Source organism: Pangasianodon hypophthalmus, chromosome 29 (assembly GCF_027358585.1).
Source record: "Pangasianodon hypophthalmus isolate fPanHyp1 chromosome 29, fPanHyp1.pri, whole genome shotgun sequence".
NCBI lineage: Eukaryota > Metazoa > Chordata > Actinopteri > Siluriformes > Pangasiidae > Pangasianodon > Pangasianodon hypophthalmus.
Genome location: NC_069738.1, coordinates 1,246,723 through 1,318,638, shown reverse-complemented (window position 1 = coordinate 1,318,638; position 71,916 = coordinate 1,246,723). Strand labels below are relative to the sequence as shown.

Below are 71,916 nucleotides of genomic sequence, written 5' to 3'. Positions count from 1 at the left end.
CACACTTTCCACACTGATCAGCATCAACACATTTTGAATTCTTCATTAACGCATAATTTGCGTGTTGAGTTTTTGTCCTGGAATCTTTAGTCTAATAGTAAAGACCAAGTAATGAGGTTTACACACTCAAAAAAGGTCAAATCTAGAACCTTTGGCTCTTTGTACTTTAACCCAGAAAGTATGTCTCAACAACCTCATTTAATAATTGTGAAGACGTCGGTGTGAAGCCATTTTTATTTCAGCCATTCTTAAATAAAGTTTGATTTAAACTTTTGTGTTGTAAGACAGTGCCCTCTAGTGGTGATCATTTATTTAATCTCCACAGCCACTCCATGAGTAAATCTGATTAATGTTTTTTGACAGAAAATATCAGCACTGAGTTTCTTCCTGTAATCTCAAATCATAGTGTGTAATGTTTATTTTATGCAATTATTTTAACAAAGGATGCCAACACTGTAGGCACACAATAGGGCCTTTCACACCGCTTCAGTTCCAGAACTAAATTTACAGTACTAAAGTACTGGCCGATTTTGCGTGAACTATTTCCCAGTACCGTTTAAAGGGCTGCATTCGCACCGACAGCGGGCACTAGGAAGTGACGTAAGCCGATCGACAGCGACGTCATTTGTGCGCGGTGTTCAACAACGGAAACAAAGAAGAACAACGTAAACAACCGGAGGATGGAGGACGCTGTGATCGGAGCTGTGTGTTTGTTGTGTCTCACGTCCATCTATCGCTATTCTCCATACTTGCGGAATAAGTCGACACTACAGTATGTTTACACGGCGGTTTAAATCATGGCAGGTGAGGGCGTTTTTGTACGCGTTTGGCCAATCAACGTCTACTTACGTCACGGATAGTACCAGTTGTGCTGGTTAGACCCTGCTCCGGAGTAGGAGCTAATTTGGTTCTCGAAAAAGGCAGCCAGTACTAAAATCACACCCAGTTCCGGAGGTGCGAAAACACCAAAAAGTGGGTAGTTCCACAACTAGTTCAGGTACTATGAAAAGGTTCCTGCGGTGCGAAAGGCCCTAATGAGTCCTACTAGGATGTTGGTGTAACATGCCTGGCTTGCTTGGGTACTCCTGTTATGAGATTTATTAAAGTGGTGGAAATAGGTTTAAAACACAGAACAAATGAGAGATGTTATTTTTGATCTGCATTAGGGCTGCAGCTATCGATTATTTTAGTAATCGAGTATTCTATCGATTATTCCATTGATTAATCGAGTAATCGGATAAGAAGTAATTTTTCTTATTAAAGAGCAATACTAAATATACAAGAGAAAATAAGATAGGTCTCTTAAAATAAACAACTGAGAGAGAGAGAGAGAGAGAGAGAGAGAGAGAGAGAGAATGAGACAATCAACGTGAATGTTGAAGCATCGAACTTTTACTGTTGTGTTACACCAGTTCAGTCTTACAGTAAACACACTGTACGGAGTTTTCTTTCGGTTTTAGTTTGAAATGATCCCAAACTTTGGAAACTTTCTGCCGTTTTCTTTGACCTGAATCTTCTCCTCACCCCTCGCTGTTTTCTCGCCGTTCCTCCATTTTTCATTCTGCCGCGTCTTCTGTGTTTCCGGCGTTTATCGGGTTGTGCGTCAGTAATAATGGTCCGTGGGGAAACACAGTGTTCCGTGTGTAGTTACAGTAAATAGACTAAACGAAGCCTCGAGGCAAATAATTTGCCTCGATGATTTTTTGTATTCGAGTTACTCGAGAAATCGTTTCAGCCCTAGTCTGCATGTTGTTTCTTATTCTAATTCTTATTTTCCCCATTCTTTTAAATGTCTGGTTACTTTTATTAAAATTACACAACAATCTTATCTTGTTTTCTAAGTTTAATTTCTCATTTATCATAAATTACACTATAAATAATCTGTTGTAAAGTATTAATAAAAACGCACATGACTATGATATACACAATGTGTGGACCATAAGGAACAGCATGTAGTTAGCTATTGAGTTTAGGTACATAAGCTTCACAAAGAAAAGCAATATATTATAACCTGAGCAGGGCTATTAGAATGAGAACACCTGTACAACATTATGAAACATATATGGTATATAAGTATGGTATGGTATATAAGTATACGGTGTGAGTGAGTGACCAGGGCCAGCGCAACAGGGGGCACAAGGGCCCAGACTATAAGGGGGCCTGTTGCTGAATTAAAATAAATTTTTTATGAAGACAATTTGTGAAATAAATGTAAAAGCTTGTGTGATTAAAACAAAAAAGTATAAGTATGAATGTCAGGGGAGGGGCTTTCCCTGTATCCTCCAGGAGAAATAACTTTTACTTTAAAATGATCTGACCATTTTAATTGGCTGATCACACTCTTGTTTTATCTGCTATTGGATAACAAATATCACATGTCACTCTAGACCTAAACCCATTAGTTAAACCCACAAGGTGTGCTAATGCAAAAGTGATGCAGAAATATAAATCACACAGTGAAAAAAAAAACAGAAACAGATACAAAAAGCAGACAACAGATACCAAAGATGGCAGAAACTGCTGAAAGTGCTGACTGCACAGTACCTGGTTCATCTGTACCTGCACTGTCGAGTGCCATCAGCAGTTATCCAGAAATCAGCACAAACAACGCAACCTTGTGTTCGGTAACGATAGGCCTAATGTTACATCCGCGAATGTGGCTCATCATGGCGACAATGCTGACCCCAGCAGCTCTACTGATCCTGCCCATAGTCTCTACAATGCTGACCACATAGGGACATCTGCTGATGTGCTTCAAGGCAATAAGGATCCAAGACAGATAGATTTCGATTATATAAATCAATGGATTTGCAAGGAATAAATCCAAACAAGTCCACCTTTATGATAGACCCATGTTTTTGTCTTTAAAGAATGATCTTTACTAAAGTATGTAGTAATATGTTAGAATGTTTAATTCTGCTATTAGTTTATGTATGCGCACTGGCAGTGGCATATGAGAGGACTGCGGGCCCCATAATGTGTTCACTTGCACTCGGGCTTATGAATGAATTGTGCCGGCACTGTGGCAGTGGCATAGCCAAGAATTAGATGAAGTACATGAGGAAACATGCTAAATAAAATCACCAGATGATATGTACAATTATACTGATGTGTGACATGCTCATGTATGGATACCAGTCAGCAGTAGGAGCATGATTAACCATCAGATAATTTTACTATATTACCCAGATAGCCATTGACTGTGTGCCAAAGCAGTTTCTAGAGCTACAGGGTTTTTTCTTACTAATTCATAAATTCAAAACGTGTTAAGAAGCTCTAGAAATCCTGTATACAGAATTTATACAGCAAGTTCAAACATTTGTCCAGAATTTTTTAGGGTAACACTTTACAGTACTGTTCAACAACTCATAGGTAACTATGCAGGAACTAAGCGGGAACAAATTAGTAGTTCTTCATTTACACCTTTCATATTCCTATAAAATACTAAGAACTACTAGTTAATTATTTAGTAAGTATGTTATTAGAAGGATACTATTAAATAAAAGTACAAAGCTGTAATGTAGCAATCAGTAACAAATTCTCAATTTGTATACTTTCAAATTTGTTTGTAAAAATTATTTCAAAAAATACAAATACACAGTACAGCAGTCAATAAATATTTGTTTTTTAAATGGGGGGCGTTCCATATTGGGAGGTACGGTGGCTTAGTGGTCAGCACATTTGCCTCGCACCTCTGGGGTTGGGGGTTTGACTCCCGCCTCTGCCCTGTGTGCTCAGATTTTGCAGGTTCTCTCTGTGCTTTGGGGGTTTCCTCCAGGTAGTCCATTTTCCTCCCCCAGTCCAAAGACTAATGCTCTGTAGGCTGAATCTAATAATAAAAATAATAAAAATAAAACTAATAAAAATTACCATAAAGGAGAAGAACATACTGAACATCCACCCTGAGCCTGCTCACAACCCACCAGCTCAGAACCACTGTTTCATGGTGTGTATAATATCAGCTGGTAGAAATGCAGATCAGAAATAAAACCTCCCAACTCAGAAGCGTGTACTCAACATCAGCACTAGGTGTTGCTATTTTTAAAGATAGGACTGCACAGAAGAAACTACTGCTTCTCCTCTCTTTGTCAGCACATCCACAAATCCTAAACCAGAAGACTCTTAGGAAAAATTCCCATGTATCAGAAAACAGTAGCCACCTCAAAAAGTGTTGAGTTAAAGCTGTTCTCCTGTAACATTTATGTTAACACATGCTTCCATCTTCCGTTCTGTTAAAAGCTTTTACGTGTAATAAACATTAATATTAAAATATGGACTTTGTGAAAATGAAAATCAAAAGTGGAACTAAAAACATAGACTTGATCAGGAAGCTTTCAAACTTAATTAATTATAACTTGAGGAATCCCAGAGGAGAAACCTCTGACCACTTGCTACAGGAAGATAACCAGAAAACAATAATTTTTTTCAAGGGAAGGAAGAGAGTGGCTAGGTTCATGAGGCGAGGGCAACCTAGCACAGAAGAAGGACTAGAGTATAGCTGTACTTTTTAAATACCAGAAATTACCATCCAAGTCATTTACCAGGACTCTGAAACAAAGGCTGAGCAGATGAGCCCCTGCATGCTCTGTTTAAGTAGCCAGAAGGCCAGCTGTATGCCAGCAGAAGGCCCGAATTGTGGGCCTTGAATTGCGGCTGTGGGCTTACTGTAACAAGCCCAGCACTGTAGATTCATACAGTCAATCGGTGACAGTTGTGTCACGTGATTACACAAAGGTGCCGGTCCCAAGTGGGTGCCAGTCCCAAGCCCAGATAAAATGGTAGGGTTGTGTCAGGAAGGGCATCTGGCATAAAACCTGTGCCAAATCAAACATGTGGACCAGTGATCCACTGTGGCAACCCCTAAAGGGAGTGGCCGAAAGAACAACATCATTTTCTTAAAAATACATTTTGAGGAGAAACTAAAAGTATATAGACTTAGTGCACATTGCATAATCAACATACAAATTGCAGGAAAGGACAAATGACAAAACCGTATGTTTTTTCACTTCACTTTTTTTGTTTGAATGAAAGTTTAGAACTTTTATAAAACAGGGCTCTGCTCCCCCACATTTCCCTCAGAGATTTCCCCTTGAAGCAGCTGTGACGACGGGCTGGCAGCCCACGCACGTAAAACATCAAACGCTCCCCACGCGACTGACAACATGGTGCTGAAAAGGCAGCACCCTTTCAGCACCATGTTTGTTTTGGACAGCTGGAGTGCGTGTGGCTGTGGGGCGGAGTGACCTAACACAGCACGGCTGGCGGCCAATGAGTGGCGCGGCTGCTCTTCACTCTCCCGGAGAAGATGAGGAGCTATAAAAGGAGCTCGCGGCCACTCTAGCGGAGGAGAGGTAAATGAAAGCTATTACTTCACTAATCCCTGTCTCTGTGTGTCTCCTAGATGCCGACATAAGCGAGGAAGACGAGCTTCTGCTGCTCCGCGATCCCTCCGCTGCCTAAGCCGGCCTGTTGCATCCTCACAGTCTCGCCGCCGCTCTGCCACTGTAAGTTTGCTGTACCAAGTCCAAGACTTAACTGCCTACAGCAAGCCTCACTTCCCACACCCTCCTCCTGCACCATAAGTTTCACTTTCACTTTTAAGGATAATAATGAGCACAGTCCCCCTCACTTACTGCCTCTGTGTGTGTGCAGCCTTTTACGGTCCCGCAGTGTCACACTGGTGGAGAATGCGGGCATGAGCACACCACAAGGCGCCATGGAAGCTATGCTGCAGCAGTTTCTGCAGGTCACCCTGCAGCAGCAGGCCGTAACCCAGGAGCTGTCCAGAGGGCTTCATGTGACAACCCAAGAGCTCCTGGAGCTGAGACAGCGAGACAGCGCCGCAACAGTCCCCCTTCCCAACCCCTGCTGAGAGGCCCAGCGCCTCCTCATGAAACTTTCAGACGATGACCTCAAGGCTTTCCTGCTGACATTCGAACGGGTCGCCCAACGCAAACAGTGGCCTAAGGAGGCCTGGACCCAGGCCCTCTCACCCTTCCTCACAGGGGAGGCCCAGCGAGCTTATCACAGTCTGTCACCAGAAGAGGCGGAACAGTACGACACAGTTAAAAGGGAGATCTTGCTTCGCTGCGGCATCTTTCCCACCAGCGCTGCGGCAGAGCTCCATCACTGGAGCTATGACCCCAAGGCCACCCCACACAGCCAGATGGACACCCTGCTACGAATCGCTAAGCACTGGCTGCAACCCGACCACCTCACAGCCATGGAAGTTTTGGAGAGGGTGGCCATGGATAGATTCCTCCGGGCTCTGCCAGCGGAAGAGAGGAAGGCCATGGGTATCCAGGGAGCCCAAACCCCCAGGGAGATGCTGGAGGCCCTGGAGCGGGCGGTGGCTACCCTTGAGATCGGCAGGGGCGAGCGTCTAGAGTTCCCTCGGGGTCTACCAGTCCATCACCCTGAAATGTTCCCACCAGGGGAGGGGAGACCCAGCCTGAGTCACTCTGCCGTTGGGACGCCCCAGGATGCATCCATGCCGACTGAGCCAGGCCCTTCCACTCCACCGAGATGGGTGAGCAAACCCTGGCTGGCAGGCTGCGCCCTCCACACTGAAACACTGCCCAGTCTCCCCACCACCCCCGTTGAGATAAATGGCCGCCCACGGTGACCCTAGCATGGCCCTCCCACATCCCAACCTCAAAGACTAAGGGCTCCCTCACCGTCGCCTGTGTACACGGGGATGTTCGGGAGGTACCCAAGGCTAAAGTCAACCTACAGCACCAAGGGAAGGAGTGGCCTCTGCTGGTGGGCCTCGTCCCCTAGCTCTCTGTACCCCTGCTCCTGGGTCGTGACTGGTCAGGGTTCACCAGGGCCAGAGAGAGAAAGGTTCCCAAGAAGAAGAAAACCTGACCTAAAAGGCCAAGGGCCCGGCTGGCCTGCCTAGCGCAAAGCGAAGGAGATGCCAGCGCAACCTCTGCAGGTGAGTCCTCCATCCCCGCCAACGCTGTGTCATCTGTGTTTTCACAGGTTGCCCGAGAGGGAAACTTCGGCCAGGAGCAGAAGGAGGATGAGCGACTGAGGAACTGTTGGGGCCAGGTGTGTCATCAAGGGGGTCCATCAGAACCCTGAACAGCGGCTCCCCACGGCCTACTTCCTGGTGCAGGGAGGCCTACTATACTACAACACAGAGAAGAGGACAGCTTTGCGAGCTGCTCGTCGTGCCCTGCACTAGGACAAAAGCCCTACTGCACCTGGCCCATACACACCCGCTGGGCGGGCATCTGGGGGCCCGCAACATGTTAGAAAAATTGAAGGACAGATTCTTATGGCCGGGGATGGAGGCAGAAGTTCGGGCCTTCTGCCAGCAGTGCTCCCAGTGTCAGCGAACCTCACCCTACAAGCCAGCTCCCGCGCCATTCATCCCTCTCCCCATTATTATCCCCTTTGAGCGGATCGGCATGGATCTTGTAGGGCCAAGGAGGAGGTCAGCTGGATGATCCAAGACAGAATTATTGAGGAGTCCACCAACCCCGGGTCCAGCCCCATCATTGTAGTTCCCAAGCCCGACGGGAGCATCCAGCTGTGTAACAACTTCTGGAAACTGAACCACGTCTCCGAGTTTGATGGTTACCTCCTCCCTAGGGTCGACGAGTTAGTGGAGCGACTGGGGAGAGCGTAGTTCATTTCCACCTTGGACCTGAGGAAGAGCTATTGGCAGGTAGCCCTATGTCCCGACGCCAAACAGCGTTCTCTACCGCTGGAGGTCATTGGCAGTACCGGGTTCTCCCCTTTGGGCTGCACGAGGCGACCGCTACTTTCCAATTCCTCATGGACATTGTCCTGTAGCCCCATCACCAATATGCTGCCACTTACATTGATGTGATCCACTCTACTACTGGGGCCGATCACCTGCATCACCTTAGGGAGGTCCTCGTAGAACTCTGGAAGTCAGGGCTCACTGCCAACCCCCAAAAGTGTCACCTGGGGTTCATGGAGGCACAGTACCAGGGGTATCGGATTAGACGTGGACTCCTGATGCCACAAGAAAAGAGGATCGAGGCTGTGAAGGAATACCCCTGCCCCACTACCAAGAAAAACAGGTAAACAGCTTCAAAACCCCGACTTCAGCCTCCTCCTGCACCATAAGTTTCACTTTCACTTTTAAGGATAATAAAGAGCATGTTCCCCCTCACTTACTGCCTCTGTGTGTGTGTGCAGCCTTTTACGGTCCCGCAGTGTCACACAGCCAAAACCCTGAACCATGCAAGGTGAAAGTAATTCATGGTCAGCAAATTTACCAAATCGTGCACTATCCTATACACGTTTTTTATTATTAAAGGCTATATTGAGTGATACAGAACACTCAAACTAAGGGAAATGGTTTGAAATGTGGATCAACATAATTCTATGGCAAGTAAATCTATGGTAGGACAAGATAAGACATTGAACTGCTTCATGGCTCATTTCTATTGGTTGGGTGTTTTCGGCGATGCGCAGGTGATGTGTGTCATGCGTCTTTCTTAGACAGAGACATCTAAATGCTAAAGGGCAGCACAAACTCTTTGTTCCTGATTAATTCGATCACTGTTTCTGATAATGGGGCTTTATGTAAGTAAGAGAGAAACTTACTGTACTTGATCAATAAAATGTAAAAGGCTATTCTGAAGGCAAGAAAAACTGAAATCTGTACATATTTCTTTACAGAGGGAAATGGGAGGAGCTGGGATAAAAATTATTTTGGGAAAAGTAATTTATTTTTATATAATTTAGTCAAATTATTTAGATTTTGGTGTTAGTTCAAAATATTTGCCATGGGCAGCAAATATTGAAAAATAAGCCAAGAAATATAAGAAACACAAAATAACCTGTGATTTGACATGCAAATAGGTAAAACCAAGTGAATGCAGAGTCTCTTTGCTAGTCAAATTTTGTCTTTTCATCTTCCTTTCAGGCTTGTGAAGTGAAAATTTCAACTGCCACAATTGCTGATAGGTAGGTTCTGAGTGCCAAGGTCTTGGGTTTGATTCCTGTTTAGGTTGGAGGAAAGACAGGAAGCCAATAAAAATATGTTTACTTGGTGATTAAATGAAAATCTAACTCAATTGCTTATATTTTACAATTTCCTCTTACATTGTAATCCCTTAAGCCAACTCTGCACTTGGGCCCATTCTCCTATCTCGCCTCCCTCCCCTGTAAGCACCTCTTCTATGATAAATGTATGATAAATGTCACTGAGAACACACAACAGTCAGTGTGAATCATGCTGGTTTACTCAGTCACGTTGGAATATAGCTAATCTCATAATGCATCTCTTTAGTTGCATTACTCTTTTGTCTGTCTTTTCCATTCCATAAAATATTCATAAGTTTTCCAGGGAAATTTATTTCAGATTTTGTTCTTTCGTCTTACTTTCAGGCTTACTTTTTTCAGATATTTATTAGCAATTTGTCCTGTATGACAGAGGATATATGCCTACCCTTCATGTTAAGACAGCTACAGACATGTTTAGACAGCATGCTAGCAACTAGTATTGATATATTATGGCAAGAAGCATACAGACTAGAGGTAGTAACAGAGCCCACACAACAACAAGTGATGACAGCAACAAAAGCTTGACAATGAGGCACACAGAAGTCGGAACTTAAATAGTGACACTAATTAAGTGAAACAGGAAACAGATGTGAGTGATCAATGATTGCGTGACAAGCTCATGTGGCATGCAGGGGCTGATGGGTAATGTATTTCTTCAAACCAAACAGATGGAAACAGTGATTTTCTTGATTTATTTATTAATTTATGTAGGTGAAATTTAGCCAATTTCTATCTTATCTACTGCAGTATTTATTGTATTTCTGTATAATTGTTCCACCAATTTTTAACTACGAGTTCATCAATTACTTTAGTCCCTTTCATAATTAGTAATAGATTATGAACTCATAGAAGTTCACTATAAACACCAGGATATTTGTGGTACTGTGGGACCCTGCCAAAAATTGGGTCTATTTATGGAATAGGCTGGTCTTCTTTATGAAGAAGACTGGTCTTGGTCAGTAGTGGTTAAGATCTTATGACACTGGACTTCTGATTGGAAGGTCATGTGTTCTAATCCCAGCACAGTCAAGCTGCCACTGCTGGGCCCTTGAGCAAAGCCCTTAACCCTCAGTTGTATAAAGGAAATGAATGTAAGTTGCTCTGAAAAGGGCGTCTGCCAAATGCCGTAAATGTCTTCTTGCTGCTATGGCCAATGTCTCCCTCACTAGTGCAGTTCTACCTCTATTGAAAGTCTGGCGGTCTCATCACTTCAAGCCTTTCAAACAGCAGGACTGTGCTATTGGTATTTGGAGCTATCCCTCCAGCTTAGGAGTGCTTACAACCTTATGCATGAAGACAGACTTCTACACAATTATGAATATCTTGTCGTGCTCTATGGTTTAGCTAATGTTATGTTCCAGGTTTCATCAACAGTGTCTTCTATGATATGTTCCATTGATTCATTATGGCCTAAATTAATGATACTTTGTTCTATTCCTGTACCCTACGAGAGCATCTCAGTCACAAAATGGCAGTATTGTAGTGTCAATTTTAGCTCTCTCATTCCACCTATTATTGCAATCCTGAAAGGTGCTCCAAGCAAGCTTTCCTTGTCACCGGCAACCAATGCAGCATTTTCCAGATTTTGTTGTCTCTGGCCCCTATGCTCCCCCTATCTCTCCTCACTTCTTCTCAAGCAACTCTTTTATTGATTGATTTTTAGTCCTGGTGCTTCCACATGAAAGAACAATCAAGGCATGTAGGTTTTAATTGTCACTCCACTAGAGTGTATATATTGGATTAAAATATTTTAAAATGTTTCACAGTGGTGAGATCTGTGTTCTGGAGTTTCTGAACTTGTGATATTAGGACAATGACTATTTGACCAGATGGTAGGGATTGCATTTGCAGAAGAGCGGTAGACAGTCAGGTGGTATCTGGACTAGCGATAGAGCTATCAAGGGCACTGGGTGATATTCAGCAACAGAGAGTATTTATGTTGCACAGTCCAGACAGGTACTGGAGTTGTAGCAGTGAACCTGAGATATGGAGTAGCTACACGGCATTGCAGAGCCACAGTCAAGGGGTGCAGCCAAATTCATCCCTGTGTATAATAATAAAAATTGCACCAGAGAAAACAATCCTAGTGGTGACATGATAGTGTAATGAACTCATAAGGGCGGCTCACCCCTTTGTAACTCCACACACTCACCCTCACAGTACAGTCCACAGAGCTCAGTCACATTAGCCAGGGCCAGCGAGACAACCCCTGCCAGTGAACACAGAAGTGTAGGACACATGGCGTACATTGACCTATCTCAAAGAGGAGAAGAGGCTTACTCACCAGCTCAGACCAACAGGGTGGTAGGAAAAACATTATCTTGCAGGATGCAAAAAAACTGAGCAGTTTAGGTGAATATCAAAGCAGCAACAATTATAAAAAAGTAGTTAAGTAATCCATTAATGAATGCAGAATTAGATATATATCCAGGATATATATCCTGCAGGTTTTATTAAGATTAAGAGCACTGGCAAAACAAGAGGAAACACAAAAAGCAAAGATGGGGGAGGGAGAAAAAGAGAGAAAAAAATCAAAACAAGCAAACAAATGCTGATGAGGTGCAGCAGCACATGTAGGGGTGAGAAGAAACAAGTAAAAAGCAAAAAAGGGAAGTGCAAAAAAAAAACAAATGTCTGTGAGGAGTGGAAGCTCAGGTGTGTACAGCGTCCTCCAACTGAAAGTTTCCGAAGTTGCTGAGAATGGCCTGGTCTGGATGGCCAGTCACTGAGATCATATTTTTCCCCATTCTGATGTTTGATGTGAACATTAATTGAGACTCTTAACCTGCAAGATTTTGTATATTGTGCTTCTGCCGCATGATTGGCTGATTGGATAATTGCATCGATGTGCAGGTGTACAAGTGTTCCTAATGACATTGTATATACATTCACTGTAAAAGTTTACAGTAACTCAAATAACCACTCTTTCCAACCATTGTGAGTGGAAAGGCATCTCAGAATGTACACTATAGCTAAGCTAGAGGCAGATGGGCTATAAAATCAGAAGATCAAATTGGGTTCCACTCCTGTCGGCCAAGAACAGGAATCTGAGGTTACAGTGGGCGCAGACACACCAAAACTTTACATTAATTCTAAACTATTTCTTTCAATTTCAATAATATTTCAATAATTTCTTCTTTCTTTCAATTTCATATTTCAATAATTTCTAAATTATTGTCCTCACCAACTACTATAAACAAACAAGTAATCTCAGGTGACAACAAAAAACACAACACATTTCTATAAGTAGTAATTTTTCACAAAAAGTAAACAAACATTCAATAACCAGGTGGGAAAAAATAAGTACACCGTTCCTACTTCCACAATCATTAATAGAGTAATTAGCAACCAGATGTTATTAATGAAATGCAACAGATTTGTTAGTCATCAAGAAGTTGTGACCACCTCTATAAAAGCAGAACTTTTGGCAGTTTGGTGTTCTGGAGCATTCGGTTGTGTGTCTACATCGTGCCAAGAAGAAAGAACATCAGCCATGACCTCAGAGAAGCAATTGCTGTGGCTCATCAATCTGGGAAGGGTTATAAGGCCATCTCCAAACAATTTAAAATTCACCTTTCTACAGTGAGAAGGACTGTTTACAAATGGAGAGACCTTAAGACAGTTGCCAATCTTCCCAGGACTGGGTGTCCCAGCAAATTCAGTCCAAGGTCAGACTGTTTAATGCGCAGAGATATAAAGAAAACTCCACTTACTACATCATGTGACTTACAGGCTTCTTTAAGCACATTAAATGTCTATGTTCATGGCAACACAATCAGAAAAACCAAACACAGCGTATTGCCACAAAAACACCATACCACCTGGGAAGCATGGTGGTCGAGGGGTGGTGATTTGGGCTTGTTTTGCAGCCACAGGATCTGGGAAACTTGCAGTCATTGAGACAATGATGAACTCCACTTTGTATCAGAATATTCTTGAGGCAAATGTGAGGCCATCTGTCCAGCTAGGCTGAAATTGGGTCATGCAACAGGACAATGATACCAAGTACACCAGCAAATAGACACCTGAATGGCTAAAGAAGAAAAAAAAAATCAAGGTGTTGGAATGGCCAAGTCAAAGTCCAGACCTCAACCTCATTGAGATCTTAAGAGAGCTGTACATAAACAAAAGCCCTCAAACATCAATGAACTGAAGCAATGTTGTAAAGACAAATGATCCCAAGAGATCAGCAGTATCTGAAATACTTAAACCAGCCCTTCTGGTACCAAAATCTATGTCACAGAGATCACACTTTTTCTTTAATTTGATGTTTGATGTTTGATGTGAACATTAACTGAAGCTCTTTTTTGCATTGTGCTGCTGCCACATGATTGGCTGATTAAATACCTGCATGAATATGCCCTGAAACCCATGAGGCCTTTATAGATAATTGGAGTAATTTTGAGGGCAAGGCTAGCCTATTAGGCGGGATAGTATCCATCCCACTTGGGAAGGTGCTCCTCTCACTTCTTACAGCATACCTCATAGTCTCAGAACAGGCCTACTTAATCTGTGACAATCCAGAGCCAAGGCCAGGGAGCAGACAAGCAAGCTGAACTGACTGTCTGCTAGCTTCACTGAGTCATCACACAGGTTCCAACATATTGAGACTGTGTCTGTTCCCTGAGCTAAACAAAAAGAAATACTCAAAACGTTTGTTTTATTAACCTAACTACCATAAAATGAGATCATACTGACTGCACAGCCAGCACCTTTGATCTGAAGCTAGGACTGTTAAATATTAGATCACTTACATCTAAAGTGCTTATTGTAAATGAAACTATTACTGATCAAGAGTTTCATGTACTGTGTTTAACAGAAACATGGATTAAACCAAATGAGTATGTAGCATTAAATGAAGCTAGTCCTGTCCTCCTGGATACAAATGCATACATCTTCCCAGTCTAACTGGCAGAGGAGGAGGTGTTGCAGTTATTTATAATGATAATCTAGGCATCACATAAAAACCTGGACATAAATACAATGTATTTGAAGTTCTTTATACTAACATAACATATGTAGCCACAAAAAAAAAAAAGTCTAATTATTATCTATAGAACCCCATGATTTCCTTTATGAATTTGCGGATTTCATCTCAAGCGTGGTTGTTTCTTTAGACAAAGTATCATAACTTGGAAGAGCCTCTGAGAACAGCAGTTGTGTCCATTTTAGATTCAATAGGGGATAATCAGAAAGTAATAGGACCAAAAATCTCTTAGTGAACATGACTCACCACTCTAATAAAAGATAACAAAAATAAAGTCTACTACACATGCACACCATCCATATGTAGTGGCAATGACTTCATGTATTTTTTTCATTGACAAAGTTGAAAATTCAGACTATAAATTTAAAGTCAGACAGTTTGATAACTAACGCAGTAGATAACAATATAACTATAAGAGATCAGTGATTCGAATCTTTTACTCCCCTTCAAAAGACCACACTAATTTCACTATTTTCCTCATCACAATCATCAACTTGTGTACTACATCCCTTTCTTCAAACAGATACTACCAGAAGCAATCAAACCTCTTCTAAAAATAATCATTTCTTCCATTTGCAATGGTTATGTATCTAAAACTTTTAAACTAGCAGTTATCAAACCCTTGATTAAGAAATCTAACCTTGACCCCTGTCAGCTGTCTAACTATAGACCAATATCAAACCTCCCCTTTATCTCCAAGATCCTAGAAAAGGTTGTAGCACAGCAGCTATGCTCATACTTACATAGGAATAACATTCAGGAAATGTATCAGTCAGGATTTAGGCCTCATCATAGCACAGAGACAGCGCTGGTAAAAGTGGTAAATGACTTACTACTGGCCTCTGATCAGGGTTGTGTCTCCTTGCTTTTGTTGCTTGATCTTAGTGCTTAGATCTTTAATACCACTGATCATACTATTCTCCTCAATAGACTAGAAAATGTTGTTGGCGTTAAGGTAACAGTAAAAGACAAGCAGTAAAAGACCTTGGTGTGATTTTTGACTCCAGATTTTCATTTGAAGCTCATGTAGATAATATCACTAGCACTAACTATAATGTTACCTCTAGGGTGGATTATGCCTTACTGTCTGCCTGTTCCAGTAGGAGCATAAACAAGCTCCAGTTAGTCCAGAATGCAGAAGCGAGAGTCCTTACTAGAACCAGAAGATATGACCACATCACCCCTATCTTATCCACACTGCATTGGCTCCCAATCAAATTTTGTATTGATTATAAAATACTACTATTGACCTATAAAGCACTGAATGGTCTCGTGCTGCAATACCTGAGCGAACATCTGGTCTTTTATGATCGGCCAACACTACTTTGATCAAAAGGTGCAGGCTCTTTGTTGGTACCTCAACTAGTGAAGGCTACAGCAGTGGGCAGAGTTTTCTCTTACAAAGATCCACAGTTATGGAACAGTTATGAGTGTTTACGCCAAGGCTGAAAACGTATTTGTTTAGTCAAGCCTTTTGTTAATAGATTTTTCTTAGGTACAGGAGCAGATTGGGAGGGCTCATGGGCATAGAGTGTTGTGGTGAACTGGGGTGTTTAAATGCTTCATGGGGTGTTTAGATGCTTCATGATAAAACTATAATGAATTCAGAAATGACTCTGATGCTTATATTCATAAGTTGCTCATAAGCTCATAAGTTCCTGGTTGCACAATCACACTCTTTGACCATATAGTACACAGTTATAGAAGGGAATTATTTATAATCACACTATCCGGTGTCACCCAGATGAGGATGGGTTCCCTTTTGAGTTTGGTTCCTCTCAAGGATTCTTCCTCATATTGTCTCAAGGAGTTTTCCTTGACACTCGCCTCACCTCTGGCTTGCTTATAAGAGATAAATTCATGAATTTGAATTTAGAATTTATTTGTATTTATATATTTCTGTAGAGATGCTTTCTGACAATGTCCATTGTTAAAGGTGCTATACAAATAAAATTCAGTTGAACTGAATTAAAGAAACACAGCAATCTCAATTCTCCTCGTTTAGCATTTTATTTAAAAAATGATTTCAAGGTAATTCCAAAAGGTAATTTGTCCCAAAAATGTTTCTTTATCTTTGTTTACCTTTTACATGATCAGCATTAAGAATGTATTATCTGTGCTGCCAATGGTGTATCTATTGTAGTTTAAGGGGCAAAATGCTAAATGTAAATTTTTAATAACTAAAAGCAATAACAATCGTATGTTTGTCCATAAAGTAATGTCTGCTCATATTCATATAGATAGTAATTGCTAGTAATATTAGCATTAGCACTGTTGTTTTCTCAGATTAGCTATTTAATCTATTTTAAACATAGACAACACTGACATCATACTCATACTTGTCTTTCACCCTCCTGACCATTTCTAGCTTAAAGGTTTCTTCCACCTTTAGTCCAGGCTCAGCATGGAGGAAGTTACTTATTGCCTCAGTCTCAGCACAGTTACCAGGGTAATTTAAAACATCTGTATTATTAGGCAAAGAAAAAAGATCACTGCAGCGCTTACAAGGTCGTTTCAACTTGCTGATTTTCACCACTGCATATGCCTTACATTTCACTGAATCTGGGAGTATTATCCCATGTGCTTCTTTCGCGGTGTCATCAGGAAACACAGACATCACAGCAGAGGAAACTTTCGGATGCCAAACGTGCAGACAGGACACAGTGGTCATGATCTCTCTCACCTTGTCACTTCCACAGGACAGAGATGCTCCATAATATCTGGAGTCACCAATCTCACAGATGCATATGACAACTGCAATTAGTGGGTATAGATCACCTGATTTTCCACACTCACGTAGTGTTTCAGACAGTTTTTCCTTCACTCTGTCTTCCGCATGGTCGCAAAATTTCACAACCTAGAAAAAAAATCTAAATTTCAGTAAACATGGAATAACAATAATAAGATAATTATGCCAAAAACATTTTGGGAAACAAGAAACACTAGTTATGCTTGTAACTGTGGTTCTATTAAAACCAGATAACTGCCAAGGTTAGTGTTTAAACACTTACATATCTTCTTATGATTGTACATACACATGCTGAGACCTTTACCACACAGTCACATGGTGAATGCATGTTTTGGTGGTCAAGCCACAGGTCAGTTGAGGGTGCTCAGTTGCCTAACAGTGAGGCACTTATCTGTTTAGAGCTTGTCTGAGGCTGACATAACTTATGAGGGTGTCTAGGTGATGAAAAAGTTTGTGGCATTTGGGTGTTCTAGTTTCTGCTTCTGAAACCTGTGCCCTTCTTTCCAGGGCTTCTTTGGCTGCAGAACTAAAAATTGACGCTGGACTTAAGATTGTGCCAGCCACACCTGGTGACATCCATAAATCAAAATGTTGAAGATCCACTGTATGTCCTGTCCTAGGTGTCTCAGCATCTCTGCTTGATTAGCACAGGGGACGTCTGAAACAAAGACCAAAGTTTCTCTTCTGCAGTTACTGCTGAGACAGTGAATATGTCACTGGTGTTCATCCCCAGGTTCCACAGAGCTTAAATATTTGATAGATGAGCATGACTCCTGTATTATAGCTTGTAATCTCTTCGCGCTGAAGCTGTGTGAATAGTGGAAACCAGCTCATGCCCCTTTTAACCCCTCCAAAAGTATTGGAACAGCAAGGCCAATTCTTATGTTTTTACTATACACTGAATACATTTGAGTTTGTGGTCAAAATATGAATATGAGACAATAGATCAGAATTTCAGCTTTAATTTCCTGACATTTATGTCTAGATGTGTTAAACAACTTAGAATGACACCATTTGATTGACCCACCCCATTTTTCAAGTGATAAAAAATATTGGAACACGTGACTGACAGGTGAGAGGTTTCTTGTTGCCCAGGTGTGTCCTCTTAGGTTGTTTGTTTATAACAATTAATTAAACAATTAAAAGCTCTGAATGTCTACTCTGGGTTCGAAGAAGAGTATTCACAAAGAAATACAGAGATGAGCCACAAAAGTTCTGGAATCAAGATTAATCTCTACTAAAGTGATGGAAAGGCCAAAGTGTAGAGAAAGAAGTGAGATCTGAAAGAAAAAAGATCTGCTCATGATCCAAAACATACAAGCTCATCATCATGGCTTGGCCTTTATTGTTGATGGAACTCATGATGGTAGCAGCAGAATGAATTCAGAAGTCTACAGAAACATTCTGTTTGCCAATTGCAAATTAACTGGGAGGAACTTCATCATGCAGCAAGACAATGACCCAAAAAGCACTGACAACAAAGCAAAGGACTTCATCAGGGGAAAAAAGTGGAAGGTTTTAGACTGGCCAAGTCAATCACCAGATCTTAACGCAACTGAACAGCATTTCACCTCCTGAAGAGGAGACTGAACAAAAAAAAAAAACCCACAACAAACAACAACGGAAAGAAGCTGCGCTACAAGCCCGGAAAAGCATCACAAAAGAAGAAACCAACAGTTTGGTGATGTCAGTGGATGCAGCAATGCAGTTATCGCAAGCAAGGAATATGCAACCAAACATTAAGTGTTATTTACTTTAAGACTCTCTGTTTCTATACTTTTGCTCAGCTAAAAAGTGGGTGGTCTACCACCAAAGGTGCCATGTTCTAAGTTGTTTAACATGTCTAGATATAAATACCAGGAAATGAACCCTGAAATTCTGATCTATTGTCTCATATTCATCTTTTGATCTCAAACCCAAATGTCTTCAAGGTTTAGCAAAAACAACAGAACAGGCCTTGCCATTCCAATACTTTCAGAGTGACCTGTATATGATGTGAGAACAGAAAACCGTTGATGATAGAATTTTACAGTAAAATACTTCTTACAGTCACCATGTGACTTTGTGTTAAGGTCTCAGCATGTGTTCACATACGCATAAGAAGGTATCTAGGAGTTTAAACACTGTCCCTGGTGGTTAGGAGGGGAGAAATAGAACTTAATGATTTCTAACACTAACAGGAAAGCGTGTGTTTCACTAACCAGTTCCAGAAAGTAGGAGAAAGGTGTTTTTTGAGGTACACAGGTTGTGTACTGACTGAATGGCTCTGGGAAGCGCTCTCTGATCTTATCATGGAGTGTGCCAAAGATGTCCTCTGGTCCGTACTTTTCTTCATGTATATTCCCAAAGAACAGGATGCTATGGATCATCTTGAGATAAAAATAAACATCAAGTGTGTGTGTGTGTGTGTGTGTGTGTGAGAGAGAGAGAGAGAGAGAGAGAGAGAGCAAGGATTATTCTTGCATATTGTTATTCCTGCCATTGCCTATGACAAGGGGCTGAAGCCCCACTAAACCTGAGTGTTAAAACATGACAAGTTTACACTTACCTTTTCCAATATCCCAATACCACTACTACCAGGAAGCTGGGTGGTAAGCTCAGAGGCTTTGTTCACTAGGACAGCAGCATTTCTTTTAAAATTGTCTAAGCTGACACACAGCTCTGCGCTTTTAAAAGAACACATTGGTTAATGACAGAAATAAGAGGATAAGTGTGAGTTTATTAACAACATATCATTGCAAAATAAGTTTCATAGAAATCCACTGTTAGAACAGCTTCATTAACATAATGTTCTAGATCATAAAGAAGAATTAAAATATCTTATTTGCTCAAAGAAATGCAGCTTACTTGTCCATTATTGTGGGAGCCATTTCTTTTTCCATCTATTAAGAGAATTTCCACAAAACACACATTACCCATCTGCATCACAATTAAACGAGCTAAAAGAAATTGATAGCAGCATTACCTCAGACACCTCAAAAGAAGATATATGACTGGTCTCTGCTGCTGCTTTATGCTGAATGTAAAACCAAAAAAAAAAAAGAGGAGTGGCCTATTCACTATCATGTATGACCAGTAAAAGCAGTAGCACATTGAGTCAACACAATAAGGGGAAAAAGAATCAATAAAGTTACCTTCAGGAGCACAGGTGAATTTGAATGGCAGAATTGTCTTTTGCATTGTATATCTGGCTGCTATACTAACAAATTATTGTTGGGCAAATTATTGAAAGCCCTGTAAAATATTATTGATTGTCCTACCTACAGAAGGGTGCAGATCTGGACAGTTTGGAGTTTGTTGAACTCATTTGACTTCGTCTTATTTACATCACCCTGTAGTATGCTTAGTTATGGTACATTGTAAAAACCCAACAGTGGCAATGACTAAATGAAATGAGTAATCAGTACTCAAATCTGTTTAAATGTCATATTTACTTATCTGAATTATGAGAACTCAGTTACAACATTGTTTGAAGAACTAAATCTGACTGAGTCACTTCAAGCAAGCACAACTCATGTTACTCAAGTTTTTATTGCTCAAATAGTATTAGTTCAAACCTGGATCTAATTTCCTTGGTTTAATCTTGAGAATCTATGCTGTGGTGATTTTGACATTGTATATATTCACGTAGTATGGGCGCAACTGCCATTTCTTTCAGGTGTGGGTTTTGGTCTCTGTTTTTGGTAAGGGAAGAGTTGGGGAAGAGAATTTTCTTCTGTTTTGCATTTTTTCTTTTTAGGTAGCTAGTTGGTATACACTGACCATACATGCTGAGTTTATTTTACTTTATAAATGGGTTATTTTTATTGTGTTAAATTCTATTAATGCTATTTAGTTATAACACAAAAATCCATGTTAAATATATATAGTATTTGGGCCCAAATCTGGATAATAGGTATATTATATATATTATATGCAATAATAGACAATTTTAATTAAGTAACAGGAAGATAACGCATACAACAATACATAAAACACAGAACTACAAGAGACTAGACATATCTAGATAAAGAGCATGTGCAAACATGTGCAAACAGCAAAAGACAGTACAATGACTACCAAAACAAGACAATAGGCACAGTTAGATACAGTGCAAGCGCAGACTAGTACACAGTTCTAGTAAGAATGTGAATCAGATATAACAGTAGTCCAAAAGAGTAACAATATAATAAGTTGCTGTAAATGTAAACATAACATGCTATGGCATGTCATGGCAAAAACGCTTCAATTCAGAATAATAAAAAAAGACTTCCAAAGATAAGGGGTTCTGGATGCCAAAAAATCAGTAGACTATTGAATCAACCAACAAAGCCAAGATGAACACCTGCTTTACGTAATCATGGCTCAAGCTTTTATACAATTCTAAAAGTAATGATCTCATTAGGCAGAGTTTTCTCTTTTTTTCTTTTAAATCATACCCCTACCTTTCGCCACAATTATTTCATTGGCCCACTGACTTTATTTTAATTGTGGCATGAGCTCAGCCATTCTATTTTTTTTTTTAAAGAGCTAATTAAAAGATAAGACAGTATATGATATAAAGCTCTGTATATTCGGTACTTTCCCCAAACCAGGTTACATCAGTTTATCTGAATTCCACCCCATATATCATGTGCACACTTGGTTGAGATCATATCACATTCCCTTCTGGATTATATATTTCACTAAACACTAATTTGGATCTGGATTGGATTGGTTGGATTACTTCGATTACTTCAAAGTGTTTACATTGTTAAGCCCCTGATTTACACCTTGATTACCTGGAAAATAAGATACAGTAATATAGAATATTAAGATACAGTATAAATGGAGGATTAAAAATCTTCCAGAGGCATAGTATTCAGCAGATAAGCTTATGCCATATGTACATAGCAGTTTACTTTATCTTATTTGAAAAACCATCAACTTTTTCTTGCCATTTTTTAATTATACATTTATGATGTTGGCTGCTGTATTCTGAACTAGCTGAAGTTTCTTAACAAGATACTTGAGTGATGTGGAGCGACATCACCAGCAGGACGGGATGGGGTCATTGACATCCTTCCTTGCCAGAGTCCACGAGACCTCAGGTTATAGCTTTCCCTAGAAAAGTGCTCTGGGGAGCCCGGCCGTAATTTAATCTTGATGGGCCTGGATCTGGTCAAGCTGCCTCTGGTTCTCCTGGATTTGCATTCATAGTGGGTCTTGCATTCTGTCAGGGATTGGATTCGGAGATAAATGCAATGCAGATGTGGTTTAATTGGTGCAATACAAGCCATATACACGGTACATGAACAAGAACAACAACAACTAGGTAAACACAGGAACACAAGAACATGACATGAGCTCGACAAATGCAAGACAGAGTGCTACCAGAGAAAGAACTTAAATACCCCTGCTCAATTGGACATAAACATGACTCATGTGGCCATGATACCGTGAGGTGCAGGGGCTGATGGGTAACTTAGTCCTGACACTATCCTTTTACTGTGTAAGAGCATTTTAGCTTAACTACAAAGGTGTAGCACCTCTAAATGCTGTGGGGAGAAGCATTACAAGTTAAAATTCAGCAGTCAACTCTACTCCTTAGTAGTTCTTTGTTGGTGTTTTTATGGTAGAAATAACCCACACAATGCCATTCGGAGAGATTGGTAAAAGTTCAACATAGGTAACAGATGGGTCTTGAATAATCTAATGACTACTTCAAGATAAGATTGTAGTTTTAGCCTCAAACATAAGATCCAGTCTATGATAATTTTAACTACTTCAGTCTAACTGCACTACAGTACTTTAACAACTATAACTGTACTGTATAGCTTTTTCCTCACCATGAAATATGGATGAAATTGATACCAAACATGCCTTAAGGAATAGTTTAGTTAAACATAATTTAAATTTATTCTACGTGGTCTCTCTGACCCACATTCCTGAAAATTCTAATCTGACCATTATAAATCTACTACATTGGATATTGTTGCCTTGAGAAATACTCTAATTTCTTTTATGCTAGTGATAAATGGTGAAAATCAGCCATTAAGTGTAATAAACAGACATGTGCTGGTTTATTGAGAGGAACTCTCACAACTGACAACACCTCACAAACTTACGTTTATTAGTTGGTTCACAATTTCCCTGGTGTGTAGGGAGTAGTTTGTGCTTGTATAAATTCATCTTTCCCTCCATGTCTTCTTTTTTCAAGGTTACCTTTGCAGTATTCTTCCACTGACTGCACACTTCAGTATTGCTCCACAACTGTTGCATGTGATCAATAAAAAACAACAAAACAGTGTTTAAACTTGTACAGCCATACTAGCTACACAATTCAAACTTTTGCATTTGCATAAATATCTGGAGTAAATACAAGTCTTCTGAAAAATATACTAATGAATAAATGTAATTAAAACTCCACAATCATCTTCCAGCTTTGTAGCTTTGCTGCAGAAATTGGCTACTTTTGAACTTAACTTAAATTTAATGTTTTGGTTTTGGAGAGGTTTTCAATAACCATTGGGTTGCTTGGCAGCCCTGTCTAATAACATACGGTTAACATACGGTCATTTAAAAGGGCATAGTCATATCAGTTCCCTACATTTCCAGTTCAATTGGAGAAACACAGAAACACACTTACCTCAGTTTTCTGTCTCTGCTTAATGATGTCCAGGTTCTTCAAAATGGATTCTGCCATGCCATCCAGCATTTCCTGATGTTTTTTGTTCCTCTCTTTGACTTTTTCAGTTTTCTTCACTCTGTTCCATTCATCATCAGTCTACAGATAACATTACTCATCAACAATTCAAAAATCTAAAGATATCTCTCAAACACTACTTAATGGGAACACTTTATATGAATGATACACTATAGATGTATTGTACCAATATTCAGCTAAAAGTTTATTCACAAATACTAACTTTAACCAGAACCTTAGACCCTAAGCCTAATACTGTTGAACATGCATCAGTTATCAGTAGATGAGAATTTGTTATTTTTTATTATTTTTTTATATTATACTTATAAAACGTAATGTCCAGCTCACCAGGACTTCAAATCTCTGACCACGGTAGTATTGTTTGGTTCCTGGAAACTGGAGGCCACGCTCAAACAGCTCTTTTAGGTCGTCAGAGACGAGATGCAGTCTGTTACCTTCATAACCAAATATGTTCCCGTCCTCACACACCATCAGCACCAGCTCATCGTTGGGGGAGTTACAGGGGAATTCCTCAAGAACACCAATCACCTCCATCTTTCTGTAATCTGGGAGGTAGAACTGCTCCCACTCTTTTAACATGTCAGAACCTGCCAAAGATCCAACTTTGAAACTGTATTTTTCCACCATTTTAAGTGTAATTTCTGACCCAGAGTGTTTTGAAGTGACATTTCGAATCTTCTGGAGGTAATTCCTTGCCCCATCTAAACAAGCCAGAAGAATTAGAGAACCCCACATACAATTCAGTTTCTTATTATTTAAAAAAAAAAAATTCACAGACAGCTTTGTCATTTACATCTCTACCAAAAATACCTTCATTTAAATCAGGGAGAAGGAAGTCCTTCTCAATTTCAGCTTGCGTACTGTAAGGCAAAAAACTAAAGTAAGCATCATACATAAAAGCAATCATTCCTAATAAACAACAGCAACAGCACCTGTAGACATTCATATTAAGAACAAGAAACAAAGCTCACCGCATGCCAAGAAAAGAGGCTTTCTGATAAGCCAAAAACAAAAGAAACAAAAGAAACAAACCCTAAAAGAAAAAGAAAAGATCCCAAAAACATGAATAAAACTATAGTCTTCCTTCTGTAAATCTGTATTTAAGTTCAGCTTGTGTACTGTATGGTAAAAAACTTAAAATGTAATTATATATAAATATATATTATAAAATAAAATATACCTATGAGACTACTGACAGAGAAAACACATACAACAAAGTCTGACTAAATACAGCCCAGTGAACTTCCCAGTGAATGAAAGGATTTTTGTGTAGTCTAACGGTTTGGAATTAATGAGTCATTGTACTGTAACTTCTAATATGGAAGAGCCTTACTGTACATGGACTTGCATCTTGTATATGGTAGAATTTTAATGATAATAAAAACATCATTAATGTTTATTTATTTATTTGCATAATATATTACAATTCAATAATACACATTTAAAAATGTAGTTACTGAAGTAAGCTGTAATAACAAGAGCAATAACAAATACCAGTAAGAAATGCAGTGATGCATTTGGTTTTACATGTGAAGGTCAGAAAAAATATGATTATTTTAATTCATCACTATTACACAAAATGCATCTTTCAGAATTCAATTGTTATTATAGCTTATCCTAACTTGTTGTAGTTAGTAACAACCATAGTCTGTATTTTTACAGCATCTGTGAGACGGATGAGACGGAATCTTCTGTTTTGCATTTTTTCTTTTTAGGTAAGTTAGTTCCCTTAACAGTGGTTTTGTTTATTATTTTGGCCTTGGTCCACCCTGAAGTTGTTCCAGTTTATTTGTGGTGTACATCAATTGTATACAGTCTGTATTACATCACAATATATCACATTTTTGAGTTTACTCCTGGTGTGTCTCATTCCTGGCTACTCTAGGGCCATATACTCACTTCACGCCACCTTATACATTACTCCTTGCCTACTTACACTGTGCGACCTAACCCTAGACTGGGTTATAACACTTATACTTTAAAAAAAAAAAAAAATGCTGGGTTGAAAACAACCAAGTTTTCAACCATACACTGGTAAAGTGGGTAAATATTGGACATATGCTGGTTTAAATTAACCCAGTAAGATGGGTTGATCATTTAACCCAGCTAGTTGGTATACACTGACCATACATGCTGAGTTTATTTTACTTTATAAATGGGTTATTTTTATTGTGTTAAATTCTATTAATGCTATTTAGTTATAACACAAAAATCCATGTTAAATATATATAGTATTTGGGCCCAAATCTGGATAATAGGTATATTATATATATTATATGCAATAATAGACAATTTTAATTAAGTAACAGGAAGATAACGCATACAACAATACATAAAACACAGAACTACAAGAGACTAGACATATCTAGATAAAGAGCATGTGCAAACATGTGCAAACAGCAAAAGACAGTACAGTGACTACCAAAACAAGACAATAGGCACAGTTAGATACAGTGCAAGCGCAGACTAGTACACAGTTCTAGTAAGAAAGTGAATCAGATATAACAGTAGTCCAAAAGAGTAATAATATAATAAGTTGCTGTAAATGTAAACATAACATGCTATGGCATGTCATGGCAAAAACTCTTCAATTCAGAATAATAAAAAAAGACTTCCAAAGATAAGGGGTTCTGGATGCCAAAAAATCAGTAGACTATTGAATCAACCAACAAAGCCAAGATGAACACCTGCTTTACGTAATCATGGCTCAAGCTTTTATACAATTCTAAAAGTAATGATCTCATTAGGCGGAGTTTTCTCTTTTTTTCTTTTAAATCATACCCCTACCTTTCGCCACAATTATTTCATTGGCCCACTGACTTTATTTTAATTGTGGCATGAGCTCAGCCATTCTATTTTTTTTTTTTAAAGAGCTAATTAAAAGATAAGACAGTATATGATATAAAGCTCTGTATATTCGTTACTTTCCCCAAACCAGGTTACATCAGTTTATCTGAATTCCACCCCATATATCATGTGCACACTTGGTTGAGATCATATCACATTCCCTTCTGGATTATATATTTCACTAAACACTAATTTGGATCTGGATTGGATTGGTTGGATTACTTCGATTACTTCAAAGTGTTTACATTGTTAAGCCCCTGATTTACACCTTGATTACCTGGAAAATAAGATACAGTAATATAGAATATTAAGATACAGTATAAATGGAGGATTAAAAATCTTCCAGAGGCATAGTATTCAGCAGATAAGCTTATGCCATATGTACATAGCAGTTTACTTTATCTTATTTGAAAAACCATCAACTTTTTCTTGCCATTTTTTAATTATACATTTATGATGTTGGCTGCTGTATTCTGAACTAGCTGAAGTTTCTTAACAAGATACTTGAGTGATGTGGAGCGACATCACCAGCAGGACGGGATGGGGTCAAAAATATAAGTTCAGCTTGTGTACTGTATGGTAAAAACCTAAAATGTAATTATATATAAAATACATATTATAAAATAAAATATACCTATGAGACTGTATGAATGTCTGGAATTGAACAATAATATCACATTTGTCACTTATACAATTCAAAACTCCAAAACAGCACAGAGTAAGTACATGGAAAATGTTTTTCTAAGATATTGTTTTAAATATTAATATAGTCTGATATTAGTTGTTGAATGATCAAAACTGAAAAAGCAAAAGTGATCAAAAAAATAATCTTTTTTGTAAGATGTATTCTGTGAGTAATTTACAGTACTTTTATCCAAGGTTAGAGATACTGAGGGCCTTGAGCACACAGCTGGTCAAACCTGTGCTGGAACCAGGAAGTGAGCTGTGTTGATCAGTGCTGTGCGTACTTTTCAAGGATAGATCCATCTTTGTATGATCATCTGTTTACCTGTCTCAGCTTGATCAGGTGGGCTGGTATTCCTAAAACAGAGTTGCTTGTGTAAAGTATTTTTTATTTAATGTCCTGCAATAATAATGCTTAAAACTCTATTGTTTTGTTACATTTTTGTCTTGCTATTGTTAGGAATTTTTGGAGTCAGATATTGCTAATGGAATTGTTAAATTTTTTATTTATTATGTTTCTCCCATAAAACACATTGTGAAGACCATACCATAAGTTGTAGGGTCATTGGTCAATAGGTAGTACTCCCTCTTGATCAGGAGTATGCAATGAGCAGGATTCACCATAAGGGGGTGTTATTGCTCAGCATAACACCTCTGGCCCTATAACTCCTAAACCGTAAGGTGTAGAGACAAGTTATGTTTTTCTCCTGATTCCTCGGCTCATTTTTAAATCACGATGGTCTCCACATACCAATCAATCGTTGTGGCCATGGAGTTTAAGACTTAATTTGCTAGAACTCAAAAACAGTTGGAGTGATCAGCTCAAAAATAATATACTTGGATCCAGATTGGCCTTTAGGAGGGTCTATAGCATATAAAGAGATTTATTTAAAAATCCTATTACCATTATGTTATGTATTCTACAGATTCTACAGTAAGGAGTGCCATGTATATTATACTATTACACAAAGGTCAAAAGATGTATGTATGAACTTATACCATTACCATCACCAATGCAGACTCCAGCTGTGGCCCCGTCACCAGTTCGGACAGCATCTGTGGCACCATCACCAGTCCAGACTCCAGCTGTGCCGCCGTCACCAGTCCGGACAGCAGCTGTGGCACCATCACCAGTCCAGACTCCAGCTGTGGCAACGTCACCAGTCCGGACAGCAGCTGTGGCACCATCACCAGTCCGGACAGCATCTGTGACACTGTCATGTGTCCATTCTCCAGCTGTGCCACCGTCACCAGTCCAGACAGCAGCTGTGGCACCATCACCAGTCCAGACTCCAGCTGTGCCACCGTCACCAGTGCGGACAGCAGCTGTGGCACCATCACCAGTCCGGACAGCATCTGTGACACTGTCATGTGTCCACTCTCCAGCTGTGCCACCGTCACCAGTCCAGACAGCATCTGTGGGACCGTCACCAGTCCAGACAGCATCTGTGCCACCGTCACCAGTCCGGACAGCATCTGTGCCACCGTCACCAGTCCAGACAGCATCTGTGGCACCGTCACCAGTCCGGACAGCATCTGTGCCACTGTCACCAGTCCAGACTCCAGCTGTGCCACTGTCACCAGTCCGGACAGCAGCTGTGGCCCCGTCGCCAGTTCGGACAGCAGCTGTGGCACCGTCATGGGTCCAGACACCTTCCATGGCACCCAGTGCTGGACTGGTAAACTGTATGTTATTTTTTTTTTTTAATTTTTTCGCCAAGGACCGGCCCATCACAATGCGCCATAGATGGAGCGATAAGGGTTCTTGCTCCACCTACTTTATGTAAATATCGCTTCACCTCTCCTCCCCTTTCCTCTCGGTTTCTCAAAATGGACAGACCAAAGAGAAAAGGTGGTGCTGAAAAGCTCAGGGAAAAGAAGCTCAAAAGTTTGGAGACGGATGCCGCGAAATGTGCGAAGATTACTGACATGTTCTCTGTAGGGGCTGCTTCACAGCAGCGTTATCAACAACAGACTTGCTCTGCTGTGAGTGATGCGGGCCAAAGGGACAAGCAGGAGGAGGAAAGGTAGGAGAAACGGAGGCATCTAACCTGTCTTAATGTTTGCGCGCGCCGCGCATCGCGCGCCATGAGTGTAGATTACGTAAACACTTTTTAATAAAACACAAATTCGTCCCCCACGCTTTTTTGGCAAAGTCAAGTGTGTTCATGGAGGTTTCCATGGGCCAACGCATTCTCTCTCTGAAAGTTTAAAACCAGTTCATAGTTCCAGGAAACCCCTTGACAATAGCAGCTCTGGCTGTAGCAGAATAAAAAGCAGAAACGTCGTGAGTGGCTGGTGAAACGTGAAAACAAACAAATGATTGGGACAATATATGGTTTTTGTAACCATGTGGTTATTGTCATAACAATAAAGTATTTGAATAATGCAGTAATATTTGATATACATAGCCTTTATTACGTTATATGAACTATAAAATATAATTCTGTCTTATTCTACAATTAAAATATTTACATGAAATCTAAAATGACTTAATGCAAAGGTGTTTTTAGTACATAAAGAAAAAAAGTTAACATGTAACTTGTTTGGCCAGAACCCACTATCCATTGCTCTTAAATGCAGACTGCAGGTCAAATCCCCAAACGTGTACAGCATTGGCCTAATTGCCATATGTCACATACATATAAACACCTAATTTCTCATTTATTATTAAACAAAAGGATGATTTTAACTGTGTAAACATTAAGATAATATTAATCATCAACAGTTAAATATTTGAATTTACCATTTAATAGGCTATCAAAATAAATAAATAAATAAATAAATAAAATTAGAACACTTCCAATCATTAAATACTGAATAAACAGCTCTGATCTTCACTAGTATGGTGTTGTTTAAATTGTACAGATTTTAGGTGTCAAGTAAATACCTCAATAATTCATCTCTCTCTATCTTGTTAAGCAAGGTTGTAGAAGAGGAGAAGAGAGAGGATCAGGGAGTACAAGTTGTAGAAAGAAGGAGAGAGAGGAAGATCAGGGTGTACTTGATTACTTTGTTCGTCCCGACCCAGCCATGATTCAGGCATTTTTAAATCATCACCCCAGACAAGATGTGAACAACCCTGTAGTGAAGAAGGTGTTCACAAGTAGAGATGGCATACTCAGAAAGTGGCTGACATATTGTAGCAAACGTCATGCTTTGTTTTGTTTTGTATGCCTGGCATTCAGCAAGGTAACTGACTCCAGCACTTTTGTGACTGGAATGTCAAACTGGAGACATGTTCACCAGAGAGTCGAAGAGCATGGAAAAAGCATGGCACACAGAACTTGTATTGAAGCTTATTTTTTAAAATGCTCAAAAGCTGACATTAGCAACCTATTAGGGGCCAGACAACTGACAGCGCACAGAGATCAAGTAAAAAGGAGGCTTCAACTTTTGGAACGGGTAGTGGAGGTTGTGAAAGTAATAGGGAAGAGAGGTCTACAGACAGGTAGAGAATGAGGCTGCATATACACTGGACATCAATAGCATTGACCATGGAAATTTTTTGGAGATGATAATTTTATTGGGAAAGTATGATGTCTGCTTGAAAGAGCATCTAAGCAATGTTATTGAGAAAAGCAAAACATTGCATGCATTATCAGGATCAAGAGGCAGAGGTTCCCTCATTACTTTACTGTCGAAACTACCATCAACTCTGTGATTGATACCATCCGCAACTTAATTCAGGAAAATATCTCCACTGACATCAAGAAAGCTGGGATGTTTTCTGTCCAGCTGGATACAACCTAGGACATAACAGGACAAGACCAATGCTCAGTCATTTTGAGGTATGTGACTGATGTTGTTAGTGAGAGACTTGTTGCAGTGGTCCATTGCCATGCGTCCACTGGACAGTCTTTTGTGAATTTGCTGACAGAAGTCCTTGACCATTGAACCTGGATATAAGCATATGCATTCCACAGACAGGGCTTCAAACATGCAGGGGCAGTACAGAGGCTTCTCTGCACTGCTGGCCTCACAATCCCCCAGCCACATTCATGTATGGTGCTATGCACATGTCCTCAATCTGGTGTTGTCTGAGACCACTAAAATAGTGATTGAGAGTGGATCAAAAAATATTTGGATCATTTGGAAAGCCTCAAGACTGTCTGTACATTGATGTGGTGTCCACGCTTGAAGCCATACAAGAACAGAAGTCAGTGAAAGCAAATGTACGCACCAAAGCCAGAGGGTACAAAGAGAGCCTACTCAGGTATGAGTCAATTCTGACAGCTCAGTTGTTTCTCCGCATGTTTGAGCATACAGGTCCACTCTCAAAGTACCTGCAGATGGGAGGAATGGACATCCTCTCAGCCCATAGGATGGTCATGTCAACACATGATGCCCTTAAACAGATATCAAGAGACTTCCATGCTGTCAAGGATGCTGCTGACAACTTTGTGAAATGGGCAAATTAAAAAATTGAGCAGCTGGATGAGGAGACAGACATCAAAATTAGATTGCACTTCCACAGAAAAGAATGAAGAAGAAAAAAACATTCCAGGAGAGATGGCTCATGATGAGACCATGAATGATGCAGAGAAAGCCTATGAGGTGAAGGTTCATGATGAAATTCTTGATACAGCTATTGAGGCCATCCACAGATGATTTCTGACCCATGGCACACTTTATGCAGATTTGTCCTTTCTGGATCCTAAAAACTTCCCTCTGATCCAAAACAGTGCTCTACCTGAATCTGCACTTGAAGATCTGAGCAAGTACCTGGTTAAATTTGATAGCAGGGCAACAGCTGACAACCTGAAGTCAGAACTGAAAAGCTTAGCAGGCCAGTGGAACAAGCTGAAACAGTCTCCATTGGAGGAGTATACAATCAGGACAATGGAGGAAGGACCTGATGGCAAGGAAGAGGAAATGGATGTTAAAAACAAAAGCTGTGAGTCCTACAAAGAGTGCCCAGTGTGCTGTTTTCAGATTCTCCAAAGATCCAACATGCTCACAGATGCATATCACCTGCTTGGAATTGCATATAAGTTCTTACTGACACTCTCAATAACCCAGGTGGCCTGTGAACGATCATTTTCAACGTTGAAATACATAAAGAGCAAGCTCAGGAGTTGTCTGTCTTCCAGTCAATTAGAAGCCTTCATGTTGATGGCCATCGAAAAGGACATTCTTGTGGATTTGGACACAGACACTATAATTGACAGAGTAGCAGAGAAGAGTGAGATGATGAAAAAACTGCTGTTATAGCAAGGTGAGATGAAATAATTTGTATTGTTTAAAAATTATTCATAATGATTTTTACACTGAAATGTTTACACTGAAGGTAATGTGATCACATGACTCATTATTCCCCCTCCACCTCTTTCAGGATGTCCTCACTTGTGTGGTTCAGTGTTCATTGTTATAGTGATTTTAGATGGCCATGCTGCCTTTCACTAAGTATATAGTACATGCAAATCTATCCATATTGTTCTATATTAAAGATACCAGTATTATTGTGTAACTATCATGTATTTCCTGTGATTCATCAGTCAAATTAATCTCACCTTTGTCTCTGTGACCCCCACCCTCCACCATCTCTCCTAAAGGCTGTACTCATTTGTTTGAAGAGAAGATTTATAGCTTAACTGGAGTGATATACACATGCCATTTTTGCTTTGTGAATTTGCAAATACTTAAGTTTCAATAATAAAGATACCAGTACTGTAATCAAGTCAAGTCATCTTTATTTATATAGTGCTTTTTACAATACAAATTGTTTCAAAGCAGCTTTACAGTGGTAATCACTGTGTTTGATAATTGATTATTTATTAACTTATTCTCTGCCTTCCTCTCTTATTCTTCTATTACTCAGATTACTGGCAACATTTTAAATTCTAGTATACGTTGTACACAGTTGCATACTTATATTTTATTAAATAAATTAAAATTAATTCAATAAATACTTTGACCTTAAGCTTCTTTTCTTTGGGAATATATATATATATATATATATATATATATATATATATATATATATATATGTATATTCGAGTCTCAGGTCCGGCAGGGATTGTAGGTGGGGGGAGTGACTGACCAGCGCTCTCTCCCACCCTCAATACCACGACTGAGGTGAGACCCTTGAGCAAGGCACCGAACCCCCAACTGCTCCCCGGGCGCCGCAGCAAAAAAGGCTGCCCACTGCTCCGGGTGTGTGTTCACTGTGTGTGTGTTCACTACTGTGTGTGTGCACTTGGATGGATTGAATGCAGAGCACAAATTCTGAGTATGGGTCACTGTACTTGGCTACACGTCAGTTCACTTCACAATGAAGTATATACACATTAAGATACAGAGGTTCAGGATTAAGTGTCCCATTTCACCAATATTCATCATATTTATAGATCTCCAGACTGTAAATCAGTGCATCACACTAAAAGCCCACACCCAGGGGCAGAGCTGGGGAAGGAGAGTATTTTGATTTTAAATTTTGATTTGATTTTATGTCAGTTCCAAATGTTTATTAATGGAGGTAAATAACTAAACACACATACAGTGGAGCGATGTTTAGAAAAGGGAAACAATATTCTAATTACTCTATATTTACAAAAAAAGGATAGATCAGTTGTCATGGTGTTGTTTTATTCGTTTTTGAAAAAGGTGTTTATGGCAACGTTATGAGTATGGCGAGGCTGGTTAATGGTACGTTATGCGTTGATGACGAAACACATTCATGCCATCACAGTGTATCAGCGCTTCTCTACCACGTACCTCAATGACAAGTATAAAACTGCCACTGAGTGTCACTACAGGGCCAGAGTAACATCACCTAATACATAGGCAAGTCTGTGTGTGTGACAGAAATGTTAGCAAAATTTAATCCAAACATGAAGACATGCAGTTGAGGCTTAAAACCATTAATCATAACAAAAAGTAGAAATGATGCAGTGTGCACATGACTGTCCTGCGACTAATTACTGTTTGACCAAACTGCTCATTTTTCTGTAATTCCTTTGGACTAGCATTTTTGTGATTGGCCAGTTAATTTAGTTTCCAATTGGTTTTAAATCTAATCTCAGGGTTGTCTAATCTCTAATCTCTAATGTCTAATCTCTCTGAAATGTTCATCTGGTTCAAACTTTGGCAACAACAACAACAACAAAAGACAAAAACTTCAAGCTGTACCTCACCTACAGAAGATGTGCTTCTGGAACTGCTGCTATTTTCTTTTCCTCTTGACCTACTGTAGGTGTGCCGCAATTTTCCAGCAAACACAGAGAATATACCACAAAATATAAGGCTACAAATGTTTATAAAGCAGTGATGGATAACAAAGGGGACTTCACGATAACAATTTATTTGCATTCATAATAAATAATTTTTGCACATACTTTAAGAGAAATTAGCATCTTTGAATGAATTCTCTGCAGGGGAATGTAGGAGAATTATTGTCAGAGTGGAAAGTTTTAACCACAGTGTGCGGTAACTTGTTTTTCTTACACATTTTGTTCCCTGCTTACGCAGAAACACATCAGGGGTGGCGTGCGATGTGTGGTTTCAGTCTGACAGCATGTCTTTCCGTAAACACTTGAGTGTATTGAAAAGAACAATGTTTAAAATAATTATACATCGGCTTGATGTAGTTACAATGAAATCACAGTCCTAGAGTTTTTAAATTAATGCAAAAAAAGGTGAATAATCAGGCAGTAGTGCAGTAATTTTAATTTTATTTCATAATTAAAATAAAATTGATGTAATATAATGTAAAGAAACACTAAATCGTAATAATGGTAGTAAATGGTAAGCATGTAATGATGACATAATTTGATAAAGTATAATATATAATGATAAAGTATAATATATAATGATAAAGTATAATATATAATGATAAAGTATAATATATAATGGTGTCTCGATATGACACACTTTCAATACATAATAATACAAAAATAAGCATTTCCTGAAAACTCACCTTGGGTTCCACTTACAACTGATCAAAAATATTCACCATTAGAAAAGTACAATAACTAAAATCTGAATAAAGACAGTGTTTATGTGATCCATTCAGACTTTCAGCAGCATATAACAAAAATGTTCCACTCCCTCTGCTGATTTCTTTATCCTGGAGTGGATCAGTAAGAAAGGCTACCAGAGTGCAGCATTGGCACACTGTTTCAGTCCAACACTCACTGGCGATCAGTGTCAGAACTTACTGGGAAGCGAAAGTGCTCCCAAACACCCAAGACTCAAAGACTTAGGGGAATCCTCCAGTTCCTGCCACTATGCTAACATATTAACTTGTAGAGTTCTGTATCTGAATCTCAGAGTTTACATATCTAAGCAACTATAAAACCAGATTAGATTTAATTTGGCAGATTTATATGAAGTACAGTGACTATCACCACATTCATTAGTTGGACTCCACTTTTGGTAAATCCACATTGAAACCACCTCAAATACTTAATAAACAAACATTTAAAGCTTCAGAAGCAGAATATGTATATTTTAAGTAAGTATTATATTTTAAGATAACGAAATCTTATTTTGTAAGTAAAGAAACATGTTCCTTGCACGTTATTGCTTTGTGTAACAGTACTCCTATTTCCACTCAGAAGACAAATATTCATAAAGCTCTGAGAGGAACAACATGGGGAACATTGTACGTTTTCAAACGTCAGAGTGAACATGGAGTGTGCAAAAGTCTTAGGCACCCTATGTTTTTTACTACAAATTTAGTTATAGCTGTGATTTATTGATTTAGTACAATAGAATTTTATATTTCTGAACATTAATTTTCCAACAAACAAATTTGAATGTTACAGAAAAATGTTTGTACGTCAGTAAAGAAAGCAACGTATAATGTAACACACCACTTCTGAGACAAAAAAAAAACCAGAAGGCTGCTGGGTTTCCCCCAAAAACAAAGCATGTGTTTTGGCTTCAGTTCTCGCTGAATTATTTAGTAAAATGTACAAGTGAAGAACTTAATGGGACTTTGTCCGTCCCTCTCAACAGTATTTTGCAGGTTCGAAATAATTTTTTTTTACATGTTTTCTGTATATAATGTAATTTTCTATAATTATTCTAAATTCCTAATGATTTACTCTCACTTACTGTATTTCCACATTTCAGAATGCTGAGTTACAATAAAAACAATCACACTGGTTCATTGAAAAAATGTTTTTATTACACTTTTGTTAGTAAGTATTTTTGTGAAAGAAAATAGCAAAAAAAAAAACAGATGGGAGAAGCAGAAGAATTAAATGTGACGAACTGTATTTGCAGCTTTTAGTAATACACTGTAGTGATGTTCCTGTGGTGTGAGAAGATGTCCGCTACAGAACAACCAACAGCAAGAAGACTGGCCTCCTACAGCCCACACCACATAACCACCACCATAGCACACATCTGTAGCTTTATTACAACTCACACATTTAAAAAATATATTTCTACTTCTTCCTAATTAAAAAGTCATGCAAGAAGAATTTCCCCATTCAAGGATTATAGACAACACTAATACTATAATTATCTCGGACTGACCTTCTCTCCATTCTCTGTTCCATATTCATGTCAAAACAGTTGCTCATTCTTTGCATCTCTTCTTGGTGGTTATGTCTAAAAAGAGTCTGCCTAGAATTTCCATGCTTCTCAGCTTTAAAAAAGTTACTGATCGCCTCTGTCTCAGCACAGTTACCAGGGGGATTTGGATGGTGTGTGTGATCAGGAAGAGAATAAAGCTGATTGCAGCGCTTACAAGGTGGTTTCAGCTTCCTCATGTCTGCCACTGCATACGCTCTACACTTCACTGTATCTGGGAGTTTTATACTACGTGGTTCTCCAGTGTCATCAGGAAACACAGACATCACAGCAGAGGAAACTTTGAGATGCCAAACATGCACACAGGACACAGCAGTCATGATCTTTCTCGCTGTGTCACTTCCACAGGACAGAGAAGCTCCGTAGTATCTGGACACACCGTTCTCACAGATGCATATGACGGTGGAAATTAGCGGGGTTTTTTTGCCACCAAATCCCTTATAGTTCTTCAGTGTTTTGAACAGTTTATCCTTCACTGTGTCTTCATTATTTTGACCGTAGCATTTCAGAACCTGGAAATATAGTTTTAAAATGCAAATTGCAATAAAAATGGCATCAAACTAGTTTGTTCCAGAATTGGTCCAGAACTGCAGAATGATATTTAACAAACAATTTTCATACATATATATATATATATATATATATATATATATATATATATATGTATATATATATATATATATAATTTGTTTAAATATAAATCATATGTTTCACTAACCAGCTCTAGAAAGTAGGAGAAAGGAGTCTGTAGAGGCACATGGGTTCGGTAACGGTTGAATGGACCTGGGAACAGCTCCACGGTGTAATTATAGCTGTTTTCAAAGATGTCCTGTGGGTTGTACTTTGCTGGATGAATGTTCCCTAAGAACAGGATGCTGTGGAGCATCTTGAGATAAAAAAAAATCAGTGTCATAAGCCTGAGCCCTACTGAGCCCCTAACAGGTCACTTTTTTCAGGTCACAGTACAGGTGCAGGTCACAATTTCACTTTTTTATTATACTGTTGTGTTCCCTCACAATCATTTTTGCATTCCCTCCAATTTGTTTCAACATCTTCATTTCATAAAACTCCTATTAGATCCAGCTCATTATGATAATCAATTTCAGAGTGTACTTTAGTGTTAATTACTAATTATATAACCAGGAGTACTAAACAGTGACAATCTAAAAATGACAATGAAAAAAAAAAAATAGAAACCTTATTGTGACCCATTAGGGGCCCAAACACCACAGAGAGAATCAAAAGACTTTCCAAGGGCAGCTTGGAAAATAGTATTAATAAGAGACACTGCTGATTAAATCCACTTTTTCCCCATTTACGTTTCAGGCTCAAATAAATTATACCTCAGGGTCATAGCTGTATACATTCTGTAATGTTATAGAGAAAAGAGCAGGTCATTTTTAACTAGCTAAATGCAGTGTTGATTATGTATCAGCCCAATTCTTATTCCTATGGAAGAATTGAAGATGTTTTAAGATAATTGCTAAAAATTTTCCTCCAAAAAAAAATTTGTAAGATTTACTAATTTGTTATATTTCTTACCTCATCCCAACGACAGCATTTTAGGGCCACTGTTTAAAGAAAAAAATTCAAGATTTCATAATATTTCAAGAAAAAAAGTCATAATATTTCAAGGATAAAGTAGTAATACTATGACTTAATGGTGAGTCCATGTGCGCTCGATTGCTGTACTGAGTTACAGCTGTTACGCCTCTGATGAACCATTGAAAATGTGATTTCTCCTTCAACAAAAGAGACCATTTCTACTAAATCCATGTGCTTCTTTCTTCTAAATAAACACAGTTATTACACAGTCATTTCAAAGTTATAATAATAATAATAATAATAATAATAATAATAATAATAATAATAATAATAATAATACATTTCTTTATTTGTAAAGTAAAATTGCAACGTTATTGTCAAAATATTTAGACTTTTTTCTCATAATATTAATACTTTTTTCTTGAAATTTTGCAATTTTTTCTAAAAAAAAAAAAAAAAAATTCTTGAAATATAACTTTATTCTTGATTTTTTTTTTCTTCAAACCGTGGCCCTAAAATGCTGTCATGCGTCCCTGACTCAACACATACCACCCTTTAAGAGTGTGTCTACTGGTTGTGGACTCTTGGCTGTCAAGTGGCTGTGGCATTGCTGGGATTTGTACACTAAATGTAATTATACACATGTGACTCACAAGTTCACTGCAATCTGGAGTCTTACTTTAAATGAACCACTATTCAGCAGTATCACAGCAGTAGTACAACCAGGAAAATACAAGAAACATTTCTATCAATAGAAAAAAAAACAATAAAATTGCAAACATTTGCTCATACTATACCCACTTCACAAACGCTTACAACCGTGGCCAATCCAACAATGGCCAACTTCACAAAACAGAAGACATCTTATTGTCTTTTAATGATTCTAAATGTCAGGTCACATTTACTTTAGCGTATGATCCAATCTATAGAGGAAGGAAGAACAATTAATCCTGCTGGGCACAGACAAATTGTCTTAATTTCTCTCTTTTCTCAATTTTAACCTCTTCTCTCCGGTCCTGATTTAAACCTACCCAGATATGATGAACAATTATACTGTAAAGTAACATGTATAACACCACAAGTCCTTAGTTGTAGCTATGAGGGCTGATGTTTTATTAGAGATTTAAAATAAAACCACCATTTCTATTTTCATGTTGATCTCTTTCATATGTGGTACTTGAACTTTTCCTGTTTATATTGTCCCTAGATGCACAGCCCAAGTGAACACACGTGTTAAAGCAGGATAGGTTTGCACTTACCTTCTCTAGTATTTGATTCATGTTCAGCTGATCATCACCGCCGAGTTCAGTTCTACTCACTAGCGCTACGGCTTCAAAGAAGAGGAATCTTGCATTTTGGGGAAATTTATCTTTAATGAGCTGTGATTGTGCCCTGTGAAAATAAACATGGGTTAGTGACAGAAAATTGAGTGAACAGCTCTCCTCTTCACTGTGAGGTCCTTTATAACATGACAGCAAAAAAAAAAGTTATATTAATTTCATAGAACATCTTTCAATAGTAAACACAGAACAGTTTCCTGGTACAGTACACTCTCCTTCAATTCTAAGTTTTTATTTATCAGAGTTTTTAATTTATCAGGGTGTTTTATTTATCATTTATCAATATTCAGAAACCAGGTGAAAAAAAAAAAAGTACGCCCTTCCTACTTCTACAATCATTAAGAGAGTAAACAGGTAGGAGTTACTGATGAAATGCACAAGATTTGTTAATCATCAAGAAGTGTGACTACCTCTATAAAAGCAGAACTCTTGGTAGTTTTGTTTTCTGGAGCACTCATGTGTGTCTCTACATCATGTCAAGAAAAAAGAACATCAGCCATGATCTCAGAGAAGCAGTTGTTGCTGTTCATCAATCTGGGAAGGGTTATAAGGCCATCTCCAAACAATTTAAAATTCACCATCTACAGTGAGGAGAATTCAGTCCAAGGTCAGACTGTTTAATGGCCAGAGATATAAAGAAAAACCTACAGGCCTCTGTAAGCACACTAAATGTTAATGTTCATGACAGCACAATCAGAAAAAGACTGAAGAAGTATGGCTTTCATGAAACAGGAAAATGATCCCAAAAACACCAGCAGAGGCAGTGGTTGCTCAACAGTTAAGGCTCTGTGTTCTGATTAGTAGGTTGGGGGTTTAAGCCCCAGCACCACCCAGCTCCCACTGTTGGGCCTTCGAGCAAGGCATTTAACCCTATCTGCTACAGGGGCGCTGTATCATGGCTGACCCTGCGCTCTGGCCCCAGCTTCTTAACAAGCTGGAATATGCAAAGAAAAGAATTTCACTGGGCTGTGATGAATAAAGTCTTCTTCTAAAAAACCAACATCCAAATGGCTAAAGAAGGAAAAAATCAGGGTGTTGGAATGGCCAAGTCAAAGTCCAGACCTCAGACCCATTGAGATGCCGTGGCGGGATCTGAAGAGAGCTGTGCATAAACGAATGCCCTCAAACATCAATGAACTGAAGCGATGCTGTAAAGAAGAGTGGGACAAAAATTTCTCCAAAACAATGTGAGAGACTGATAAACTCCTACAGAAAATGTTTACTTCATTATTGTTGCTAAAGGTGGTTCTTATTGTTTAGTGGTTCTTATTGAAAGTTATTTTAATGTTTTTATGGTTTGTATCAGTCCTGAAGGAAGAGCAGGATCAGAGACGATCTTAGCTGCTTTCGTGTTTAAGTCTCTGCCTCTGACCATCTACTAAAGATGGAATTTTTAAACTCCTCACCACATCTCTTTCCTCTATTGCTCTCCTTTCTATAAGTTCAGTGTAAACAAGCACACTGTTCTAGCGTGGAGCATGCAACCACACTTGCACATATGCACATGCACATATACATCCTCTCCACACACACACACACACTCACACACACACACTCAAACACTCACACACACTCCCTCCTCCACCTTTCCTTCGTGCATTCGCTTTGTCACCCATACATTATGGGTGCAGGGATTGGTAGATACTCAAAATTCAAAATTCACTCTACGTCACATACCATGAGGTTGTATTCAAAAAAATGTTGTAAATTTGTAACTGTTGGTCTTTCAGCATTTCAGAACTTTCCCAAAACATGAAACTGTTATTTATCGTTCACAACAAAAGCCATCTAATAATATTTTATTTACTGAAGTTCTTTTTGGTTTGTTATATTTCAGAAAGTTCAGAAAAGTTCCTGGACACACTATCAGAATCTATTATAAAGTTGGAATCCTGTAAGATTTTCATCATCTGTCAAAAAAAAAATGTTAATATTAAAAAATAATTGAAATAAGTGAAATAAAATATTTACATGATAATTTGTAATGAGCCCAGCAGAGAAATGCTGCTCTGTGCACTGCACGTGATCTTCACGGGTAATACAGAGCAGTGGCTCTATAAATTAAAACTTGTAATAATATTGTGTATATATATATATATATATATATATATATATATATATATATATATATATATATATATATATATATATAGTAATAATATTGTATTATTACTTCTATTGCTTGTACAGAAATATGGTAGAAATATGGTTTTATTTTGGATCTCAGTAAGGCAGTGTTTGTGTCAGGTCAAACAACTGAAAAACTGCATAGTGCATCTCTGATTCATATAATGTTAATGAACTAGTTCTTTTTTTTAAGTGCAGTGAGCAGGGTTGCCAGGTGTATAATGTCAGTGTATTGCAGATAAATATTACAAAACAGATATCTTCCCCAACGCTAACTTATTCACTACGTAAAGAGGATAAACTGAAGCGCAATGTGTTTAAACATTTTAGACTTGTTTCGAGTTTTTTGTGCAGTTGTTATTTAGTAGTTATTTAAGGTTGAACCTGACAAAACCTGGCAACCCTCCCCATGACCCAAGGTTTCTTAAAAAAAAAAAAAAAAGTTTCTTTACTAAAAAAAAAATAATAATAATTACTTTAAAAATTACTGTCTATTATTCATAACCTGTATTCATATTCATTTAGGATGCATTATAATAAAGTATCTGTATTTATACACCTTTCATATGTACAGTGTTTTACAGAAACCACCAGCTGCTGGTCATCTGTTTCAGTTCAATGTTAGAAATGTTAGATCAAATAACTAACTCGATAAAATAGCTGATGTGGTATTGGAAATTAATAAAATTCATATTAAAAATAAAATCATATTATTAAAATAATATTATGAATAAATATGAACTCAGTTCATTATGACAATTCTGAAATTTATGTAAAAATAAACTCTTAAATAAAGATATATCTTCAATTAAGAGGTGAAGTCTTCAAAATGATGTTATATTAAAGAAAAACAGAATAGAGCTCTTACCAGTACTACCTTGTTTATTTGATCTAGCTGCTGTAAATGAGAGAACTGAGATATTCTATAGCATAACAGTAAACTAGTATGAGATTTGCAGTTTGCATATTGAGGAATTTTTGTAGAAAGATTGCATTCTAAAGTAATAAAACTGATTCGATCGACTACGTGTGGGCCTTTAAGATGAGCAGAAATTACTCCAGTGACAGAAATGGCTCCTAGGCTACAGAATCAAATCTCATGAAAGCACTTTATCTACAAACTAACAGGAAAGCGTGTAATAAGAAGCAATTCAACTGCAACCAAAAATACATAAAAATACATTCAATCATTAATCATTAAGTTCAAAAATAAAAAGTTGACAAGTTAGCTTAGCTTACCTCTGTTCCCTTGTGTCAGTCATCCTTTTTTTTATGAGGGATAGATGAATTTACTCAGGAATTCTGAGATAAATTTCCAGCAACTGACTAATAAATGTCTCTCACAGTCGTCCAGTCAGTTTTCAGCAAAGCTGCACCTCTCTCTCTCTCTCTCTCTCTCTCTCTCTCTCTCTTTCTCTGGGAAATGGTGAAAAAAACACTTCTAGTTTTCACCTCTGCATTTACCACACTGAATTTGCTGAGCCACAAACACATCTGATTTAAAGTCTGATTTAGCATTTATAGCCAAATGTAGCATTTATAATTGATTGTAAATTAATATTATAATTTAATTCTAACAGTTAGCCAGTGAACACAGAACACTGATGAACTTTAACATGAAAATGATACAAAACAGCTGGATTTGGCAAGTGACAGGAGGAGACTAGTGTTTGTCTTTGTTTTTATATAAAATACTAATGACTGTACTTGCACTAATGTCTATAAATTAATTGGAAGAGCTAGGTGTGTGTGTGTGTGTGTGTGATAAGACCACATGAAAGCAATGTTCAATGTTTCATTTCCAGTGTGTCGCTATTCAGGAACTTTAAACCTCATAGATTATTCATACATTGATTCTATCGATTAAAGCACTTTTCTCCTCCTAAGATGAAAATAAATGATGTGGCTTACCTTTCGTCAATAACCGTTCTTTATGACTGTTCTTTCCTCAACCATCTTCGAAGAAGTGATCAGTCTGTGCTGCTGTGGACTTCATTCAGATGTTTTTTTGTGTGGCACATGAAGTTGATGTGAGAAACCACAAATTGCCATCAGTGGGTATAAATGACACAATACATACATACAAACATATATACAGCACTGTGCAAAAGTCTTAGGCACTGTATTGTTTTTTAGTACAAACTTTGTTATAGATGTTTATTTTCTGACTTCTACATTATTGATTCAGTACAAAAACATTTTAGATTCCAAACATTAGTTTTCCAGCACAAAATGAAATGTTACAGAAAAATGTTTGTATGTCAGTAAAGAAAGCAGCAGATTCCATAAGAGACACTTTTCAGATAAAAACATAATGAAGGCTGCTGGGTTTCGCTGCAGAAATAAGAAGCGAGTCGACAGTCAAAGTCTCCAGAAGAACTGTGGCTGCTTCTGCAAGATGCTCAGTAACACTTCCAGCTCATTTCCTTATAAAACTGCACACACTGCACCTCACATACTGCTTTATTTATTTAAAGTGAAGGATCGTCACATTAAATACTGACTTTGTTTCATTTATTACTGTTTACTGCTCTTTATAGGATTTTTAAAATGTAGAAATATTTAGTTTCATTATTTATGAAGGCATCTTTGCTCTAGAGCATTTCTTTGCATGTGCCTAAGACTTTTGCACATACTTATAGTTGTCCAATCAGTCAATCATGTGGCAGCAGCACATCGCATAAAATCTGGCAGATAGTGTGAAAAACCAAACCATTGTTGATGAGAGTGATCAGAGGAGAACGAGCAGACTGATCTGAGCTGACAGGAAATCGCTTCCACCCACAGAACTGTCGCTCACTCAGCGTTTTTTGTTTTGTTTTTTGCATTCTGATGTTTGATGTGAACATTAACCGAAGCTCTTGATCTGTATCTGCATGATTCTATGCATTGTGCTGCTGTCACATGATTGACTGATTGGATCACTGCATCGATGTTTGTTAGGAGCACCTGCACACCTAAAGTGTCTATCCTAATCTTACAATATATTAAAAATATAGGCATAATGACGATGTTGATGATGATGATGAAATACAGCCCCATACTGCTTTACAGATCAATGCTTTATTTCAAAATTATTAAAAAAATATATACATTTTATATACAATACAGATTTCATCATTCAAGCAAAAAGATGATTTATTGTATTATGCATCTCGTGCTGGAAAAAGAACAGAGCAGATTATTTAGATTTACAAATATTTTTTAAAAGATAAGATTTTTCAAAACTTTTTTTCAAAAAATATTTTTTTCACTAGTTGTATTTTTTTTTTCAAAATTAATTTTTATTTCAGTGTGTGCCAAGAAAAAAAAAGGTTTTTCCCTTTATAATTTTGAAATAAAAAATGAATGAAAGTAAAATACAGGAGTTCTTGTACCTTTTCATCATTCTATGTTTGTGTCAGTAATAAAAAAAAATATATGAATAGTTATTTGATTGTGGTTTCAAAATCCAGGCAGGAGAAATAATTCATTTCATTTCATTCATTTTTATGAGCAGAAATTGCAAATACAAAACTTAAAACACTTTTTGTACATCAAAAAATGACATTTTTAATTTCATTCAATCATAAAATGAGTCAGCCTGAAGCACCTTTGAGTCTAATGTGATTGTGTTAAGTAGCTTATCAGTGATAAAACGGTAAACGAATTAAAACTTATTTGTTGATCTAAAAAAAGGAAAAGAAACACAAGATATTTTTAAATGTTGTATTTCATTTACTCATTATAAAAAACACAAATGTTTTTCTTTTCTCCTGCTTGTATTTTTAAACCACAATCAAATAAATGTTCATGTTTTATTTTTTTTATTTCTGTTACTGACACGAAAAAACGATGGCCACTCAGTCCACAGACGTACGGGAAGCAAACAGAGCTCCTGAGAACGTGTGCGCTGAGATGTTTTTTATAGAACAGGAAGTATTTACACAGAACAAAGTGTGCAATATCTGCAGAGACGAAGGCGTCAGCAGAGAACAGAGGTGGTGGTTGAAACAGGTCTGACACAGGTCTGACACAGGTCTGCTTTCTGCGGTGCTGTAGAAAAACACAGGAACAAAAAAAAAACTGAAACAAACTGCAGAATGAGAATAATATTTTGAGAATTGTTATATAAAGCAGATTGATGTGAGACATTCTGATTTCCTTCTTGTGCTTCCTAGTCTTTCCTCCATAAGTTTCACATCACCAGACTTTAAGTTTAGTTTCTCTCATTTACTCAAGTGATTACTAAATTATTACAATTACTAAAAATTACTATTGCAGTTACTAAAGTTTTTGTATGGGTGAAAAATGCTTTTTCATTTTTTGAATAATCATTGGCCCCTTGAGTAACATTAAACATTGGACAACAGATCTTACATTTCATTACATAGCTTATTGAGAATATTCTTTAAGCTACAGTGAAACTAAACAACAATTTAGCATGATAATGCCTTACACACTTACATTGTTTATGTCTTCTGTGATGTTTCAACTTGTGGTTCCCCTTTACGAAGTCGTCTTCACCCATGTTGAAGTGTGTGCTCCATGTGGAGGATTTTTTTGGCATGTTTCTTCTCCTGTTGCCTCCACATCGCTCTTTATTACTTGACATTCTGCTTGGCTGCTGCGTGAGAATGGTACAATGAATAAAGTAAAACACTTTTTAAACACATACAGAGACTCAATAGCTACAGAATCCAAATTTTACATTACAAAAAATAATAATAATAATTCACTTGTGAAAAAAACATGAATAAAAAATAAATACACATACATCAAGAACGCATGGGTAGATGCAATTAGATATGTATTTTCTGAATGAAATATCCAGTGCTGGCAAGGAGCTGTGTGGGGTGTAGGGATGAATAAAGAAAGGAAGAAGGAAAAAAGAAGTGAAATAGAAAAAAGGATGATGAGAAAAGAAATGAGTAGAAAAAGGTTAAAAAGTGAAAAGGCAAGGAAAAGGAAGAACAGGAGAATGATGAAAATATGACAAAAAATACATAGTATAAGATAAAAAGATATAAAGAAAAACAGACAGAAAGAGGGAAGGAGAAAAAGAAAAAGAGTACAAAGCAGAGAGCGTGATGGAGAGACAGAGGTCCTTTACAAAATAGCATTTGGTTATTTCTTTCCATTAAAGCCTATTATAACTGAAAATGACCTTCCAACAACAGGTCTGTGAGAAATAAACAATATACAACTTTTCAAACAATTTACCGATATCTTATACGCTTTCTTCTTCAGGTCCTTTAGCTTTTCCTCACAAAGCCAGTCTTTGAAGACTCATTAAACCACCTAATTCAGTACATGACAAGATGTTATGGAATCCTTTATAATGAAAATGGTGAAGGGGAGGAGATCTTGTGAGATGATCTGGAACATTGTGAAAGGGGTTGGATTCAGTGGGCAGGATGTTTTCTGTAGAAAGCGGAGAAGATGTTTTAAAGAAAAAGGAAGAGATGAGTGATCAGTGTAGGAGTGTAGGAATTGAGGTAGGAGGGAAGGAATCGCAGATTTTGCTAATCTTCTCATCAAAGAAGTCATCAGCATTCAGGGAGAATGGTGACAAAAGAGGCAGGGGGTTGAGAAGTGAAGAAAAAGTGTTGTTGATCTTGGGTAGATGCAGATGCTCCCAGCTTTCCCTTCCAGAAGGATGTCTTAGCATCTGACCCATCACATGAGAATTTTGACAAAGGAGAGCAGTGTGAGAAGGACCAGTATCAGGTTTTGATTGCCTCCACTTTCTCTCAGCTGCACTTAATTCTCTCTAATTGCCGTGATGAGGTGTATTGGTAACAGCTCGCTGCATGCCAGGGAGGAAGGAGTGCAACGGTCTTTATGTACAGTGTCCGTGGTGATACAAATAGCAAATACAAATAAAAAATATATTTATAACAAATATTTTCAACATCTCTTTAAGCAGATTCTGAGTTAATAAAGAGACATTTCCTGTTTTCCCTAGACAGATAAACACTTGGGACAGTCCAGGGAAAGGAGGCATCATGTCACACAGAGTCCTCTGTCACTTTACCTCCCTCCTCTCCTGGATTAGCAAGGCTCAGCAATCGGGATAGAAAGTCTGCAGTAACAGTGTCTCTTCCAGCTTTATATCTGACCATGAACTGGAATGGCTGAAGGGCAACGTTCCATCGAGCCACTTGGGCATTACGGTCCTTCATGGAATGTATCCATGCCAGGGCTCGGTGATTGGTCTCGAGGTTGAATTCCCTTCCCAAAAGGTAGGATCACAGGCTGTCCAAGGTCCACTTAATAGCTAGGCCCTCTTTCTCAATAGTGGAGTTTCAGGTTTCTCTAGGCAGGAGCTTACAGCTAAGATAGAGGATGGGTCACTCTTGGCCAGCATCTCCTTGGGCCAGTACTGCCCCTATCCCATTGGTGGAGACATCCTCTTGCACCAAGTTTGTGAAGTCTGGGCTCTACAGCACTGGAGATGTGCACAGGTGCTGTTTTAATTGCGCGAAAACCCTCTCACAGTCTTCCATCCAGTTCACTGAGTTCTTGACTGTTGTTGTGGTTGGATTTGTCAAGGGTACGGCTATACTGGAGAAGTGCGGTATGAATCTCCAGTACCATCCAACTAACCCTAGGAAGGCATGTACCTCCTTCTTGGTGCAAGATCTGGGACAGTTGCACATGGCCTCAACCTTGGCTTGTACGGCCTTGACCTTGGCATGTACTTGGCACTTCCAATTTGTTCAACGAGCTCAACGAACTCTGGAAAAGAGTTGAACAAGAGTGCTTATTGCCTTGGCTGTAGTGATCGTGCATAGAGGAAAAGCCCCAGGGTATTGTGTGGCGTAGTCACGTATGACCAGGATGTATTGATTGCCAGTGCTGCTTCTTTCCAGAAGTCCAATGATGTCCATGGCTATCCTCTGGAAGGGAGTAGAGATCATTGGTAACGGATGCAGCGAAGCTCTGGCTAACCTCAGAACAGCACTCGTTTTCTGACAAACAGGGCAGGTGGAACGATAAGTGAGCATAAAAATGGGTACAAATTTAGTGGTATGTTTTCTGATGTGCCAAATGTCCTGACCATGGTATAGTGTGTGCAAGGTGTAATATGGGTGATCTACAACAAGATGTTTAACATCATCCTACACCACATATAGAACTCCATTTTCAACAACATACGTTTCATGACAAGCTTCCTCCCCTTGTGTTTTGTAAAACAGTGGTTTCAGTGTAACATCGGCCACTGGTAATTGGGCAATATTACAAGGTATTTTCCAATTCCTGACCACCAAACCTTCAGTAGATACCTCCTGTATTGGACCATCCAAGTACTTCTCCTCTCGGAGCTGCTGACGTGATTTTCTTGGTTTATTGCTGCCCTGAAACAGACTAGCATCAAAGTCAGGCAGAGGCTGCAAACCAAACTTTGCTTTAGCCAACCGGGGATGACATGACAGCTTTAGTGGCACAACAAGTATTACCGTTTCCCAGCAGGTGTTTTAGTACAGGCATGTCCCACCCCAAAACCATATCAGCTGGCAATCTTTCCACCACTCCAACACACGTCAGGTATGATTGTTCATTTACATTGACAGTTACCTCTGTAGTAGGGTACATTTTCCTGTCACCATGGCAATGGTGTTTGCATAGCTAATTAGAGTCTCTGGGACATGACAAAGCGTTATGAGGGACATTGCATTTCCAGTGTCTATTAGTGCTTTAATGCCATGTCCACTAACAGTCACATCACAGTACTGTGCAACAAGTTCACATAAATTATCTTCACTGATGTCACCCTTCCTCGGTACATAACACAGGCTAGATATTTTTGGTTTACGCACTGGACAGGTCAAAGCTTTATGACCTGCTGACAATAAAAGTACACGAGTCCTTTGCTAAACAAAGTAAAGGAGTTGTTACCTTCATTGCCCTGCACAGTGACCCCCTGATAGTTGTCACCTGTTGATGTGGCAGTCCTCCCCGGTGTGCATTCAGGTACTGTGATGCAAAACGGGCAGCTGACAGACCATCTACTGGCTCATGCTCTCATACCAAGTTGTGACATCGTAGGGCAGCATGCGAAGCAGCTGTTCGAGGATGATGATTCCTCCCATTTCCTCCTTCATTCATTGTTCCGGTCATTGGTAGAGTCCCTTGAAACGGTGGTAGGTCTCGGTTGGCATTTCTCCCAGCGTTGCAGACATGTGTCGGAAGTGTTGATGGTAAGTCTCTGCCGAGATGTCAAATTTTTACAGCAGAGCCTCCCTCAGGTCACCATAGACGACAGTCTCCTCGGCTATAGTGATGTATGCCTCTAGCACCTTTCTGGTAAGTAGTGGCACCATCATGGCCCATTCCTCCTCCAGCCATCTCCAGGTCCTCGACAGACGCTCGAAACAAAGATAATAGTTCTCTATGTCCTCTCCCTCCTGGTATGCTGGCATTCAGGGCTCCTGGCATGGCACACCTAGTGGTTCAGGATTGACAGATGGATGAGGTCTCACCTGCTGTCTCTTAGCTGACGTCACCACATTGCACTGGGTTGCTGGAGTGAGGAGCTCCAACCGCAGACTCTGCATCAACTCCGGTGTTACTGCTGGCTCTGGTCATCTCTGCTACTGAATCGATTCAGCTGTTAAATATCAGGAGAAAAGTGTACAAAAGAGAGAGAACGCAGGAGGACTGGAGCTTGTTGGAGAGGAGGTTATAGTCTCAGAGGAGCATGAGAGGGGTGCCATCAGTAGGGAAAAGACTGAGAAGAATGCCATGTTCTTTAGTGAAGCTTCTTAGGGGACCAGGAGTGCAATATAGAACAATAATGTGAAGAATGCACCATCTCTGAGACAAATCCATACCTGTACCACCACCCCTGCCAATTTCTAATCGAGAGAAAGGCAGCCAATGAGCCAGCTAAAAGAGTATGGCTCTATAGAAGTCAGTGAGAGAAACAATACCTCAGTTTGCAGTCTCTGCTTAATAATGGCCAAGTCTATCAGATAGGATTCTTCCATGTGCTCCAGCATGTCCTGATGCTGCTTCTTCACTGCAACCTCTTTTGTTGATTTCTTCACTCTGTCCCATTCAGCATCGGTCTACAGAGGGATAGTAGGAAAGTTAAGCATGGCCTCAAGACCAAACATATACACACATCTTAATAAACTGTAAGAGTTAAAAAGCTACATTGCTTCTGGGTTGTAAGAAATGATAGTATACTGTATACTATCATAGACTGTAGATTTGACTAAATGGCTTAAAGGAAAAGGAAGAAGGTCACTGCTGATCAGAGTGCAATGGAGGACTGCTGCTTCACCAGTATTCATTGAATGCAAAAAAAATCTGAGCAAATATCTTGAACATAGGCAAATTTTCTTGTAGATATTTGTGCCTTAATCATTCATATTTAGAAGGAAGCAAAATTATCTGCCAATAGTATAAGACAATTTCAAGCTTAAAATTAGTAAATATGTCTAGAAATAGGCTTAATAGTCTTACATGTGTTATATGAACATAATAAGAGATATTACATAACTTTTCCTATCTTCAGGTAATGAGATCATTTTTTGCACTGTAAACAAGTTTAATAACCTTTACTTTGTGATTTTTAACTTAATGTTAAGCTCAAAGCCAAAGTTTATCAAGAATTTCTACTTATTAATCAAGTTTAATTTGATGAATCTATTGGCCATCTGCAGTCGATCTGTATATAGTACTGTATATACCAAATTTAATGCACTAATGCAGCAACACACTGTGCAAAATTTATGCTTAAATTTTGTACAGCACTTTGGCCAACAGCTGTTGTTTTTAAATGTGCTTTATAAATAAATATGACTGACTATATAGGATAACTTTCTACTCACCATGTCCTCAAAGCTTTGACCACGGTAGTATTGTTCGATGCCAGGAAATTGGAGACCATAGTCAAACAGCTCTTTCAGGCTTTTGGCAACTAGATGCATCTGTTCATCTTCATAAGCAAACACTTTCCCATCCTCACACACCATCAGCACCAGCTCAGCATAGAGGGAGTTACAGGGGAACTCCTCAAAAACACCAATCACCTCCATCTTCATGTTCTCTCTCAGGTAGTACTGCTCCCATTCCTCTAATATGTCAGGTTCATCTTCATATGACGTGTCTTTCAAAGATCCCACCCTGAAGTTGCATTTTTCCATGTTTTTTATTGCAATCTGTGACTGGCAATGAATCAAGACGACTTCTCTGATCTTCGAGAGGTAATCCCGTGGTGTAACTGAAAAATTAAATGATAGAATTTTATGATATACTCAGACAAGTCTCTAAACCAATTTAACATTTGTACAATCAATCAAGCTTTTATTGCTAGTGAGAGAAATAGTATTAATTACACCACGCCATTGATTAAATCTAGAGTCTGATTGGTCAGAAGGTGTTGATATTTCTATAAAAGCAAAAAGAACTTGTATTTCTTGCAGTTGCAGCTGATTTCTTTTACTGTACAGACTTAAATTTTTCTAAATGCTGCTCTGTCTAAACACACACAGTGGAAATTTTCAGAACATTTATCTTGATCTAACAGCATGCCTGTTCTCTTTCAGGTTCATATTCTCAACCCAGCATGAGTTTAGTCATCCATTATCAACCCAATTTAGGTCACAAAAATAAACCAGCATTTTTAGAGTGCAGTTTTGATAAGTTTGAACAAACGTAGGCCCCCACTTGTTAGCAGCAGCAGCTGGTGGTTTTTCACTGAAACCCACCCATCCATACACTCATCCATACACCATAACTCCCAGTGAAGCTGCGCATCAATTAATTTCTATGAGCGGTGCACCTACAGGCTTCAAAGGAGATTTTCACACAGGTTCCACTGTCCACTAAAAACAGTTTGTGTTAAATGAAAAAAGACTGTAATAACCGTAATACTGCAGGGGGATATTTTATAAATTGATTTGGTAACATATTGAATTTCTCCAGGAGTGATTAATAATACAGACACATTCCATTGCTGCATTTTAATAATATTTTACAGGACACCATGCTTCCTATGTAATCTAAAGCAAACAGGAGGCCAAGGACTAGGATTGAGAACAATTACAGATTAAGATTGTTGGTTGGATGGGTGGTAGTGGTGATAGTGGGTACTAGACTGACAGGAGAATTAGAAGTATGTCTACAGAGATTATTTCCAATTATACAAAAATGAGACTTGCATTCATTGACAATAAATACTTGGACAAACCTCAAACCAGGACGATATGGAAGCTAGTCTCACTTAGGAGAGATAACATGGGCAGTACCAAAAATAAAGAACATAAAACAGAACTAGAGTAGGCTGTATTTTAAATAGTTACAGGAGGAAGTTACCTACCCTGTAACCCAGGGGTTATCACCTGAGAGACCGCGGTCTTATTGCAGACCCAGTATTTCACGGGACTGAACTGAGCACATACAGTATACAAAGCTGATAAACATATTAAAAAAACCTAGCCATCGTTCAACGATTAAATACATGAACCATCTCGGTTTCTGTAGCAGACCCTCTGTTGATATTTGTCCAATCACTTGTATCTATTTACAGTAAATCCCTTGAAATGATCCTGGACATATTTGGTCAGAAACAAAGTGCTGAATGACAACAATAACAGAATGAATAATTAGGAATGGACAGAGCGGTATTGTTCTAATTTAAAACCTGTGATGTGTGGCGTCACTCAAAAGCGCTAACGTGAAGCACCACTACAAAACAAAACAAAACAAAACCACTTTGAATGACGAAATAAAATAAACCAACTCAAATGTTAATATGAACGGTGCACTGGAATGCTTCTGCGTTCTCTTACAGCCCAAGTGAAGACACATGCTCGGTAAGCTCAGACTTTAGTTCACCAAGATTTTTATGCGGCAAAAGAGCTCTGAAGAGGTTCACTGATCCTGCATTCTAACTTAAAGCTCAAAAAAATTAACTTAAAAAAGTGAAAAAGAGCATCCCTGCTTCTGCCCACAAACACTACGCTCTAACCGAAGCATTTTACAGTCAGCTCTATAAATATGTGCGCCCTGACAACGTTATGCTTATTTTAACTTTCTAACACAGTATATTGGAGTACAAATTAAACAATGAGTAAAAGTTCAAAGTGCAAACTTTCAGCATTAATTTGAGGGAATTTCCATCTAAATCAGGTGAACGGTGTAGGACTGACAGCATGATGCACCCTCCCCACCTCGCTGCTTTTAAAGGACCAAAAGTATTTGGACAAAACTGACAATTGTTGGCCATTTGTATGTTTCCTTTCTGTTTTGTAGTGAAGCATTACTGACATGTTTTTTCACTGTTTTTGTTTATTTTAGACAGGTAAGGCAGTGAGCTGATGACAGCCAGGCAGGCAGCTTACAGCGGGAAGTCCTCATATTAAAACAATCAGGTTACTGTGAAATGTGTTTATATTGTAATCTATAGACTGTTTTACTGTTTCAATATTAACGTAGGAAATAATATTATTAATGTGTTTACTAATGTAAGTACAAAACTACTAGCAATGTTTCACACACAAGGTTCCAATTGTACATAAGGTTTATTTTGTCCCATTTTTAAAAGTACTTTTGATTTAATAACTTTTAAAAGTTATTGGCTGTTAAAAGAACAGAAAGGGACTTTTCCTGTAAGGGTAGGACTTTGCGTCAGTCTGATAAAAACCAGCATAAGGAGGGGGGAAACCCAAGGAATTCACTTAATTTGCACTGGTGTTATTACACATCAGCTAATCCTGACATTCACTCAACACTTACAGTTTTCAACACCACATTTCATTTTTAACACACTACTAAATAGTATTTGCTTTTTTAGAATTTATCTAGAATATCTAGAATTCACAGCAGAACCATAGTGTAGCGACATGGTGCATTCTGCCTGCGCCAACGTTAACAGCGTTCTCACGTATTACAGCACTGAAACTCTGATTAATATCACAGTGAGGTGTAGAGCGTATGATTAATATCACTGCCTATCTGCAGCGTTAGGACCTGTGTGACTCAAAATGATTCATCGCGGGTTTAGTGTGATTAGAAAATGTCTCATGGGGGTTTAGTGTGATTCAGTGACTAACTCCACATCCCAAAAGCTATCTCTCAGTGTAGAGATCTACAAAAGTTAGAAAAAGAAAGGTCAATGGTGTGCAAAGCAAGAGCAATTGGACATAAGGAGTTATATAGTCTTAACAGAGATAAGCCCTTGTGAGTTCTCCTGATATATCTCTTAATGTTATATATATTTCTGTACAATTTGTGTACATGCCTGTGGTTTCATTTCTAGCGGTTTAAGCACACAGGTGTATTCACACAGTGTGAACTGCTGAAAATCAACAGGTGGTTTTGATAAAAAGGATAAGGCTCGTTCAGCACCAGCTGGGTTTGACACAGGAAATGTTTCTGAGATCAGATACTTAAAATCAACAACATTTGTGAAGCACTGAAACATGTAACTAGTCACAACACTCTACAAAACACTCCAAAGCTTAGCTCACGGGTATCATTTGATACTTTGAAATTACTTGTCACTTCACTTACTTAAATTACTTCACTTTTAAATTACTTCACACTTTAAATGATATCTAAAAGGTTTCACTTTTTGAACATTGATGAATTCATTTCTTTTATAAATTCATGCATGATTAAAATATTACTGATAAGCATATATGATCCAGACTGAGGCTTAGCAGAATGCAGAGAGTTTTGTCATTTACCTTTTTTGAGATCAGGCTGAAGAAAGTCCCTCACAATTTCAGTATGTTTACTAGATGGTAAAAAAAAAAAAAAAAAGAAGAAGAAGAAGAAGAAGAAGAAGAAGTGAGTAAAATAAAATAAATAAAAGCAGTCATTCTTATTAAACAATAAGTAAAGCACATTTAGCTTACCTCATGTCAAGAGATTTGGTTGTTTAAAAGAATAGAGTGGTGAAGAAGATGGGAAATTCCGTGGAGTCTAGAAATAGGTTACTGCATGACATGTTTTTAAAGTGGTTTCAGCCTCCCCTTCAGGCCCTCGAGCTCTGAATTAATCAGTCCAATGGATGGGCGAGACGTCACAGGCGGGGTGACGTAGCGACCCGGAAGCTTAAAAGCACGAGCGGTGGATATCATAACAGTAGACCCGTATCTGAAGAGCGTAGTGTGCGAACTGGAGAATAAGTAAGATGAGATCTCAATAAGATCAGAAATGTATGGGGGGGAGTGAGACCATGAAGTGCTGTGAAGGTGATGAGGAGAATCTTGTATTGAATACGAGAACGAACGGGGAGCCAGTGAAGTGTGTGTAGGATGGGAGTAATATGAGAGGATTTCTTAGAGAAAGTGAGAACCCTCGCTGCAGAGTTCTGGATATATGTAATCTGTTGATTTTGTCAACACCTTATTTAATAAATAACACCTATTTAATAAATAACACCTATTTAATAAATAACACCTATTTAATAAACACAGCCGCCTTCTCCTCCCAATCCTTAAACTTAAAAAAAAAAGAGAGAGAGAAAGAAAAAAGAATCAGCTTTTTTTAAAAAAAAAAAAAAAAGAAAAAGAAAGAAAGAAAAAAAAACAACAACATTTTAAAAAAGGGGAGGACGACTTCAAATAAAAAACGGAGAAAAAAAGAACGGAGGGCAACTTTAACTTTCACTTTAACTTTCACTTTAACTTTAACTTTAAATAAAAACTTTGAGTCAACGTAAAAAAGAGAACCAACTTTTAAAAAGAGGCAACTGTAAATAAAAACAGAACTTCAAAAAAAAAAAAAACAGGCAAAAATAAACTTTAACCCTAGGCTTCTTAGTGAAAGTTACCTCTTTTTAAATTAGAGTTGAGTTCATTTTTATAGATGCCACTTTTTAAAAAGTAAGTTAACTTGATTTTATTGAGCTGTCCTTTTTCAGGGCCACTGTGTAACTGCCTGTAACTCTGTACTGAAGTAGTATATGAAGATATGGATTCATTCTTTCATTTAGTACGACATTTATTCCACTGTACTGTATCATACAAAAGGAAGGTTAGCAATACTGGAAAAAGTGACAACACGCTCCGCTCTCCCCTACCATTTAACAACTGTATTTACAGTAACATTCACAACTTTTTTAATCCTTAGCTCCTTTCAGCCAGCCTCCAGTAAAATGTGATTTAAACTCATCAGTGTTGTAAGCCAGCGCCCTCTACTGGCAATGAATCCCTTCTGCTAGGGACAATTTAGCCTAGCTGATCAATTTGCCGGATTTTTGGAGGCTGGGAGGAACCCACACAGATTCTGCAACATATTTTGTGATCATTTCTAAACTAACCCCATTTCTGAAAGTTTTTCTTCTTTATATTGAATCAAGGATCTGAATAATGAGTGAAACACTGACCCTTCCCAACATCCATGGCCATCATTGCACACCTGCTGTAGAATCGCTGCTGTAACACACATTTCACTGATGATCTTCCAGATAAAGTCTTCTCTTCTTTAATGTGTTCTTTTCCTTCTATACAAATTGTGTAGAGTTCATCGTTTACAGACTTGCTTGCACTGGTTCTGTTGTTTTGGGGTTTTTCATCACAGCTCTCACAATGTTTCTGTCATCTACTGCTGTTGTTTTCCTGACCTGTTCCATGTCTGGTTGTTAGTACACCAGTGGTTTCTTTCTTTTTCAGGACATTCAGAATTGTTGCTTTGGCTTTTCCCGCTTTTCTCCCATAGACAGCTCTCTGGTCTTCATGTTGGTTTATCCTTTTTAACAACAAATTCAGTCTTCACTGGTTAAACCCAAGTTTTGAAAATAATACTCATACTTCTATTATTTTACAATAATATTTTAAAATGTTTATGTTTAATAAAATATTAATATTTGTTATGTTTGTCATGACAGTTATGACCTAATCTCCACAATGTCCTTAAATATATGTTTTTTTGTTTTTGAGGAATTCCTATTTTATAACTGCTTTTTTAAAGAACACAGACAGGAGAGCAAATATTAATCATTTGTGTTTTATTTCATGTATAAAATGATGACTAAATGCACATTTATCATCTTATTCATTATTTCATATCTTTTACTAGCAAATATCAGAGGTGTCAAAGAAGAGCTTCTTCCTTATTCAGGATAACAAACAAGCAGGATCATACAGATTCAAGATCATAGAGCTTTAAAATCTTAGAGCTGCAGAATCTAAGAGCTTCAGGGTAATTCATTGAGATAATCATAGAGCTTCAGGATAATTCAGTTATATGAACAAAAAGCTTCAGAATAATTTAGTTTCATGATCTTAGAGATTCTGGATCACTGAGTGGGATAGACTCTATTGATATTATAATTCATGCCCTTTTTCATATTCTTGTCAAAACAATTGCTCATTCTTTGCATCTCTTCTTGGTGGTTATGTCTAAAAAGAGTCTGCCTAGAATTTCCATGCTTCTCAGCTTTAAAAAAGTTACTGATGGCCTCTGTCTCAGCACAGTTACCAGGGGGATTTTCATGGTCTGTGTGACCAGGAAGAGAATAAAGCTGATTGCAGCGCTTACAAGGTGGTTTCAGCTGCCCCATGTCTGCCACTGCATACGCGCTACACTTCACTGTAACTGGGAGTTTTATACTACGTGGTTCTCCAGTGCCATCAGGAAACACAGACATCACAGCAGAGGAAACGTTGAGATGCCAAACATGCACACAGGACACAGCAGTCATGATCTCTCTCTCTTGGTCACTCAAACAGGACAGAGAAGCTCCGTAGTATCTGGACCCACCGCTCTCACAGATGCATATGACGGTGGAAATCAGTGGGTATAGATCACCTGATTTTCTACAACCACGTAATATTTCAGACAGCTTATTCTTCACTATGTTTTCACCGTGGCCGTAGCATATTGTGACCTGGGGAAAAAGAGCAAACATTGCAAACTGCACTGAAAAACTGAGGGAAATAAAGGTATAATTTTATCATTAGAACTCATCATGTTTCACTAACCAGTTCCAGAAAGTAGGAGAAAGGTGTCCGTAGAGCCACGTGGGTTTGGTAATGGCTGAATGGTCCTGGGAAATCTTCCGAAGTTTGGTGAAACATTTCCACATCAGCAAAGATGTATTCTGGGAGGTAACTTGAGAAATGAATGTTACCTAAGAACAGGATGCTGTGTAGCATCTTGAGGAAAGATTAAAGAATATTATATGAGACAGTTAAAGCAGTGATGAGTAGCGGTTTGGGTGGGAGCTGTGTATATGTGAGCTAACAGACACAGTTCTTTGTCACAGTGAATTAATTAAACTAAGCATGGTTTTTGTGGACTCTGGCTGAATACACTAAATGGTCAAAAGTTTGTGGACACCTGACCATCACACCCATATGTGGTTCTCTTCCAAAACTGTTGCCACAAAGTTTGAAGCACACAATTGTATGGGATGTCTTTGTATGCTGTCGCATTACAGTTTCCTGTCACTGGAACTAAGAGGCTGAAACCTGTTCCAGCATGACAATGCCCCTGTGCACAAAGCGAGCTCCATGAAGACATGGTGTGTGAAGGTTGGAGTGGAAGAACTGGAGTGTCCTGCACAGAGCCCTGACCTCAACCCCACTGAACACCTTTGGGATGAACTGGAACACCGACTGAACCCCAGACCTCCTCGACATCCCAACATCAGCGCCTGACCTCACTAATGCTCTTGTAGCTGAATGAACACAAATCCCCACAGCCATGCTCCAACATCTAGTGGAAAGCTTCCCAGAAGAGTGGAGCTCATTATAACAGCAAACACAGGGGAATAAATCTGGAGTGAGACATTCAACAAGCACATATGGGTGTGATGGTCAGGGGTGCACATACTTTTGTCCGTACAGTGTATATTATGAATTTCTATCTAAGAGGCAGAGATTCACCACAGTAAATAAAGTAAACATGGTATGGAGAGATGGATGTATTGTTTTGATTTGTTTGTTTTTAATAAAATCTATAAAATACAGTCTGGAGCTTATCATTTTATCCAATGCTACTGTTTAATTGTGGTTTCTGATTGGTGAGTAGGTATTGATTAATTTTTTTTTGATAATATAGTGACATTTTCTGTAAGATGTTTAACTTTTATGGAAGGAGTCTCCAGTGTCAGCATTTTATCACAGTCAGAGGTAAAGCTGTAACTAAGTTTTGCAGCATCTTCAGGACAGCTGCGTTTTCACCGGCATTCCACAACATTAAACTAAAAACAAATTAAAACATATGATGTGTCGTTCTTAATAAATAAAATTGTAATCATTTGCAAAATTGTTGTGATGCTAATAAACTTTGGGTTTGTAGCAGTAGCTCTGCTTCAGCTGGAAATGTAATGGGTGTAATGAATATGTGTAAACTGTGTAAGTGATTATGAAGAAGCGTAGTCAATATTACAGCTGAGTATTAATATCATCAGTTAATTCTCACTTTAATCACTCTGTAATTTCTTTACAATGCTTGAACTTGCTCATCACACTAGAGACTGAGATTAAAAGCCCCATTACAGCAGTATGTTAAAGCAGTTCCCCTCACCTGATCCAGGATCTGCTTCAGATCCATCTGCATACATTTACATTCATATTTAAATTTTTGGCATTTGGCACACTGCGTGGCACGGTTGTAAACTTCAGCTATTTTAGTAGCTTTCCTGAAGAGGAAGACTGCATTGTGTGCAAAATGAGTGTTAAGCAAGTAGTCCCTCGCCCTGTTGTAAGCACACAAAGAAATGCAAAAACAATAAAAGCAGGTTTAGAAGAAGTCACTAAAACACAAAATCAACTCGAGCTCACAGTCTTTTCATTTTTAATCTCAATAAGTCTCTTCAGCTAAAGGAAATGAAAGAGGCTCACCTTTCTTCCTTGCTTTTCTTCGTTTTTTTATCACTCTATTAAAAGAAATTGCCACAAAACACACGTTACACAATCGCATGCCCTGTAACAGAGACTAAAAAGGAGAAGATGAGAGCAGTGTTACCTCGGCCATCTAGGAGGAAGATAAGCGACTGCTCTGCAATGCAGCTTTGTTTATTCTGAAAGTGAAAGAGTAAAGGAGTGGCCTGTTTCCTGTGTGGGTCTGAGCTGCTGAGCATGTCACACAGGAAACAACACTGTGTCCAGTGTGTGTGTGTGTCCAGTGTGTGTGTGGGTGGTTGGGTGTGTATGTGTGTGTGTGTCTGTGTGTTACTGTGTTTCCTTTGTTACAACTCATGTTGTGTGGATGTTTTGTGTGTCAAAGTCAAAGTCGAAGTCGAAGTCTGCTTTATTGTCAATTCTGCCACATGTTCAGAGGGTCAGAATTTGACAGTGCATGGGGCAGAAGAGGGGAGGGGAGGCAGAGCCAGGAGAGAGTTGAGCTTTCTGACAGCCTGGTGGATGAAGCTGTCCTTCAGTCTGCTGGTCCTCAGTCTGCTGGTCGTCTTCAGCAGGCTGAAGAAGCTGTGTGTCAGGTGGGTGGGAGACGGGGGCTGTAGATGTCTCGGAGGGAGGGGAGAGAGACACCAACAATCTTCTCAGCTGCTCTCACTATGCGTTGGAGGGTCTTTCGGCAAGACGCGTTGCAGGAGCCATACCACACAGTGATGTGTGTGTGTGAGTGAGTGTGAGTGTGCGTACAGGTTGGTCCATTCCAGACTCGACTCCAGACCTTGCTGCTCTGCTTCAGCTGCTGCTCCATCGGCCTTGTGTTGCTGCTTGCAGACGTTGCTGCTTGTTGACGTTCACCTGCCTGAGATCGTGGTTGTGCTTGCGTGGCCTAATCCGCGTTTTGCTGTGATATTTCCGACTCTGAACTCTGCCTGTCGTGACTACGAGCCTGATCTGCCCTTTGGTTTTCGTTGGTTGCTTAGGTTGTAAATAATCACACTGCTATTTTTGTAAATATGAACATATTGTGTGTATTCACTGGTAGTAGATCTGCGACTGCCGTTTCTGTTGGGTCTGGCTTTTTAGTCTCTGTTTCTGGTAAGGAACTTTAGGGAAGTGATTTTTTTAGCTTCCTAAAACACTGGATTTTGTTTGTTGTCTTGGCCTTAGTCCACCCTGAGGTTGTCCCCGGTTTCTTTGTGGTGTACAGCAACTCACAAAATGTATATATTATATATTATATCCTAATATATCACTTTTTGAGTATCTCAATCCTGGCTAACTGTTAGGGCACCATATACTCATTCCACTCCACCTTACGTACGTGATGCCTCGCTTACTTACGCTGTGCAGCTGTAACACCTCGTACACCAATAAACGTAAACATGAAACTAGTAACTTGGTGTAAATTCCTGACTGATAAACGTTTTTTTACTGAATTTTGTTTGTGTATTTTGTTGTAATTTATCATTTTCTTTAAACACCATGGGCCATATACTTATATATATATATAGCAATGTGTGTGTGTGTGTGTGTGTGACACTTTTTAAAACAGAACTCACATTTTTATTCTTTTTCTAAAACTATTTACTCATGTTGTACATCGTTAACCACTTTAACAATACAGTGTATAAAGTCATTACATAATTAGATTATTATTATTATTATCATCATCATCATCATCATGAGCAATTATGTCCAATTAGGACCCCAAAAACACACACCCCTCCTTTTAACGTCTCATTTCTAAACTGTAACTGAAACACAGAAAATAACAAAAACAAGGTTCTCTGACAAATAAACATATTTTTTATTTACGTGAACCACATGTGACATCAGCGAATCAGTTACAGGGCTTCAGCTAAACTCTACAGAGACGCAGGAAATACTGTAGTGAAGCACATACAGATCCAAACACACATGATTTTAATCTTACTGCAAGTGTCAAAAAGGTCATGTGACACACTAACGTTCCCGTGCAAGAAGAGAAAAAGAAAGTGAAAGAACAGAAAAGAACAAAGCCGAGACATTTGTGTTTATTTTACAGATGAACAGGGATTGGTTCTTTTCCCACACCAGCAGGGCTTTGCTGTAGAGAAACACAGACAAATTATATATATATATATATATATATATATATATATATATATATATATATATATATATATATATATATATATATATATATATATATATATAAGAAATAGTTACAGTGCACATCATCACAGTCAGTTAAACTGCATCATTAAAGGTTATCTTGTATATTTTCGTTCTTTTGATTTTTTTCTTGTATTTATAGTTAATATACATAGTTTACAGATCATGTGAAGCATTACTTATTATCTGAAATATATATACATATAAAGGCTAAAATACCTTATATGTGTATGTGAAGTGAAGTTTGACTCATTTATTTCATTTCATTTGTCCATTAATTTAAGGCTTTTTTTGTTAATCATGTTAATTTTAAAAGTCTAATTTGGCCCTGACACTTAAAAACACAAATAATAATACACTGATTCCTAAAAAAACCTTTATATTGTACAACGTAAAGTGCTTAACGATGTACGATGTAAGTAATAAGAAGATAAGAAATGAAATATAGAATAAAATAATATAAATTAAAAAGAAATCACAATCAAAATGAAATAATAAAATTAAATAATAAAATAACTGAAAATGATGATAAATGGTTTAATAGTAAAAATGATCTGTACTTAAGCTTTTAGTCATGTTGTATGTCGCCTAGACTTATTGCTGTCTCACCTCTCCCCGCTGTCTCCCCATAATGACGTCCAGGTTGGCGAGATAGGAACCCTTCATACACTCCAGCGTTTGCTGGTGCTCCTTCATCATCTCCTTCACTTCTTCTGATTCCTTCACCTTGTTCCATTCTTCTTCCTTCTACAGACAAACGACAGACATGAAAAAGCGACTTCTATCAGCAATGCTTTACACGCTTAAACTTTCATGTTCACTTTTCCAAAGTATTGTGCGAAGCTTGTGAAAGGCTACAACAACAGTTTGATTAAAGTTCAAGCAGTTAAAAGGCAACGATGCCAAAGACTAACAAACTGTATGTAAACTTCTGACCCTCTGAAAATCTGATACAGTGAATAAAAGCTGAAATAAATCACTCTCTTAGCTTTACTGAGATGAAATTACCATAAAATTACCATGAAAGTCTCCGTACACAGGAGGGAAATTAACACTTTTTAACAAAATGTCTACCAAAATTTTTCATACTTAGTTTATATATATATATATATATATATATATATATATATATATATATATAAATATATATATATATATATTTTTCAGATCGCCTTTAAGAACACCTTTTATCAAAGAAGAACGTATTGAAATCATTCTCATAGCTGGATCGGGAAGCTGTCACAAGGTTGCGATGGACTTCAACAGGAAACATGGCGAGCACTTCACACACCACACTGTCACCAAACTTACTAACAAATCCAAAAAGACAGAAAGTGTTGTGGATCGACCGAAAAGTGGACCTCCATGAACGTCCGCTGCTGAAGACACGACCGACGTGCTGCTGGTGTACAGAGTTCCCTGTGTATGGAGACTTTCAGAACACACTGTAGATACCAGAATTGACTAAACATGAAATTATTTAAAACTGAGTTGGAATGTCTTTAGCCTAGGTGTACGTAAACATTTGGCCTCAACTGTATCTTATGTTTTGTATCTTAAATCTTCAAAAATAGTTCACAAGAAAAAAAAGCTATGATGCTCACTGGAGCATTTAATTTGTGATATTGGGTAAAAGATTTGAAAAAGCAGATAGTTTATGATTTATGTGAAATTACACTAACAGTCTCAAGTGATTTGCATCTTATATTTTCCTAAAAACAGTGTGTAGATGCTTTACATGAAAGCGTTAATTAAACAGTGACGTCCAGCTCACCATGTCCTCAAAGCTCTGACCACGGTAGTATTGTTTGGTTCCTGGAAACTGGAGGCCACGCTCAAACAGCTCTTTCAGACTGTTACTGGCGAGATGCAGCCTGTTTCCTTCATAAGCATACACGTTCCCGTCCTCACACACCATCAGCACCAGCTCATCGTTGGGCGAGTTACAGGGGAACTTCTCAAGAACACCAATCACCTCCATGAACATGTGATCTGGGAGGTAGAACTGCTCCCACTCCTCTAACATCTCAGGCTCATCTTTATACGATGTTTCTGCCAAAGATCCGACCTTGAAACTGTATTTTTCCACCTTTTTTAGTTTAATCTGTGACTGCCGGTGTTTTAAAGCAACACTTCTGATCTTCTGGAGGTAAGTCTTTGCCCCATCTAAACAAGAATAGAGTTAATGGAAACATCACAGAGATGCCTATTTATCAGAGTCTGGTCGTTGGCATGTTTAGAAACCCTTACCTTTTTTGAGATCAGGAAGAAGGAAGTCCTTCAGAATTTCATCCTGTTTACTGCATGAGCAGAGAGGAGAATCCATACTGTCATCCAGTCTTATTCTTATTCTTATTCTTATTATTATTACTAAAGAGTCACACCGAGATGTCAGAAAAGCTGCTCACCTCATTTCTGATGATGATCTGGTGATCACATGAAGATGCTGAGAGAAGAACCGCACTCCCAAAACAGCAGAAGATCAGACACAGATCAGACACAGAACAGCGCAGAGAGTAAACAGCGAGGGATGTCAGCGCGCATGCGCACAATCAGCCAGAGGGTGGAGTTTCAGTTTCAGATTCGGAGTCGGTTTATTCAAGAGCAAATCCCCAGAAAAGCCTTCGGTCTGTCTGTAAATATTATTTATGTGCTATATGTTTAGTCACTACATCTAACTACGTGTGTGTGTGTGTGTGTGTGTGTGTGTGAGAGAGAGAGAGAGAGAGAGAGAGAGAGAGAGAGAGAGAGAGGGAGAGAGACTTCCTCTTCCTGTGTAGGAGCGCTGCCCTCTAGCGGACAACCTGAGACATCACACCTGTCCGTGTTGCCATGTCCTCTATTTTTACACTAGCACTGAAATAAACACTGCTGGAAAAAAAAGCATTTCAAGTTCAAGTTCAAGTTCAAGTGGCTTTATTGTCCTTTTAACCACACACAGCTGATACAGTACACAGCGATATAAAACAACATTCCTCCAGGACCAGGGTGCTACATGAACAACAGAACTAAATAAGAGCTACACATTACTACACAGGACTAAATAAAGTGCACGCTGGTCAACACCAGTACTGTCCTTTACTGTCAGCGCAGTGCCGTCCTGTACAGATTACAGTATTACACAAATCTCTAATGGTTTCCATCACACAATGAGAACTGGCTAAACGCCTGAACCCTTCCAGTTCGGCGTTTAAACACCACCAGAACCACCTTTTATCATTCATCATTCAGTCATTCATCTTCACTGTCTCCTCTATCCATCAATCCGGAGTCTATACTAGGAGGATTGGGTATCTCACACACACACAGCCACCTACTAGGCCAAATGACCTCAAGTTGTTCTTCTTGTTCTTCTGGCTGCTCCTGTTAGGGGTCTCCACTATGGATCACTGGTCCACGTATTTGATTTGGCACATTTTTTTTTTTAAATGCCAGACGCCCTTCCTGACACAACCCTCCCCAAATATATCGAGGCTTGGGACCTGCACTGAGAGCGCACTGTTGCATGGCTGGGGTTGGGTCCTCAAGTGGACCTGATGTATTTTCTGCAATCCCAAACCCAGACCACTTTACATTTTTATAGGTTAGGACTTATAAATTCATATTTAACTATTTCAGCATATTTTCCTTTTCATGTTCTAGACCTCTGTTCCACTGAGTCAGAGTCACGTGATGTTGTCGAGGAACTAGTGGAGATAGACAACAGAGAAATTTATCCATTTTTTATTGCTGAGTCCTACACTAGTGCAGCTTGGGCACGGTGGTGAAAAAGACTAGAGTAACTATTAAAAAATGGGTTGCTTCAGTGTGATTTGCTGTAATGTTTCAAAATACTTCTTCATAGTCAGTGATATTTCTCATATTCATTTGTAAAATAAATTAATAAAACAAAATAAGAGATTGTTCAGGAAACCCTGAATTAGCATGTTTGCTGGAGAGTGGAGAATGTAAAACCTCACACACAGTAAGCCGAGCCCAGGGTCACACTGGGGACACCTGCTATAAAGGATTTATAGAATATAAATAGAATATAATTTATAGAAAGTCATGGTGAGTAGAGTTACCACCTCATAGCCTGAGGTCCCTGGTTTGATCTGCTAAATCGCACTGTTCAGCAATTTTATACTCAAGCAGGTCGTCTGCATATAAGATGTACGCAGTACATTAGTGAAAATTACATTAGTGACTAGTATATTCGTGTGTATGTCCACAATCAGGACCGTCACTGCTAGATATATTGTAATATTTAAAATAACATCATTTACATTTACATTTACATGTAACATTTTAATGAAATGGTATTTATACAATACAGTTTTCCAAAACAGTTCTGATTTTCATCAGGGTCTTAAAATAATCTTGTTTCATTACACATCTTGTCATAAATATATATAATATTCATCAGAGTGAATAAGGAATAAGCAAATTTACTTCCACACAAAAAAACAACACATAGTTAAAGTAATATTTAATTTAATGTATTTACTGTAGTTACAAATTTCTACTGATACCCAATTTCACCTGTTAATTCACTACATTTTCACTACATCAGAACCATAAACAAAACACACAAATACATGTAATTATTGTTTACATCACAAAAAGAAAAGAAAAGAAAAAATGGTATTTTGTTTGGGCGCCATCTAGCGGTTAGAATGATCAAATGTAAGGAAAAATCACATTAAATGAGGTGGAAGGTGGTGAAAATGTTTTATTCATATTTTAAATATTTTCTTTCTCAAATACAAACAGGTAGAATTACCTGTAATTTAATTTAATTGTGATTGTTAGTTAAAAGCTTATAGAGCAAGACTGAGCAAGAGTGAACTCTTTCTGTGATTTTTTTTTTTATTTGTCAAAAATCAGTTATTTGGTTGTTAATTCATCTTTTATAGCCACTTCTATAAATCCACTGCAGAAACCAGCTGGAGTACGTGGAGCATGCAGGTGTCCTGACCGTTAGGAAGCTTCAACATGTTCCTTTCTGAAAACCTTTTTGGGGTGAGATCTCATCACATCTTCTTGTTGAAAAGAGGACAAATATGAGCTGCAATCCAAAACCTCAGCACAACCACAGAGAAGAAGATTAACTTCTCAGAATGCTGGTGAGATCAATTTCACCCCTTCATTCACTGAGAAACTTCATTAAAGGACATGAAGGAAGTTTCAGATGAAGCCAAGAACAAACCAGAGCAGACAGTTCTGTTACTCTCCTGTACAGAGGACAGAAATATTCCTGCACTACATGTTGTCCAGTTTGTACTAGAGCTGGACAATATGTAATATGTAATATATAAAATATCGCTATCATGATAAATTGTCACAATTTTCTTGGATATTGTGATAACGTTTTATACATTTTATAAAATAAATTTAATTACAAACTGCACAGAAGCAGCTGATTTGATGTCAAAAACTTGCACTTAAAAAAAATCTGTACATATTTAATTTTTTTATATTATATTTTACATAAATAAATATATTTTTTCCAACATTAATAAATCAGTTTTTAAAAACAGCTGGCAGTTTGTGCACAAACCAGTATATCATGATACGATATATTTGTCAGTTTGTCCAGATTTTTTAAAAGATAAAGTTCTTCCACCATTTGTGAAGGTGGATAATCATGTGTGTGTGTGTGTGTGTGTGTGTTACACATTGTTTTACAGTAAATTCTATCAAAACACCTCACTCAGAACTGCGGGTTAGAGCCTGCTCCCTCACTTACTTATAACAATCAGATGATTTCGATCAGTGCATTGATTTAAAATGCAACGATTCGATTATTGATTATAATTGATTACAATTTGATTATTTTCGAGTGGTTATTTCAAGTGGTTTGTAAAAAAATATATATGGTACTGTGCAAAAGTCTTTTTTTTCCAGTACAAACTTTGTTATTTTCTGACTTCTACATTATTGATTCAGTACAAAAACATTTTAGATTCCAAACATTAGTTTTCCAGCACAGAATGAAACGTTACAGAAAAATGTTTGTATGTCAGTCAGACACTTTTCAGGTAAAAACATAATGAAGGCTGCTGGGTTTCGCTGCAGAAATAAGAAGCGAGTCGACAGTCAAAGTCTCCAGAAGAACTGTGGCTGCTTCTGCAAGATGCTCAGTAACACTTCCAGCTCATTTCCTTATAAAACTGCACACACTGCACCTCAGATACTGCTTTATTTTATTTAAAGCGAAGGATCGTCACATTAAATACTGACTTTGTTTCATTTATTACTGTTTACTGCTCTTTATAGGATTTTTTTAATGTAGAAACATTTAGTTTCATTATTTTTGAAGACGTCTTTGCTGTACAGCATTTCTTTTTCACAGTACTGTGTATATTTATAGGTTTAAACTGATGAGTAAATAATTTAATAGGCTCGTAAGGTAATTTGACTGTAACTCTGATACTTTTAAAATAGTCCTTCTCTCTGTGATCAGTCAGAAATGAACAGTAGGCCTACCCTAGATTCTGAACAAAGTTGGTCACATATCAATCAGAGGTTATTAAATCGAATCAGATCGGATCAGATTCACTGGTATTATCAAATATCGAATTGTTGCCTCAAGCATCCAAATCGCATCATCTAGATCATATCATGTGGAGGTTTACAGCTCTAATCCATTCTGTTGTACAAATGCAACTCATTTGGTCAGATTCCCCAAAATACAAACAGTAGTGGTCAGAAAAATCGCAAATAAAAACTTGCCTGTGAAAAAGTCAGTTCACGAATGGGAGAATGAAAAGGTAGCTTTCGGTAGTGGTTTAATTTTACGCTGTGTTGGGTTTATCTAGTCGAGCTTGAACCCAGTGAGACTGGAAGCCAACAGAAAATAAAATGACACGGCTTCTGTCACTTCTTCCTGAAAATACAAAGAAAGCCATGGAACTGGATTAAGCAACACTCACCTCTCCATCATCTGATCTTCACGTCCTTCTCCTGGTGCCACTTACATTCCACATCCGATTAACATTTATTTATGATGTAAAGATCACACATTGACTAGTGTTTAATCTTTTTAAACCTTCATTTTGTATACATGGATCTTGTGTTGAGTGAGAACTTTGTGGATTTCTCACATTCTTCTATCTTCACATACAGAAGAGACACGTTCTGCTAAGGAGGGTGAAAATGTAACGCTGCTGTTACAGTAAAATACTGAATGATGGTGTGGTGTGATGATGATTATTCATCCTATCATCATCCTCATGTGCTTTATTCCTCTTACACCACAGTGCCAGGTAGAACTTTGATAGAGCTGCAGCAGCTGAAACCAAGTTCTGTGTCTAGTTTATTATTTTAACATGTAAATGTTTATTAAATTAACATTTACAGTTGTACCAAGTGACGTAGGTTCAACACAGTAGCAGCCGCCGTCCATTCGTTAGCTTTAGAAAAATGTTTTGCATCCATAACTCACCCAAACATTAACTGTCATCTTTTCTCAGGGTCAGATTCAAACGAGGAACTGCATGAGGTCAAGTTAAAAGACAGAGAGAATCTCTCTCTCTCTCTCTGTCACACACACACACACACACACACACACACACACACAAGTGTTGAGCGTTCAGGACTTCCTGTATTGATGAAGCATATACATATCAACAGTTTTGTAGTACAACATGTTTCATAGTCATTTTTTTCCCCATGATTTCAATTTTTACAAGAATAAAAAATGAGCAGGTGGAAATGAAATGTACCTTTTCATCCTTATCTCTATGGCAACAAACATTTTGTTTCTGATGGAGCAGAGTCTCAGTGTCAGTCTCTCACTCTCTCTCACACACACACACACACACACACACTTGCTTTTATTCCGAAAGTATCATCATTATATATTTTTTGTCTGTAATGGTGCCTTAACTCCCTATTCCCTACAAACACAGCAGGGAATTCTGGGTATGCCGCACTCATCCTTTGTACCCTAACCTACTGCAGTGCATTGTGGGATTTCCTGTGTGCACTCGATTTCCTCCACTTTGCATTCAGACTACAAAATGGCCAAAAAAAAAAAAAAAATAGTGCACTACGTAGGGAACAGGGTGTGATTTCAGACATAGCTGTTTGTTTTGATGAAAATGTAACAACACAGGCACATCATAGGCTGCTTGCTCAGTCTCACACACACACACACACACACACACACACACACACACACACACACACACACACACACCCCTTCAAAGGCAATAAATGTCCGTTCTCCACGGCAACAATGTCTCCGTGGCAACAAGATTTCGTCTGTGTGAAGGAATGACGCCGTAACGGAGGCATAAATGATGAGTAAAATACTGCTTTAAAATCAAAATGGGTAAAAATAATTACTTGAATAATAATAATAATAATAATAACAATAATAATAATAATAATACACGTGTCGGCTTCTTGTTCCCAAAAACACTGCTGAATAAAACAAAGTAATGAGCTTTAAACGGAATTAAAACTCAAATGATATGAAAAATGAAAGTTTTTCATCCGGCTTCGTCTTCTTTCCTTCCTTCCACTGTAGTGTTGATTTTTTTTTTTCCTTTCAGACTTTTCCCCCATGATACAGGTAGATTATTAACAAAAATTTTTTTTTCTTTGTCACGACAGTTTTTTTCTTTGTGTTCTTTAAAGAAAGTTTATAATTTTTTTTTTACATTCCGGTCAGTTGATCCATAATCAATAACGTCTGTAAAAGCGCTGGTCTCAATCCTTCTGCTCGGTCGCACTCGGCGTCTGCAGAGAGAACGCACAAACCCTCCACATCAGACCCTCATACAGGAAAAGGAAAATACAACACTAAAATGTGACCTTACTTTTACAGAATGATTAGCATGACTTTCCCAGAGACTGTTTTAGCTAGCCTGTGAGGTAATTAGCCTAGGGTTGTTAAGTACACACTTGTGCATATTTATCTGCTCGTTACTCATGCTATTTGGATGCTTGATTACAGATGTACACACACTTAAACACAAGAGTACCCGAAAATGCCATATGCAAATCACATTCCAGGTGAAACACGGGAAATGTGAAGCTCATCATAAATTAAGATCAGGTTGCACAGAACAGTAAAAGAAAGTAAAGCTTAGCTACAAAACATAAAATAAGCTACAACCTTAAAAAAGATTAAGACCCACAAAAAGATAAAGTTTATATATCTACAAAAGTTAATGCTCAGGTAACATCTAGAAAAGTTGAGCTCTAGATAAAACACAGACTAGGTACAAAGCATAAAGGTTTTTAATTTAAAAAAAAAAAAGTCAAACCTAGAAAATGAAACCTTGAAAAAGTTCAGCTGAGGTATGATCGCAGGTTTAAAAAAACTTTTTAGAAAAGGTAAATCTCAGGTATCATATAGAAAAGGTAAATCTTGGGTAGAAAAGGTGAAGCTCAAACAAATTAAAATTGAA

At 38.3% G+C, this 71,916-nt stretch overlaps 5 protein-coding genes and 1 long non-coding RNA gene across 13 annotated transcripts in view; all 6 read right to left on the bottom strand.

The window, feature by feature from the left end:
• Positions 1 to 16,097: 16,097 nt before the first annotated feature.
• Positions 16,098 to 19,413, bottom strand: LOC128317724 (uncharacterized). The gene is made up of 3 exons (XM_053231592.1): positions 19,333 to 19,413; positions 18,986 to 19,153; positions 16,098 to 16,892 (listed from the first exon to the last, which is right to left on the bottom strand). Exons 2-3 carry the CDS (start codon positions 19,151 to 19,153, stop codon positions 16,341 to 16,343), a joined length of 720 nt encoding a protein of 239 aa, XP_053087567.1. The 5' UTR covers positions 19,333 to 19,413; the 3' UTR covers positions 16,098 to 16,340.
• A 3,463-nt stretch (positions 19,414 to 22,876) lies between these two features.
• LOC117596401 (uncharacterized) lies at positions 22,877 to 23,912 on the bottom strand. The gene is made up of 3 exons (XR_008301243.1): positions 23,797 to 23,912; positions 23,392 to 23,529; positions 22,877 to 23,015 (listed from the first exon to the last, which is right to left on the bottom strand). It is a non-coding gene; the product is annotated as an uncharacterized LOC117596401 (long non-coding RNA).
• Positions 23,913 to 36,177: 12,265 nt separating this feature from the next.
• LOC113524029 (uncharacterized) lies at positions 36,178 to 55,605 on the bottom strand. Of its 7 annotated transcripts, none has more exons than XM_053231447.1 (11): positions 55,409 to 55,591; positions 55,238 to 55,287; positions 51,377 to 51,768; positions 50,471 to 50,608; positions 46,002 to 46,161; positions 43,467 to 45,590; positions 42,795 to 42,971; positions 39,348 to 39,480; positions 38,086 to 39,011; positions 37,262 to 37,429; positions 36,772 to 37,055 (listed from the first exon to the last, which is right to left on the bottom strand). In XM_053231447.1, the coding sequence occupies exons 1-6, from the start codon at positions 55,411 to 55,413 to the stop codon at positions 45,520 to 45,522; spliced, it is 816 nt and encodes a 271-aa protein (XP_053087422.1). In that variant the 5' UTR covers positions 55,414 to 55,591; the 3' UTR covers positions 36,772 to 37,055; positions 37,262 to 37,429; positions 38,086 to 39,011; positions 39,348 to 39,480; positions 42,795 to 42,971; positions 43,467 to 45,519. The 7 variants fall into 7 exon arrangements, with proteins under 7 accessions (XP_026765943.3, XP_053087426.1, XP_053087427.1 ...); XM_053231448.1 differs by having other exon boundaries at positions 38,086 to 38,114; XM_053231449.1 differs by lacking the exon at positions 38,086 to 39,011 and having other exon boundaries at positions 46,002 to 46,158; positions 55,409 to 55,605.
• Positions 55,606 to 57,388: 1,783 nt separating this feature from the next.
• Positions 57,389 to 60,630, bottom strand: LOC113524031 (uncharacterized). The gene is made up of 5 exons (XM_026910146.3): positions 60,471 to 60,630; positions 60,347 to 60,381; positions 60,030 to 60,201; positions 58,481 to 58,654; positions 57,389 to 58,386 (listed from the first exon to the last, which is right to left on the bottom strand). Exons 1-5 carry the CDS (start codon positions 60,477 to 60,479, stop codon positions 57,796 to 57,798), a joined length of 981 nt encoding a protein of 326 aa, XP_026765947.3. The 5' UTR covers positions 60,480 to 60,630; the 3' UTR covers positions 57,389 to 57,795.
• Positions 60,631 to 62,144: 1,514 nt separating this feature from the next.
• On the bottom strand, positions 62,145 to 65,245 carry LOC113524025 (uncharacterized). 2 transcript variants are annotated; one of them, XM_053231194.1, is made up of 5 exons: positions 64,924 to 65,245; positions 64,766 to 64,815; positions 64,290 to 64,681; positions 63,125 to 63,259; positions 62,145 to 62,447 (listed from the first exon to the last, which is right to left on the bottom strand). In XM_053231194.1, exons 1-5 carry the CDS (start codon positions 64,926 to 64,928, stop codon positions 62,400 to 62,402), a joined length of 630 nt encoding a protein of 209 aa, XP_053087169.1. In that variant the 5' UTR covers positions 64,929 to 65,245; the 3' UTR covers positions 62,145 to 62,399. The 2 variants fall into 2 exon arrangements, with proteins under 2 accessions (XP_053087169.1, XP_053087168.1); XM_053231193.1 differs by having other exon boundaries at positions 63,125 to 63,262; positions 64,924 to 65,239.
• Positions 65,246 to 70,080: 4,835 nt separating this feature from the next.
• Positions 70,081 to 71,916, bottom strand: part of tcf20 (transcription factor 20) — a 14,873-nt gene continuing 13,037 nt past the window's right edge. The window contains exon 6 of the mRNA XM_053231428.1: positions 70,081 to 71,242. The gene's annotated coding sequence lies outside the window, so the exon portion shown is untranslated. The remainder of the gene's footprint in view (positions 71,243 to 71,916) is intronic.

Coding starts and splice junctions, on each gene's coding strand:
- LOC128317724 (XM_053231592.1), bottom strand. CDS start 19,153: ATGATCCATAGCATCCTGTTCTTTGGGAATATACATGAAGAAAAGTAC. Junction 16,893..18,985: donor TCTCCTACTTTCTGGAACTG/GTTAGTGAAACA, acceptor TTTTTTTTCTAG/GTTGTGAAATTTTGCGACCA.
- LOC113524029 (XM_026910142.3), bottom strand. CDS start 42,817: ATGACTGACACAAGGGAACAGAG. Junction 39,481..42,794: donor ACTGACACAAGGGAACAGAG/GTAAGCTAAGCT, acceptor TTATTTTCACAG/GGCACAATCACAGCTCATTA. Junction 37,430..39,347: donor TGAATCAAATACTAGAGAAG/GTAAGTGCAAAC, acceptor TTTTATCTCAAG/ATGCTCCACAGCATCCTGTT.
- LOC113524025 (XM_053231193.1), bottom strand. Junction 64,682..64,765: donor TCTTCCTGATCTCAAAAAAG/GTAAGGGTTTCT, acceptor ATTCTTGTTTAG/ATGGGGCAAAGACTTACCTC. Junction 62,448..63,124: donor TGGGGAGACAGCGGGGAGAG/GTGAGACAGCAA, acceptor GTTTCTCTACAG/CAAAGCCCTGCTGGTGTGGG.
- LOC113524031 (XM_026910146.3), bottom strand. Junction 60,202..60,346: donor AAGAAAAGCAAGGAAGAAAG/GTGAGCCTCTTT, acceptor TGCTTACAACAG/GGCGAGGGACTACTTGCTTA. Junction 58,655..60,029: donor TGAAGCAGATCCTGGATCAG/GTGAGGGGAACT, acceptor TCTTTCCTCAAG/ATGCTACACAGCATCCTGTT.